Source organism: Humulus lupulus, chromosome 2 (genome assembly GCF_963169125.1).
Source record: "Humulus lupulus chromosome 2, drHumLupu1.1, whole genome shotgun sequence".
Classification (NCBI taxonomy): Eukaryota; Viridiplantae; Streptophyta; class Magnoliopsida; order Rosales; family Cannabaceae; genus Humulus; species Humulus lupulus.
The window spans coordinates 99,899,339-99,971,427 of NC_084794.1; the positions used below are offsets into that span (position 1 = coordinate 99,899,339).

A 72,089-nucleotide genomic window follows, 5' to 3' on the forward strand; every position below is an offset into this window, starting at 1 on the left:
TGATGCGAAACGAAAGTATTCGCATAGCTTATGTGACTTATAGATTATTACTTAATGCAAATTGATTGTTGTGCTATCTCAGAAATGCAATAGTTGACAATGCAATTTAGAACCTAAATGATCTGAAAAGAGTTTAGGTGATTTTATAATCTGTCATTTCATTGAAAGAAGAAGAATAGTTAAGTAGTGTTAACAATTGGGTAATCGAAGCAATTGAAATCATATCCCTATCTTCACATCCATTGTTAAACCCTTAATTTCTTATTTGTTGATTTAGCTTGTTGTGTTTTCTGCAATTTAATTTAAAAACCAATTTTTATTGTCACCAAATAGAAATATAAATCCAATTTGGTTAGTACTTGGCTGCAATTCCCTTGGGTTCGACCTCATTTGTGTGAGTACTACTTATATGATACGTGCACTTGCGTGTATTAAAATTAAGCAACAGTAGTGATAGGTCAATTTTCTAGTGCTGGCTCTCCTTTTACTATATTGATTGACTCTGGTGCTACGCATTCATTTGTTTCTAGTAAGGTGATTGACAGACTGTGTAGACCTAGTGAGTATTATACTGTGGGATTTGGGACTATATTGCCTACAAGAGAACTGGTAGTTTCTAGGAGGTGGATTAGAGCACTGCCAGTGATGGTTGACGGTAGGGAATTGTCAGTAGACTTGATTGAGTTGGGTATGGAGGACTTTGACATGATTTTGGGGATAGATTGGCTGGTTAGATACGGAGCTACTATTGACTATAGGAAGAAGATGGTGACCTTTGATCCGAAGGGCGAGGATCCCTTTGTCTTTGTGGGAGCGGTATATGGACCCCGCGTACCCATGATATCAGTGCTGAGAGCCAAAGATTTATTATAGGGAGGATGTATGGGTTTTATAGCTAGTGTGATGGATACCACTAGGATTTTGCCAGTAGGGCCAGAGGAGACCAGATTGGTTTGTGAGTTCTTGGATGTATTCCCTGAGGATTTATCAGGACTGCTGCCATATAGGGAGATTCAATTTGTTATCGAGTTGGCGCCAGGGACAGAGCCAGTGTCAAGGGCACCATATAGAATGGCACCGGCAAAACTGAAGGAATTGAAGATACAGTTACAGGAGCTTCTGGATTTGGGGTTTATCAGGCCTAGCTACTCGCCATGGGGTGCTCCAGTTTTGTTTGTAAAGAAGAAGGACGGGACTCTGAGAATGTGTATAGACTATAGGGAATTGAACAAGTTGACTATCAAGAATAAGTATCCTCTACCAAGGATTGACGACTTGTTCGATCAGCTGCAGGGAAAGACGGTATTCTCGAAGATTGATCTTCAATCTGGTTATCACCAGCTAAGGATCAAGGACGAGGACATACCGAAGATGGCCTTCTGAACGAGGTATGGGCACTATGATTTTCTGGTCATGTCGTTTGGTTTAACCAACGCTCCAGCAGCCTTCATGGACTTAATGAACAGGGTGTTCAAGGACTTCTTGGATCAGTTTGTTATTGTTTTCATCGACGACATTTTAGTATACTCCATTTCAGAGGCAGAGCACGAGTTTCATCTTCGACGGGTTCTACAGATGTTGAGAGAGCATCAGTTGTACGCCAAGTTAAAGAAGAGAGAATTTTGGCTACCAGAAGTGACATTCCTTGGACATATTGTTGGTGTAGATGGGATTAAGGTTGATCCATCTAAGGTGGGGGCAGTTAGAGATTGGCCGAGGCCAAGGAACGCCTCAAAGGTTTAGAGTTTTCTCGGTTTAGCGGGTTACTACAGATGATTTGTGGAAGGCTTCTCGAAGATAGTAGCACTGATGACAGAATTGACACGGAAGAATTTGAAGTTCGTCTGGTCAAATAGTTTCCAAGAATTGAAGCGGCGACTTATTACTTCACATGTGTTAAGTCTTCCCTCAGAGGAAGGAAAGTTTGTAGTCTATTGTGATGCGTCAAGTTTGGGTTTGGGATGTGTGTTGATGCAGAACGAGAAGCTTATATCTTATGTGTCACGACAGCTGAAGGAGTATGAGCAGCGGTACCCTACCCATGATTTGGAGTTAGCAGCGGTGGTATTCACACTGAAGGTTTGGCGGCATTATTTGTACGAGGAGAAGTGTGAGTATACACTGATCACAAGAGTTTGAAGTACTTCTTCACACAGAAGGACCTGAACATGAGGCAGAGACGTTGGCTGGAATTGGTAAAAGATTATGACTGTGATATTCTTTATCATCCAGGGAAAGCCAACATAGTGGCAGATACATTGAGCCGGTGGGGCCAGGGTCAGTTATATAGTTCCACCCAGATTTCGAGAGAGTTAGTTGATGAGATGGCCAGAGCGGGGATAGAATTGATGGTGGGTCAGTTGGCCAACATTACTCTGTAGTCGACTCTGCTAGAGCGGATTAAGGAAGGTCAGATGGTAGACACTCAATTACAGGAGGTTAGAGAGAATGTCTTAGCAGGAGTAGCTAAGGACTATTCTATCTCTAAGGTTGGTTTGTTACGGTATCAGGGGTGGATTTGTGTCCCAGCTGATGTGGGGATCGGACGAGAGATATTGGATGAATCTCATACTATGTTGTACTCACTTCATCTGGGTACCACGAAGATGTATCAGGATCTACGGACGTTATATTGGTGGCCCAGGATGAAGAAGGATGTGGTGGAGTACGTGGCCACATGTTTAACCTGTCAGCAAGTAGAAGCTGAGCATCAGCTACCAGCAGGGTTGCTTCAGCCTTTGGGTATTCCCGAGTGGAAATGGGAGGATATTACGATGGACTGAGTGGGAGGTTTACCCAGGACTGTAGGGCTTCATGACTCTGTGTGGGTGATAGTGGACGGATACACCAAGTCAGCTCATTTTCTTCCAGTAGAGACGACATATACAGTGGATCAATATGCAGAGTTATATGTGAGGGAGATCGTGTGTCTCTGTAATGACCCACTAATCTAGACTTTTGGACCATTAACGAAACTATACATACAATCCTTAATAGAACTTACAAGTGAAAATACCATAACTTTATTAAGAAACTTGTAAAAATAAGAGTTAAACTTACATAAAATCTCAAGTAGGTTATGGGATCTCATTGTTTTAAAATCAAAACATGACATAATTAAAAAGAGATTTACATAACAAAATGCGGAAAGATACATGTAAAAACCATAAGAAACAAAACTACATCCTCGAATCGAAACGCTCGGCTCTTGAATCCATTCCGCCTCAATACACATTCTCTAAGCTTCCAAGAACCTTCCCCGCCACTAAGACCTATTTTCCTACACATATAAACAAAAAGGAATGAGCCTAATGCCCAGCAAGGAAAATCTAACATATAGCCATATACATAAAAATTCATAGTGCAACATAAAAAAAACATACCATAACACATATATCACATACATACTATAATGGCCATTATTACTTGGGGTCCCATAGACTAAACAAGTCATATGCCCATTAGATTAGTGGGGTCCTACTAGCTAAGCAGGTCATATGCCCATAATCTATTTGGGGCTTGTTAGTCATATGGGTCATATGCCCAAGTCTACAAACATACATATCATAACATAAAAGCCATAAGATAACATATAAAACATATAGCACATAAATCCTATCCTATTTTCCTTACCAAAATTACCGGGATATGAGGACAGAATAGGGACTTTGGAACACTCCTAAAAACCATTTGTGAAAGGGTGAGTCTATTGATATTGAAGAAAAAGGGATGAAAGAGATGAAGGAACTATACATATTAAAACATACTTACCAAAAACCTTGTGCTTAAGAACTTGGATTTCCTAACCAAGAATAGGAATAAGGTTAGAAGGCTGAGTTGAAGACTATGAGAACTTTAAAGAAAATAAAATAATACCAATGAACTAGAGTGTGGAAATACCTTGAACACTTGTAAGACCAATCTAAACCTTGAACCGAAATGCTATAAGACCTTACTTCCCAAGTGTTTGGTAAGCTTATAGTGATCAAGCTTATAATCCCCAACCCAAGTGTTTACACTCTCACAATAACCTAGCAACTTGCAGCCTCTGAACTTAGCTTGATGAATGAATGAAAAATGATTGGTGCTAGGTCATATTTATAGAGTTTTAGGAATAAAAATCTTCTTTTTGGCTTTGAATAAAAAAAATAAATTTAATTGAAAATATTTGAATATCCTTCAGCCAAAGGCTTAGGAATTTTTCAAATTTTTCAGAGAGATTTAAGGATTCAAAGCTTGATTTTAAAATAATAAAAACAAATAGAATCCTAACTTCTAACTCCCTAAATCTCGTAACTCTAAACTCCCCTTCAGTAAAATCAACATATCTAGAGTTGTAGAACTCCGATTTGGACTCTCTTTATACCGTTAGAAAGCTCATTAAATTATCTACAACTTTTAAGAAATACTATTTTTCGAAATTCCTAATATAACTGGGTCAAAAACAGGTCGGAAGTTACAGTACCCTAAAGTTACGAAAAATCTATTTAATTATCTAAATATCAACCTAATCCACAAATAAATAAAATTGTGATAAATGTCATGCTCCTATCAGATTTTGGTGAAGACTAAGTCTTATATTTCTCTTATTTTATCATTAAAATAATAATTTCTTAATAATCATACATATGATAAGTGTTACTATCTTATTGGGTCTATCTAAACCTTATAATATAATAAATATCACCATCAATATCAATCATATTAATCAAACCTTAGGTTAAAATTAATATTCTTAAACTATAGGTTAAACTTAGAAAATCTACAAGTGTTACTATGAGTGTCCAATTAAATCCCCGTCTGAACCAAAATCCACAGTTATAAACATACTACAACTAATACTAGCTATTACTACTACTACTACTATCTAACTAGCTAAGTAAATTCTGGGACTCTACAGTCTCCACGGGGTTCCTAAGTCTAGTGTCAGACCGGGATACTATCTTTACCTCCAAGTTTTGGGGTAGATTGCAGAAAGCTATGGGGACTCAGTTTAAGTTTAGCACGACCTTTCATCCTCAGATTGATGGACAGTCTGAGAGGACGATCCAGGTGTTGGAGGATATGCTTAAGGCATATGTGATTGATTTTGAGGGATCGTGGAGTAAGTATCTCCCGTTGATTGAGTTTTCATACAACAACAGTTACCAATCAAAGATTGGAGTGGCTCCCTATGAGATGTTATATGGGAGGAGATGTAGATCACTCATTCATTGGGATGAGATGGGAGAGAGGAAGTATTTGGGGCCGAACATGGTTCAAAAGATAAATGAAGCTATTGAGAAGATCCGAGCTTGAATGCTCGCCTCACAAAGCAGACAAAAAAGCTACGCTGATCCTAAGCGTAGAGACGTGGAGTTCCAGGTTGGGGACCACGTGTTTCTGCAAGTTTCACCATTGCGAGGGGTGAGGAGATTTGAGAAAAAGGGCAAGTTGAGCCCTAGATTCATTGGACCTTTTGAGATCCTGGAAAGGATCGGACAGGTGGCTTACAGGTTAGCTTTGCCACCGTCGTTTTCGAGAGTTCATGATGTATTCCATGTTTCTATGCTCCAGAAGTACGTCTCAGATAAAACACATGTGTTGAAGTATGAAGACCTGGAATTGTAGACAGATTTGTCTTATGAGGAACGACCAGTTCAGATTTTAGATCGGAAGGATAAAGTCCTACGGAATAAGATGATTCCTCTGGTTAAGGTATTATGGAGGAATAGTAGGGTCGAGGAGGCGACCTGGGAGCTTGAGTCACCGATGCGGGATCAGTATCCCGAATTATTCAGGTAAATTTCGAGGATGAAATTCTCAGTAGGAGGGGATAGTTGTAACGATCCAAAATTACTAATAAGACTTAAGGGCCTTGATTAGTGTGTCGGGAGGGCATAATTGGTTTATGTGTGATTTAAATGATTAAATGCATGATTATGTGATAAGCATGCTTATATGATTATATGGATATATGAGATGCATGACTATGAGTATTAGTATGCATGTAGGCCCTGCTTAGCTTATAAGAGCATATTTGTAATTTTGGCCCGTTGAGGGCATGAACATGATTATCTGTGATAAATTGTTGAGACCACATTATTGTGTGGATATATTTGCAACTTGTGACTCGAGGCGATCCTAGTGAGTGGTTTAGCGAAAAAGTCACGGTGGGGATTTATACCTAGCTCGGGGGAGCCTGGGGGTATTTTTGGGAATTCGGGAAATATATTGGAGACTATTTGACATTGAGGGAAATAATTGGTGATTAGCTAGGTGTCGGGGTTTAAGCGGTAATTATTTGGGACACTTGAGGAATTAGCAGGAATTATGAGCAAATGACCAAAATGCCCTTATAATGTTTAAAGGCCTAGGTTTAAATGGGAGGGAAAAATGGTCATTTGATGGTTAAAAGGGGATAAGGGTCATTTCTATTTTTAGCCTTAGTGGAAGTTGTAAAAAATAGTAGAAGCAGAAGGAAGGAAAGAAAGAAGAAAAATAAGGACTCTTTCTCTCTCTCGGTTTCCTCTCCCTTCACCATTTCTTGAGGATTTCTAAAGTTGTAACTCAGTGGAGGCTTAGGCTAGAGCTGGGACCTTGGTTCTTGAGGTAATCAAGAGGGTTAGCTGAAGTTAATTTCCAAATAAAGGTAAGGTTTAAAGCTATGTTGAGATTTCTGAGTTTTGATGAGTTTGAGTTCTGAATTTGGATTTTTAAATGGAAGTTGAGGGGTTTGAGCTTGAAGAATTGAGGAGATAAAGGCTTGAAGGATACTAAGGGCAACCTAAGGTCGAATTCCCCATTAAAGGTAAGAATTTCTGAGCTTGATCATCTGAGTTGCTGGGTTGATTCTGGTTTTCTGATGAGTTCTTGAGTTTTGAGTTCAATTCTTGTTTTCTTTGTTTGATGGTGCATGTGGTTAAGTTTTATGTTGTTGGGATATGTGGGATGAGATGTAGAGGATGGTAGGCTCAATTTGGTGTATGGTTGAGGTTTGGAGGGGTTTTAGGGAGTTTTGGCTCGAGTAAATTCGAAGGAGAAAACCAGAGGTTGAAGATTGATGTTTGAAGCGTTGTAGCGCTAGCCTTGGAGCGCTATGCTGGCTTCGTGGGGGGTTTTTGTCTCTACTTGTAGCGCAGCGCTACCCTGCCTCCAGAAATAGATTTTTGGGTATTTTCTTAGGCTTTTTGCCCGAGGGCTCGGGGTTTGATTCCACCACCCCGTTTGGTGGAATTAAGGCTTCCCGAGGGCTCGGGATTGGTCCCGAGGTTAGGTTACAAAATTGAAGTTTAGTTATGATTCTAATTTATGGCTATGACTAGGTGTACGCTAGGGCTCAGACGGGATTGTGCTTGAAGGTCGATTTCACTAATCAAAGCTATCGGAATCAAAGGTAAGAAACTGCACCCGGTTATGTGTTTGTGTTGGGACTAAGAGTTCCCTATATTTATATGTGATGTCATGAGATGGTATTATGCCATGGGGACATGTGATAAATGGCCTAAGAGTGCCGGAATCAATATTTGCGCACAGGACACGGCCCGGCCATTGGTAGCTAAGGTTAAGTACATTCACTGAGCTCGGCCTAAGCGAGCCGGAGTTAGTGGGATAATCAGAGAGTGCGGCCTAAGTGCGCCGACCCTAGGTTTTGGTGTGATGTGTTTATTGTTGTTTAAACTGATGATTTTGACAAGGTGGTTATCTGAATAACTATTTATTTTCTTGTATATTAATACCACTGCTTATGTGAGCAATGTGACCTGTTGTATATCTGATTGATGATTATGAAATATGTGACTGTTGTTTATCGTTTATACTCTGTAATATGGCTTTCTTGCTGGGCCTCGGCTCACGGGTGCTACGTGGTGCAGGTAAAGGCAAGGGCAAGGTGTACCAGTCCTGAGTTGGAGAGCTTTGAGGCTAAATGTACAAATTCAGCTGATCGGCTGCCACGGCCAAGGAGTAGTACAGGACAGGAGAAGCCTAAATGTATGTTTTGCCTTAGAATGGCCAATATTCGTTTACAACCTGGAATTTTTTGTAAATTGTCTTTTAAACTCTATTTCTTTGGGATCTCATGTAAAAAATGTTTAATTAAATGAAATGTATCTTTTATGACCAAAACCTTTTAACCCTAGTTCAATTATGGTTTCAGTAACACGTTTCTAAATAAATGACTTGATTTGCGAATCTTGCACCTTTATAAACACACAGTGTAACGGTTTTGGCTACCCAGGGCGTTACATTGATACCATTTTAGGTATTAAATTTAGAAGGAATGCCAATGGGTATGCCTTAGGTCAAGCTCATTATGTTGAGAAAATGCTTGACAAGTTTGGTCATCTTGATATTTAAGAGGCGAACACACCCTTCGATCCAAGCCAAAAGATTGAAAAGAATCAAGGGAGAGCGGTGGCTCAACTAGAGTATACAAGTGCAATTGGGAGTTTAATGTATGTCGCTGAATGTACTATAGCGAATATTGCATTTGCGGTTAGTAAACTAAGTAGGTTTACTAGCAACCCAAGTATCTTACATTGGAAGGTCGCTGGAAGAGTATTTGGATACCTTAAAAGGACCAAAGAGTTATGCCTCCAATATTCTAAATTTCCTAAGGTACTTGAGGGATATACCGATGCAAGTTGGATATCCCGTGTAGGAGATAATCTCTCCACAATTGGTTGGGTGTTCACCCTTAGTGGGGGTGCGATTTCTTGGGGCTCTAAGAAACAAACATGTATATGTCACTCAACCATGGAGTCCGAGTTTGTAGCTCTAGCAGAAACCAGCAAAGAGGCGAAGTGGCTAAGAGATCTCATGTTGGAGATATCAAAAACTGTGGTTGATGTATCGACGATTTTGAAACATTGTGATAATCAAGCCACTTTGATTAGAGCTTACAACAAAATTTATAATGGGAAGTCTAGACATATAATTCTAAGACATGACTATGTGAGGGAATTGATTGATAAGAGTATCATATCAATTTCATGTGAGAACTTAGCGATACGTTTACCAAACCTCGTGGGAGAGATTTGGTTAGTTCTAAAAATAAATGGATTGGACTAAAACTCCTTGAAAAATAGATTCCCCAATGATAGCAACCCAACTCACAACTTGTTTACATCGAGCATAGAGTTCAATGGGTAAGAAGAAGTCATTCGATAAAGAAATAGTTTCAACATTAACAACTTAAAGGTCCCATCAAAGGTGAGTTAATGTTGGTTTCTACCGAAGTAAGGGTTAAGCCTAGGGCTTTTAATGAAATTTAGTTGAAGAGCAACAAGCATCTCTAAAGGTAGCAAAGATGCTGTAAGAATTTCACCTATGTGAACCTAGAGGTGGGTCGCCTCTCAAAAGAATAGGAGTTTTCTCTCCGAATGGTTCATGAATGGATCAATCACAAGGCCATTAATAGTGCTAAGCGCGAACAGTGAGAAATACATAAGTAATCATATGGACGTATGTGAGACATTACCGGTTTTTATCACTAGCAATGTTGGATTCAATCTTTTAAAAATACCTTAGCATTTCGATTTAAGCTTTGTAGTGTTTTCACTAAGGTAAAGTTCAAACCCAAAATGTACTTTACTTTATGTACTAATTTTTGGCTAGAGAAGTGAGGATGTATTTAACCAAGTGGGAGTGTTGAGATTGGTTAAATACATAGTGGAATTGTTTAGGCACGAAGATGTGCTAAAACAATAACGATTTCACAAAAGTCAGCATGTGAAAGTTGACTTTTGGTATAGGCATTTATAAATTATCTTTTTGGGTCCAAAATGTTTATTTGGAGTATATAAGTGTACCCAAGAAGTTTGGGAGCATTTGGGGATATTTTGAGACATATTTTGGAGTGCAAATTCAGGGGCATCGGAGATGCATCGCCCCTGGGAGGCGACGCATCACTTGGCCCATGAAAACCTAAACGAGATAGACCAGGCGATGTATCGCCCGGTGTTAGGCAATACATCGCCTAGTAGGCGATACATCACTTGGGTCGTTATTGCATGTCCGTACGGTTACGTAATTTAGCTCCAAAACTTAAATTTAAATGATTTAATCTCATTGGTTGAGTCTAATGAGGATCCTTACTATTTAAGGAGTTCATATGAGTTAATTGGTGACTTTATCACTCATCCTCTCTCTCTCTGTCTCTCTCTAAAAGAAGAACTCTCTCTCTCTCTCTCTCTAGCTCCAAGATTACTAGTTTTCTTCAAGATCTTCATCAAGAAAGCTTAGCTTGTATAAAGGATCAAGGCTTGTGTATGTAAATCTCATTCCATTGTTGTAGCTTCAAGAATTTCCATAGAGAAGGCTGGGAATAGAGATTTTTTTACAACAAATCTATATTTGTGTCAAGACTTGTAACTTTTGTGTTTCACATAAAATCATAGCTGTTAGAGAATATATATTATTGCTCAATGGAATTATGGAAAAACCAAATACAACTCTATGCAAAAATACAATGGACAAGATAATTGATTAAATAAATATTACAACTCAATTGCTCAAAATACAAGTAACTAGAAAGATGTAGGAGAAGAAGATTACAAACTCAAAACAATAATAATACAAGTACATAAGAAGAACAAAAGAATGAAAACACAAACTAACTTTCACACAACCAAAGTGTAGAGTAGTGGGGATCACCAACTTGAACAAGGTTCAAGACCTTTGTCCAAAAGCTTATTTCCCCCTATTCTCTAAGCACTAAGGGATCTCTCTAGGAAATAGCTCTCTGGAATTATCAAGCCTTTTGGTGTATTTTCCAGCCAAGTGCTTTGTGGATGGAAAATGGTGTTGTCTTACAAGTGAGCATTAGGCTCCTATTTATAGAGTTTGAGATACCCCTTTGAATTTCAAATTCCACCAACCCTCATGGATGTTACCAATGTTTAATTGGATGTTTATGGAATTAAAATGGAGATTTGGGAGTTATTTGGGATGTTAGAACCGTTCAATTTGGAAAAAACTGAAAATTCACATAGGTTGTCAGCCTCACTGGCCGCGGCCACGACTTTTCAGTGGCCGCGGCCACTAGCTTCTGTCCCCCAGGCCGCGGCCACAGGCCATTTTCAGCACAAAAAAGTCATTTTTCCAAAACATCCCAAATCCTTTCCCACATGATTTTGTAACCTCCAAACACCTATTGGGAGTTAAAAACATGTCTCCAACAGTCATATATCATCATGACTTTATGAAATCCAATCTCAAATGTGTAACATATAATATACACATTTTTGGGTAATATTTGGGAGTTACAAATTTGTAATTGATTTTGTAACTCCAAAATATGTCACATTTGGGCACACACATTAGTCCAATTTTGTGACTCTCAATAATATGTTACAAGGTGTGACAAATCACATTTTGTCACATTATTTAATCTAATATTATATTATATGAAATAATATAACATTCCCCCACTAGATTAAATAATCACTTTTTGTAATACTTATTTAATCAATCAAACATTATATTAAAATATAATATTCCCCCACTTGATTAAATAATCACTCTCTATAGAAACTTTTGCATTGGTGCATAAAGTAAAATGTCTTTCGATTTGAATTTTACCTTAGTGTAATTATCACAAAGTTTGTTGAAATTTTGGTTGCCGAAGCATTGAACCACTATCCCTTGATAACAAACCGGTGATAACACACACACCTTTGCTGTGTTCACTTGAGACCTCAATGTCTCGCTTTTGCACCGTTAATGTCCATGTGCACATTCCATTCATAGACTTTTCTTGAGAATGACTCTCAATTCTCATGAAAGGCGGCACCACCCCTAGGTCTATATAGGTAGAACGCTTACAGTATTTTGTTACCCTAAAATACTTGTCTTTTCAAGACTGAGTTCTATTAAAAAACCTTTCGGTTTTAACCCTCATTTTGGTAACACACTAGTACTCATATCTCAGATGGGACAAAATTTGAGTACTACTATCTATTCACTTGATTGACTTGTTATTACCTATTGAACCTAATACTAGTTTGGTTACTAGTATTAAGATAGGTTACCATCAACCGTGAATCTCTTCAGGGAGTCTAAGTCCCATCTCTTGAGATGTAAAATTGATTCCATTTGAATCATTTCTTTTCTCATGTATGCATACTTAGACACTCTCATTATTTTATTCAAACTTTGTTGCTAGCCATAGTTTGATTAAAATAGTTACCCCTTTAAAATAGTGATTTTGACCATAGTCAACACCCTCACTATTTTATAGTTTAATATCCAAGATAAACATTTGAATATTAATTCTAGAAATCTCTTTGTTTCTAAAATTCTCCTTTATGTTTTAAATTGATTCATTCTTGAATCAAAATATTACAAACAGTAACTTTAGACACCAAGCATGTCTAGATTTATCCATTCTATACACATATAGCCAATGTGATTTAAAATGTAGAATTCCAAATCACCTATTTGATAGGATGACCAAATTAATCAATTGATTAACAACAAAATAAATTGATTAACTTTGGAGCATCACCCCCACATTTCTCACATAGTGATAATAAAATATCACTTTAAAATAGAAATCTCTTCATTTCTAATAAGTCATTTATCCTCCAAGATAAATCTAGACCTATGATTCTCAAAGTTCATCATGAGTCCTTAAGCTTCATGATAAACACTCAATAGATCAAGATAAAAAACCTCAATGTTTATCTTGATTCATTTACTTGCTAAAGCAAGGCACACTTATTTGAAAGTAACTTTCACTTGGTTGCTTTCTTTTATATATTTCACAAAATAAAATGTGAACACAAATGTAATGTGAGAATTTCTCAAACAAATAATCACAAATTTTCAATTTTAGTTGTCTAAATAATCTCAAAATCACTTAAACAACTTTTGTGTACTTCTTAAGAGTCTCTTTGAGATTCTTTTGAAAACGCCAATTTTACATCCATTGATTTTCTCATCAAAATCAATTTGAAGATGTCAATTCTTGAAACACTTTAAATCAAAGAAAATAAACCCTCATTGATTTATTTAAACACTTTGATTTCTTATGTTTTTGTTTAAAATTATTTCCTCATTGAGATTAATTTAAACATATCACCATCTTTAACCAAAATGAATAAAGTTCTCTTTTATTCACCATTGGTGTAAAGATTCAAAATTGCTTCTCCAATTTTGAAATGTCTCATTGAATATTTAAGAATTATTGTCACTAAATTATTCTCAAATATATTTCATTTGATCGCACTCTAGACTATAAGTCTATTGAGTCAACATGTCATCCCACAATTTTTTAATCCACCTTGATCAATTTTTCTTGCAATGGCAAGACACAACCATTAAAAGATGTAACCCCCTTAGGTTCATCTTTTCTTATCTCATAAAAATGAGATGGTCAACACTTAAATGGGAAATTTCATTTCTCAAATAATTCATTTTATTTACCAAATTACATACTAACAATAATATAGGATAAAACCTATTAACATCTCACAAATGTTTGCATGATTATGATTTCACATAGTTGTCAATATACATGACTAATATCATACTAATATGGCTCTTTATTAATATGAGAACATGAATTACAAAGATCATATAGTTGTTATTCTAATAATTTCTCATTAACACAATTATATGACATGCTAGCATATTACCCAATAATCTACTAGATTATTTACATATTAATCACATATCATAAAACTCAAGATGTTGAATTATCTTCTAATCTAACCACTATATTTGAAAAACAAAAGAGATTAGAAAACAATGAACCTCATTTATAAAATTTTCTTCTTCTCATATCTATCACTATATGAAAGCTACTAGATCTTCTAAGAAAACCAAAGAAGAACATTACCTTATCTTACCATCTTTTCAAGGTTGAATCCTCACAAGATCTCTATGGCTTCTCCTTCCATTGAAAAGGAACATAAGCTTTTGATTGTTAGAGAATATATATTATTGCTCAATGGAATTATGGAAAAACCAAATACAACTCTATGCAAAAATACAATGGACAAGATAATTGATTAAATAAATATTACAACTTAATTGCTCAAAATACAAGTAACTAGAAAGATGTAGGAGAAGAAGATTACAAACTCAAAACAACAATAATAATACAAGTAAATAAGAAGAACAAAAGAATGAAAACACAAACTAACTCTCACACAACCAAAGTGTAGAGTAGTGGGGATCACCAACTTAAACAAGGTTCAAGACCTTTGTCCAAAAGCTTATTTCCCCCTATTCTCTAAGCACTAAGGGATCTCTCTAGGAAATAGCTCTCTGGAATTATCAAGCCTTTTGGTGTATTTTCCAGCCAAGTGCTTTGTGGATGGAAAATGGTGTTGTCTTACAAGTGAGCATTAGGCTCCTATTTATAGAGTTTGAGATACCCCTTTGAATTTCAAATTCCACCAACCCTCATGGCTGTTACCAATGTTTAATTGGATGTTTATGGAATTAAAATGGAGATTTGGGAGTTATTTGGGATGTTAGAACCGTTCAATTTGGAAAAAACTGAAAATTCACATAGGTTGTCAGCCTCACTGGCCGCGGCCACTAGCTTCTGTCCCCTAGGCCGCGGCCACTGAAAGTCAGTGACCGCGGCCACAGGCCATTTTCAGCACAAAAAAGTCATTTTTCCAAAACGTCCCAAATCCTTTCCCACATGATTTTGTAACCTCCAAACACCTATTGGGAGTTAAAAACATGTCTCCAACAGTCATATATCATCATGACTTTATGAAATCCAATCTCAAATGTGTAACATATAATATACACATTATTGGGTAATATTTGGGAGTTACAAATTTGTAACTGATTTTGTAACTCCAAAATATGTCACATTTGGGCACACACATTAGTCCAATTTTGTGACTCTCAATAATATGTTACAAGGTGTGACAAATCACATTTGTGTGACAAATCACATTTTGTCACATTATTTAATCTAATATTATATTATATGAAATAATATAACAATAGCTTTATGTTCTAAGGGTTGTTCTTCAATAAAGATCTACTCTAAACTTTGATCTCATTGTGTTTATGTAAATTGTGTTTTACTATCATTAAAGGTTGATTACTTGTATATTTTGTCTTGAGTTGTATTACAAAACTTGGGTTATTTATAGCCTAACCCCAACAATCACTCTGACCATCATCTCCATTATCAATTTCTGTGTCACTACCACTATGGGCTTCAAAAACATCATCATGTAATTCTGAATCAGCCTTGACTCATTTACTATAAAATCAAAAGAATGGACTGACGCAGTTCACCCCATTTTACAAACATATTGTAAAAGTAGTCATCTAGGTTGAGTCATCCTGCTGGATTCATAACAACACCTGCCACCGCCCTCATATCATCATATAGTTCTTCAATTTAGAAACTATGCAAAACCTTTGGTGGTTCAGATTCTAGGATATGGGGAATTGTTGTGTCATCTTGCTTCTACTCCACAACAAACACCTTTTTCTAGAAACACTAGATATATCTGAACATCCTTATAATTGTGCTTCCCCGTGTCATCAAAACATCAAACACCTCTTTGGCCTATCACCATTGGGCCACTATTCAAGTGATTTCCATGAGGCTTGAACATAAAAGCAAAAGGGGGTTTTTGACCTAACTTTTTGTTCATATCTTCTAAGGAATGCAAGTTGAAGTAGTCAGACTCATAGTTGTCAAAATATCTCACACTTCCTTCTTCGTATCTCATGTTTCCAAAGGGTGTAAATGTTGAGATTGGTTATATATAAAGGTTAAGTAGTAATACACAACTGTTGTTCACTTAAGTTGAAGTGAAAATATGAGTTTTTGTTGCATGCATTAATAATTGAATTTTATGAGTACAAAGTGATACAATGAGGTATCTAAGGTTACCCTAAAATTTTGGAATCATTTGGAAATAATTGAGGGTGATTTTGGGCAACCTAGGCAGTGGAGAGGCGACATGTCACAACCTAGGTGGTGACATGTCGCCACAAAGCTTAAAACCAAAACCAAAACCAAAACCAAGACAAAGGACAGGCGACATCTAACTCTCATATATCATAAGTTTTCTCCAAGAAAGTGTTTATCTTGAGCATTTCAAAGTCTTGTTCAATCCCAATTCTCTTTCCTCTTAATAAAAGCCTCAAGCATCAATGGTGGGCTAAAAAATAGAGAATTTGGACAGCAATACTTCTCATGTATGAGTCTTATGGTGTTTTCCCCCCAACATTGAAGTTACAAGTGGTGTTTTTCTTCTCGTCATAGATTGGATTTCATTTTACGATTCGCACTTGTTTTCTTCCTGAATTTTTTGGATATCTACATTGTAAATTTCATTCTGGATCTATCTAGATAGGTAAAGTTCACTCTCCCCAACAGTAAACCACCCACCCCCATGATATAGGTTCATAATGAATAAGTCAACCTTATCCCCTGTAACATGAAATCAAAAAATTGGAAATCAATTTCAATAATAAGGATCACTCATTAGCATCTAAACTTTTGTTAGTAAGGCCCAAGAGGTAGGCCCAATTGAGTTGGACTCTACTGCAATCCAGGAGCAAGTAAAGGGATGGGGAAAGGACTCAGTTCAGCCAACTGAAGAAGCACCAATGAGGGAAGATGAGAACTGTGATATTCGAGCTGAAGGAGAAGGAATTAGAAGAGAAACAGAGGAAGAGAAAGCACGTAGCAAGAGAGAGTGCGTGAAGCCACGATGGTTGAGAGACTACATGGTGATATTGGGACGTTGAGGGAGTGAGAGAATGTAACCAATTCTGTTAGAACTTGTCTGAATTGCTACTGTGTATAAATATTTTCTTTGTAATATTTTGGAAGGATGTTGAATGAAATTGCAAGAGTGCACTGGGAGATTTGCTCTATCTCGAAGAGATCCTTTAGCCTAACATTGGTGCTTTCATCGATCCTTCTTCATCATCATGAAGAACGAAGAAATTACCGCCATGTTGCAGTCGTTGGACCTCAAATTCCAGCAGTATTTCGATGCTCAGTTGGAGAATTTCAAATCCCTTCTAGAGCAGCATGTTGCCAAGACGGATGAACGTTTTTCCCAACTACCACGATCACCGTCGCTGATTACTGCAGGAGACACAAGTGTTGCCAAAGATACAAGCAAGTCGATGGGTAAGCGTTCGAAGTTTGAACCTACTGTTCGTGACCTTAATTCCATTCTCAAAACACTTCGAGTTAAGGTGCCGCGATTTGATGGAGCTAATGTCGAAGATTGGATCTATAAGATCAATAAATTTTTTGACCTTCATCAGGTTGACCATACAATGCGATTGTCTGTGGTTGCTTTTCATCTGGATGGAGCTCCTTCCACTTGGTTTCAATGGATGGAAAAAGGGGGCGCATTCTCGGATTGGGAATCGTTTCTTTAGGCGTTGCAGACCCATTTTGGCACTTCAATATATGATGACCCACTAGGACGTATCTCAAAGCTCACTCAGACAGGGAGGGTGTCAGATTATCGAACGGAATTTGAGTCATTGATGTCACGAATTTCAGGGGTAGATCAATCGATGCTTCTGAATTTTTTTGTTTGGGGCCTTAAACTGGAAATCCGAAGGGAACTCTTGATGTTGAAACCAATTGATCTAGCTGATGCAATGGCGAAGGCCCAATTGTTCGAAGACCACCATGATGATCTTAGCAGCCGCAATTGATTCGAGGTTGGACGACCCATTTGGTCTTCTCGCTCGACCAATGTTACACCAGCAACCAACACATTTTCCCAACCAATGCACAAGAAAACTACATCCCCAGCAGCAGCTACAAGCAAGTCTTCACTTCTAGGTACTCAATCCCTACTAATTAAGCGTTTATCTCCAGTTGAACTGAAGGATAGGAGGGATAAAGGTCTTTGTTTCACTTGCGATGAAAAGTTCAACTATGGACATAAGTGTAAGAATCGGATGCTCATCTTGTGTGGTTATGAGGAAGAGGACTGTGACTCTTTCCACGAGACAGAGTTTCAAGCGACAGACGACACTACTGAGGATGACGTGAGCCTCAATTCACTATCCAACTCCATGAACCCGGGGATTTTCTGGATTATGGCAAAGCATGGTACTGAAAATTTGGAGGTTTTGATTGATACGGGTAGCAACAACAATTTTATTCAGGAGTCCCTAGCTGACCACTTGCAGCTTTCTTGGGAAGAAACCAAACGTTTCAAGGTATATATGGGGAATGGTAATTTTCTACTGTGTTCAAAAATTTGCAAGGGAGTTGAGCTAGTTCTACAGGGTCATCGATTCATTGTTGATCTGTATGTACTCCCTATTTGTGGTTTGGATGTGGTTCTTGGAATACAATGGCTACAAACTTTGGGCCCTTGCATTCATGACCATAAAGTGTTGACTATGGAATTTTCTTGGAACGGAAGTGTGTTGACCATGTTTTTGGCCAACGACGTGTAGACGTCAAAAAGACAAAAACCTTCAAGAGAAATAAACGACACAAACAATTTTTATAGTGGTTCAGCCCCAAGGTGTTGGTAATCGCCTAATCCACTTAGAGTTATGATTATAAATCTACACTCAAGATCAGATGAACCTGAGTCAACTGAGTTTCTTCAGTGCAGATTACAAGAATACAAGAGTTCTCTCAAGATACAAGTACTCTCTCTCCAGAAAATTAGAATTTGAATCCTTTTATGATGCTATGAGCCTTGTATTTGTAGGCCCAGGATCGTACAGATGATGTCCCCCATAATCGGGATATTTTTTTATTCTCACTATATTTAATTCACAATAATATTCAAAATATAACGATACACTATATTTATGGGATAAACCGAGAGATTCCCGCGCAAGCCAAGACTGATTCTTGTTGAAGCCATTTCTGGGATCTTTTGCGTAGCCCTGCTCTGTCTAGTCGATCCATATCACATTCAGTCTGGTCGGCCAAACCTTCACTAGTCGGCAAAAAACTTTACTGGGCAGACATGCACCTGACTGGGCAGACATGGTCATTACTGGTCGGACATGGTCATGACTGGTCGGCCAAGGTCATGCCTGGGCAGACAAACATGTGACTGTTCGGACAAGGTCATGACTGGTCGGTCATGACACTTGACTGGCCAGTCAAAATTCTTCACTAGTCTACCGGGTCACTCCTAAGCCAGATCACCCCACCATTCTTTGCCATTTGTCATTTCTATTGCCACGTCATCGTTTTCAAATTTTGGGATAACAAAGTGCAGTAAAGCTAGCTAGATCCACTGATGTATCTACTTGCCAGCTGTCGTATACACAGTTTAATGCTCTCTTGAGAGAGGGAGAGGTTAGGGGACTGTTTCGGTTGACTGCTATCACTGAAGAACAAGGTAATCGAGGGGACGAGTTGACTACTTTGGAGACTACATTCCCTCCACAGGGCAAGGGAATTCTGACTCAGTAAGCTGATGTATTTGATGAACCCAAGCGGCTGCCTCCCTATAGAGTCGTGGACCACATAATTTTTTTGCAACCAGGATCGACACTAGTGAATGTTAGACCCTACCGGTACCCATATTTCCATAAAGATGTAATAGAAAAGCTTGTAAAAGAAATGATGGAGATGGGGTTCATTCGATCGAGTACCAACCCATATTCATCGCCCGTTTTGTTAGTAAAGAAGAAGGACGGGTCTTGGCATTTCTGTGTCAATTATAGAGCTCTAAATGGCATCACAGTCAAGGATAGATTTCCGATTCCCACCATTGAGGAGCTTTTGAATGAACTAGGCAACGCTAAAGTATTTTCGAAGTTGGATCTTAGGGCCGACTATCACCAAATTCGTATGGATTGTCGGGACATTCATAAGACGACATTCCGTACTCATGAGGGGCATTATGAATTTGCGGTAATGCCATTCGGGCTTACTAATGCTCCCTCAACATTTCAGGCTGCAATGACTCAAGTCTTTCGTCCATTTTTGCGACATTTCATTATTGTGTTTTTTTATGACATTTTATATACAGCAGCAGCGAAGTTGAACATGTTGGTCACCTCCGACTGATTCTCCAACTACTTAGAGACCATAGTTTCTATGCAAAAGCGAGTAAGTGCCAGTTCTTTCAGCGAACGATAGAATTTTTGGGGCATTTGGTGTCTTCGGAAGGGGTACAAGCGGATCCTTCAAAAATTACAGCCATGGTAGATTGGCCAACACTTACCTCGCTGAAACAGTTACGAGGTTTCCTTGGTCTCACAGGGTATTATCGACGATTCGTGGTCCATTATGCCACCATTGCCGCACCACTCACGGAGCTATTGAAACGAGACAATTTCAATTGGTCTAAGGACGCAGCTGCTGCATTTGAGAAACTAAAAACTGCCATGACACACACACCAGTTCTTAGACTGCCAGATTTTTCAAAGGAGTTTATTATTGAGACAGATGCTTCTAATGTTGGCATAGGAGGGGTATTGATGCAAGAGGGACATCCTTTGGCTTATTTCAGCAAGAAGCTTGGTCCCAGATTTGTTGGGGCTTCGGCATATATCCGAGAACGGAGAGCCATTGTAGAGGTTGTCTCTAAGTGGCGCCAATATTTTCTTGGACGACATTTCATCATTCGAATAGACCATAAAAGCCTTCGTGAGCTGTTAACACAAGTTATTCAAACTCCGGAACAACGACACTTCATTCGAAAACTTCTGGGATTCCAATTCTCCATCGAGTATAAGGCAGATAAACAAAATTCTGCTGCTGATGCACTATCCAGGCAGACCGAGGGGTCTTCCTCTTCTCTTCATTTGGCAATCAGTGCAGGTTCTTTCGACTTTCTGGATGAGTTACGCCAAGAAAATATAACCTAGCCAGATCTCCGCCTTATTCATGAACAACTGCAACAAGGAAAATTAGATACTACTGTCTACACACACAGGGACGATTTTCTCTATTATCACCAGAAACTTTTTATCAGTGCCCATTCGAATTTAAAGAAGCAGCTACTTCAGGAATTTCATGCCTCTCCTCTAGGGGGTCACGCAGGAATTGACAGGACTTTATTACGCTTGCGAGCAAATTTTTTCTGGCACGGGATGCGCAAGGATGTGCGCCAATTTGTTTCAGCCTGTTTGGTTTGCCAAACGGTTAAGTATTCACCCACAGCTCCCTACGGCTTGCTCCAACCACTTGAAATTCCAGAACGAGTTTGGGAAGATTTGGCTATGGACTTTATTGTGGGACTGCCTAACTCACATGGAGTGACTAATATCTTGGTGGTGATTGATAGATTTACTAAATATGCTCATTTTGGGGCATTACCGAATCACTACTCAGCTACCAAAGTGGCTGATCTCTTTTCTCACATGGTGATTCGACTTCACGGCATGCCTCAGACTATCATCTCAGATAGAGATCCAATTTTCACTAGTACTTTTTGGCAGAAACTATTTGAGTTGATGGGTACTACACTGAAGATGAGCTTGGCTTACCACCCTCAAACAGATGGCCAAACCGAAGTAACCAAGAGATACTTGGAACAATACTTACAAGCTTTTACAGCCGAAAATCCGAAGCAATGGAGCAAGTTTCTGTCTTGGGCCGAGTACCATTATAACACTAGTCATCACTCAGCTATTGGTATGACACCTTTCCAGGCTGTTTATGGACACACTCCTCCAACGATTCCCTCGTATACTCGGGGTGCCACAACCATTCAAGCAGTAGAAGATGACCTGCTTACACGGGATGCTATTTTACACCAGCTACGACAAAATCTTCAACAAGCTCAAAATCGCATGCGTCAACAAGCTAATAAGAAACGCAGGGATGTCGAATTCAAACTAGGTGATCTAGTCCTTGTGAAGCTTCAGCCATACCGTCAGACAACAGTTGCTCATCGCCTCAACTCCAAGCTATGTCGTCGTTACTTTGGTCCTTTTGAAGTTATAGCACGAGTAGGTCCAGTTTCCTATACCTTGAAGTTGCCCCAAGGTAGTCGTCTTCACCCGACCTTCCATGTATCCCTGCTGAAGCCTTATCATGGAAAGCAACCAACAAGTTGCTACCCCTTACCAGAAATGAGCCTTGCCAACAAACCTCTCATGATTCCATTATCTATCCTAGCTACTCGGATTCACAAGGACAACAACAAAGCCATTCGACAGGTTCTGGTACACTGATCTTTGAGCTCTCTAGAAGATGCAACATGGGAGGACTTCGATGCTTTCGTCGATATGTACAAGCTGCACAACCTTGAGGACAAGGTTATTTTCGTGGAGGGGAGTAGTGTTAGTAAGGCCCAAGAGGCAAGCCCAATTGAGTTGGACTCTACTGCAATCCAGGAGCAAGTAAAGGGATGGGGAAAGGACTCGGTTCAGCCAACTGAAGAAGCACCAATGAGGGAAGATGAGAACTGTGATATTCGAGCCAAAGGAGAAGGAATTAGAAGAGAAACAGAGGAAGAGAAAGCGCGTAGCAAGAGAGAGCGCGTGAAGCCACGATGGTTGAGAGACTACGTGGTGATATTGGGACGTTGAGGGAGTGAGAGAATGTAACCAATTCTATTAGAACTTGTTTGAATTGCTACTAAGTATAAATATTTTCTTTGTAATATTTTGGAAGGATGTTGAATGAAATTGCAAGAGTGCACTGGGAGATTTGCTCTGTCTCAAAGAGAGCCTTTAGCCTAACAACTTCCAATAGGATAACCCACTAGCATTGCCCCCCCTCCCCCAATTCTAAGGAAATAGACAAAAAAAAAATAGTTGTAAGGTTCGCGTGCAAGTGTACCACACTAAAACAAGCCAATTAAACAATACAAACCGCTGACATCCTTGTTTTTTGTCATATTATTCTAACCTACTTTAATGTCTTATCTACCAATTTTCACCCTAACCAGTGTACCTCGACTCATTAAAGCCATATCCACTTCCACCCATATATCGACCCCGATAAAACCCACCCATCTCACACTTAATCATTTTATCATCCAATATTGCAAACCAAGATCAAAATAAAAGAACTCTGAAAATCTATAGCAAATAAACGCCAACTGCAAAGATAGAGACTTAGCATATTCATGGGAGATGGCTTCTTGTTGTGTTTTTCATTAATTTGTTTTGGTTTTTAAAAGAGATTATTTTTTATATAGATGTTATACCCATTTTTGGACAAGATGATGTGCAAAGCAATTGGTGATGTGGACTAACAGATTGGGCCATTGGTATGGATGTTGTTCGCGTACATGGCAGAGCTATTTGCAAACCCCATTTGGACGCAAGCAATTAGAGGTTGTTCACACCCCAAGGTTGTTTGCTCCCCCGTATGTAGACTAAACATCTTGCTTGTTTGTAATATTATATTTCCCTTTCAGTTAAATCATTTTTCAGAAATAATCCTGAAACTTGTGGGATTTAGCTATTCTTCGCAATGAGTGGCCACTCACCTAATATAACCCTATCCCCACTCTAAATAAGGGCCGAAAGGATCTTAACACTTTTAGAGACTTCATAGGGCAAAAAACTCATTATTAGGCCAAACTATTAAAGACTCAATTGATTCTAGTTTATTTGATCGGGCGGTTAGGACTTAGTAGAGCTGTAAACAATAAAAGTGACTAAATTATCGTAAGTCACTAATTAGACTGAACCGTTATAAATCTTCTCCTCATTTATTATGCATTTGATTCTATTTGAGTCGTGCAACCACATTTTGCTGTCTAACATTACTATTATTTGAGTCATCACGCATATAAAATTGTAACATGTACTTGGTTTCAGAGGGTCACGTAGGTTTGTTTTGGCATATAACGGGTCTGCGAACTTTTTAAGGAAATTTAGGTTTGGGAGGTTCACCCAAAACAAAAACAATAAAAAAAAAAGAGATTAGAGGATTAAGTTCCTCAACAAAGTAAAGAAAAGGAAATTTTTCCGCCAATTTCTCCATAGAATATTGCTATTAGGCACCAACGGTCGTGATTGTATCTAACTGGCTCTTCGCTTCAACATGGTATTGGTATATCCTCACGTACGTGGTCTCTGTAGGTAGACATCAGTGAGGCTGAGATCATTTGCTGAAATGGGGACCCTTGTCTTTAATCATAATCTTAAGGTTACCCAGTTGGGAAAATCGGGTCGGATTGAAGAAGCCATTAAGCTTTTCTCACAAATGACTCAAAAGAACATTGTAACCTACAATTCCATGATCTCTGCTTATGCCAAGAATGGTAGAATCAGGGATGCACGCTACCAGTTTGATAAAATGCCTCGTAGAAATTTAGTTTCTTGGAATACCATGATTTCTGGCTACTTGCATAATGACAAGGTAGAGGAAGCCTATGACGTGTTTGTTAAAATGCCTAAAAGGGATCTTTTTTCTTGGACTTTAATGATCACTTGCTATACACGTAATGGTGAGCTTCGAAAGGCTAGAGAACTGTTTAGTTTACTTCCTGATAAGCGAGATACAGTTTGTTGGAATGCCATGATAGCAGGTTATGCTAAGAAAAGGCTGTATGATGAGGCTAAAAGATTGTTTGATGAAATGCCAGTAAAGGATTTAGTTTCTTGGAACTCGATGTTGGCAGGGTATACCAAGAATGGAGATATGCATCTTGGGGTGCAGTTTTTTGAGGAAATGGGTGAGAGGGATGTGGTTTCGTGGAATTTGATAGTAAATGGGTTTGTTGAGGTTGGCGATTTGGATTCTGCCTGGAAGTTCTTTAAGAAGATGCCAGAGCCGAACGTTGTTTCATGTGTTACAATGTTATGTGGGCTCGCCCGTCATGGCAGGATTGCAGAAGCACGGAATCTCTTTGAACAGATGCCAAGTAGAAATGTAGTTTCTTGGAATGCAATGCTTGCAGCCTATGTTCAATACCACCAAATTGATAAGGCTGTTAAACTGTTCTCAGAGATGCCAGAGAGGAATTCTGTATCATGGACCACAATGATAAATGGGTATGTTCGTGTTGGAAAGCTTGATGAAGCAAGACAACTACTTCACCAAATGCCTTACAAAAATATTGCAGCTCAAACTGCTATGATTTCTGGATATGTGCAAAGTAAAAGAATGGTTGAAGCTAGTGAGATCTTTAATCATATTGGCATGCGTGATGTTGTTTGTTGGAACACCATGATTGCTGGGTATGCTCAGTGTGGTAGAATGGCTGAAGCTCAATATTTGTTTAATCAAATGAGAAATAAGGATTTAGTTTCTTGGAATACTATGATCACTGGTTATGCTCAAGCGGGCATGATGGATAAAGCATTCGAGATCTTTGATGTAATGGGAAAAAAGAACATAATTTCTTGGAATTCTCTGATCTCTGGTTTATTGCAAAATGGGTTATATATCGATGCTTTGAAAAGTTTTTTGATGATGAGAAAGGAAGGAAGAAGACCCGATCAGTCAACTCTGTCATGTGGACTAAGTGCATGTGCCAATCTTGCCGCTTTGCAAGTTGGGGAGCAACTTCACCATTTGATTGTGAAAAGTGGTTATGTAAATGATTTGTTTGTTTGCAATGCACTCATCACAATGTATGCGAAATGTGGAAGGGTTTTCAATGCTGAACTAGCGTTCAAAGATACGGGAAACATTGACATTGTTTCTTGGAATTCTTTGATTGCTGGGTATGCTTTAAATGGATATGGTAAAGAGGCAGTTGGGATTTTTGAAAAAATGCTGATTGAAGGGATGGCTCCGGATCAGGTCACCTTCATTGGCGTGTTGTCGGCATGTAGTCATGCTGGGCTTGTTACTCAAGGTTTGGAATTGTTTAAGAATATGACAGATATATACAAGATAGAACCTTTGCCTGAACACTATGCTTGCATGGTTGACCTGCTTGGAAGGGCTGGTAGGTTAGAAGAAGCTTTCAAAATGGTGCTGGAGATGAAAGTCAAGATAACTCCTGGGATATGGGGGGCATTGCTTGGAGCTGCGAAGATACATCGGAATCTAGAAATTGGTAAGTATGCTGCTGAGAAGCTTTTAGAACAAGAACCTCATAGGGCTTCAAATTATGTGCTCTTGTCAAACATTCATGCTGAGGCCGGCAGATGGAAAGAAGTTCAAAGAATAAGAATGTTGATGGAAGAGAGAAGAACAGAGAAGCAACCAGGATACAGCTGGATTGAAGTCGGAAACCAAGTACATTCATTTCTTTCTGATGATGCTGCACAACATAGAACAGCCGAGGTCTGCAATATGTTAAAAAAACTGACTGCTGAAATGAGAAGCAGAAATCTTGTGTCTGATATGAAATCTTTTCTACTTGACGTCTTATAGTCTGACAATGTTTTAAGTTACTAAAAGAGTAAAGTATTACAGCTTTGCTACTTTATACTTCAGGAATATGTAGTCTTTGTTGCAAATGTAATTACTGAATATAACGTAAATTCTTGAGGCTGCTTTATGCACTCTTTGATGTTGGTAGATTAGATTGTAGTTTATGCGCCTTAACGCAAATTTCCTTCTAGAATTTGTCCAAAACAGCGAGAACAAGAAAATATAAAGGGTAACGCAACCTGATCCTGCTGTCAAGTTTGTTCAGAATATTGTGATTAAGTTAATTAAATGACTATACAGACTTTCCAGATTTTTTACTTTACTAAGCATTTTTTCAAGTTCAATAATGGCTTATATTCTTTTAAAATACTCTATTAGCTCGATGCTTCTATATTCATATTTCTACCAAAAAAAGAAAAAAAGAAAGTTCTTTTAAAATACTCATGTTTTTCTGGAAGATTGAATGGGGACTCATGAATATAACTGATTTTGAGAGCCGCTAAAATAGAGTAACATAAATCTCAATTTACAAAACAGAAATTTGTATACACGTGTAGTCTAAGTATCAAATGTTTCTATAATTATATAATCTAGGCAATGATTTCTTTTTCTCTGTTTTATCTTTATTTTTTCGACTGGGAGCTGCAGCAAAATATCATGACCTACTTTTATAAGCTCCTTATCAACAAACGAGGAAGGACTCCCACCAATGAATATTAAGAACCCTCTCCAATGGCCTACTGGGGATTCTACTCCAGCCTGACTTGCTATCATGAGTGAAAAATGTCAAACTTCACGGGTTTTGAAAGCCATAACCATTGAGATGTGAGCTTTGCCATTTCCAGGCAATCTCTAAGCTCTTTTGAAGGTTTGTATACATGGCAGTCCAATTCAACTCTCGTGCTATCTTGGAAGGATCACTGTAAACTTCAGCATAGTCCCCTGGCCTTCGGTCAAGGTATTCGACCTTTATGTCCACCCCTGTTGCCTTCTTACATGCTTCCACAAACTCCCTTACTGATCTACCTGCAATTAGAAGAATCTTAACAGTGAAGGAAAAACAAGCAGGACACAAATTGTTTACAACTAAAAAGAAACTTTTATTTTAGCTTTAGAAAGAAATCCAGAATGCCAACCTTTTCCAGTGCCAACATTATAGATGCCAACTTTCCCAGGTTTTGCATTGGCAAGAGCCTTCACATGAGCATCAACCAGATCAGTGACGTCTATGTAGTCCCTTACACAGGTACCATCAGCAGTTTTATAGTCTGTACCTTTCACCTGAAATCAACAAAATTTAGTTGTTTGCCTGGATGATAAGACTTGATCTGAAAGTGGAGAAAAGAACATAAAAAGTTGGGTAAAGTACCTTCAGTCCAGGAATAATCCCTCTAGCAGCATCAAAGCAAGCACCAGATATCCGACCTTGTTCGCGTAGTTCAGGTCTAGGAGCTTCTCCCAGTCTTCCCTCTGGGTCCGATCCAATCACATTGAAATACCTGTTGATATAGCAACTCACTTGTTAGTCTCCAGTCGATCTAAGCAAAAAAAAAGTTATCTAGAAACTTAGGATCCTATGTTATGTTTTCCGTACAGAAGGTGCTAAAGAGAATCAGCTTCAAATTTTAGCAAACCAATTATTTTAAAATATGAATAAACATTGGCATCACCAACCGTAAGATCATGATAGCCATATCTGAGTTTTTGGAGAAGTCCAGTATGATATCTTCAGCCATTTTCTTGGCTTTTCCGTATGGATTAATTGGCACCTGCAAAAGGTACATGGGATGATGTAAAAATATGAATTCTGGACCTGGACAGACAACCAGGTGATAAACATAAACATTTACACACTTTTGTGTGGGGCTCTTATGGGTGTTTCATCTAACTTGGTACATGAAATTCTCTGTTTTTCCTTTCTTGTCTTTCTCGGAAACGAAACATTGTTCAGCAGTAGAATTTTGAAATTAAAATGTTGTTTTGGTGAACATAACTTTACTACAATAAAACTCAAGAAACAGAAGAAGAAGAAGAAGAAGAAGAAAAAGAAGAAGGCAAAGGTTTTCTTTTATAGCATATAACTTATGTCCGATTGACATTCATGGGTTTAAGTAACTCAATGTGACTAGTTTTAAAGCATGAATTGCAGTTTCCATATTCAAGAAGAGAAATCAAGGTTTGGAATTTCTCACTTGCTCGGTTTCTTCAGTAATCGGCATCTTTTCCGGTTCTCCATATGTTGCACATGTACTAGAGTAGATCAAAGTCTTCACCTTGTGAGCTGCCATGGCCTCCAAAACCAGAAGAGTGTTTGATGTGATATTGTGATAATATCTGAAATGTTGAGAACAATGCAGATTAAAGACAACTCTTAGGGGATTGGTTTTCAGCCATTAAATGAACACAAGCGAAATTTGAATGAAGTTGAAAAGGTTTCAGTTGAATTTGTAGTTCTAGAAATAACCAACCACAATTTAGAAGTTGAAAGGAAAGAAAATTACCTAAGAGGCTGAAGTGTACTTTCTCCAACATAAGCAACTGCTGCAAAATGCATCACTGCATCAAATGCATTTTCTCTGAAAATTTTATTGACCTAAAAAGCCAGTGAAGGAAGACAACAAAGCTTATTGGATATAATATGGTTCACTCCCAAGGGAAAACATGATTTTGAATTTGTATATAAATGAAGAAAATCTTTTTTAAAACATAATTTAGGTAGGATACAGCTTGTTTGTCCCCCAAGTCAGCATAAATAAACTGAAGCCTTCCTGGCTCTGGAAATAGCTCTTTAAGAACCTTAACAGCACCCAAGTTGCCTCTAGATAAATTGTCCTGTAAAATGAGATGAGCAAAGTTTTGAATAAATCAGTTTAAATGCTTATTTTCAAAGACATAATAAGATTAAACAGAGGTTAAAAAAAATTCATGAGTGGGATACCATACCACTATGGTTACACGGTATGAGTCCTTTAACAGCCTTAGTGAAGCATGAGAACCTATATAGCCAGCTCCACCAGTTACCAGCACATGTGTTACTCCAGCTTCTGGTTTAGAGAACTAGACATAGAAGAAAACCTTAACTTGATCAATTGTTATGCAAATTATGTGACAAGACATTTTATTATTATTATTATTTAAATTTTAATATAAATACTTAATCAAAGTTTATAATGACAAGTCTTAGATTTGCATATAAAATCAGAAACATACCAAGTTGGGAGAACTAAAAATTGGTGACTGCTTGAACCAGAAAATTGAAAGACTAATAAGGAAAGCAGCCAAAAAGATCCTGACAGAAAAGTTGTTCTTCCTCTTTGAATCTACAAAATCCATGCCTGCAAATACCAAAGATTAACCTTAAAATTAAAATCTTAGGACTATTGGGTTGGTTTAATATGCAACTTTTTCGTTTGACTGTAAGGAAAACCTCGGGGAATTTTTTTCTATAAAATATTTGTAGCAAACATGTTAAAGATAAATTAACCAAAGATAGAATAATAAACAGAAAAGATCACCACAAAAGACTTTCCAATTTCATAACCCATTATGATCGGATATTCATTAAAGGTCAATACTCAAAACTTAATCAAGTCTATCACAATCCGTAGCAAAAAAATAAAGTCTATCAGAATACCTTAAAACAAAACTATACATACAAAGAGAGGTCAGTTTTGAAATGAGGAAAATTCAAATGAGTTTGATATAAAAAATACACACACAAACCAGAATTTAGATTATGAAGAAACAACAACCCAGAAAGAGATCATTAATGATAATGAGAAAGTACATGATCTAGGATTGAAACACAACCTTAAAAGATCTCCCTTAAGTCAGGGTTAAACCAATATGAATTGAAATGTAGTTTTGGATGAAAAAAAAAAAGAAGAGAGGAAAAGTGTTTGGTTGATGAGAAAAGTCTGTATGTTTGGCGGGAGAGAGGAGTGATGAAGAATGTGACTTAGAAGTAGGAAAATGAGAGAAAATAACGAAATACCATAGAAGTAAAGAAGAGGCTTGGACAAAGTCTCTGTCTTATAGTTATCCTTTAATTGTGGGCCAAAATATAATCAATGAGCAAAGTTAATAGAATACACGTTCATGCATTCTCGAAAGGTTTTAGTTGACTTGTTCCTATTATCAGAAGAAAAATCAAATAAATAAAAGTATAGTTGCCTTACGAAAACAAACAATAAAGGAATATTTGAACCAGTCTTACATTTATGCCTTTACAAAAAAAAATATATATTAGTATTATTATATGTTCTACATTAATCTTAAACTTGTCACATAGTTGACCAAGAGCTTAGAGGTAAATGTTATTACATAAAAACATTTCACTGAATTACTTTTCTTCTGTGAACAAAATTCAGAACTCACCACTTTTTATAATTTGTGTTTTTTTTTTAATTCATGTAACATAATAAACGGGCTAAGTATTATAATATTCACATTTTCATGCTTCCCCAAATATTAAACTTTTTTTTATTTTATTTTTATACATAAATATAAAATACCATCAAAGCCGCCTAGCCTACCATTGGTATGTATATACAAAGACCCTTGTTATGAAGCACTTGGATTTTTGTGGCATTGTTTTGAGGCAGTCAGAAGTGAGAGTGATGCTTTTGTTTTTATTATTTATTTTTATATTATTAAAGCGGCGGCATTGTTGAGGTAAAACATCACAATATATGGGAATTTATAATAACGATATTCTAACAGGTGGATTTGATAAGTAATATTATATATAAGACATATGATTACTAATGAAGAGCATATAATCCTCCAGCTCCCTCTCCCCCAACCCCCAATTAATATATAAATATTTGTGTGGATCTGTCATTAGTTACGCAAGTTGGCAAGTCAAAACAAATTATATGTATGTATAGATGGCACGTTGTGGATGTTTCAATCTTCAAGAGAGAGACGACATAACCTATTTGCTTAATTTTCTGATACTATTCTTTTCCAATCATAATATTCGTCCAATTCTACTTTTTCCCCCCTAACTTTGGAACCCCCATTAATATATATATATTAGAGTTAGAGAACAGTAAAACACAACCCTTTTCTTTTAGAGTCTAGTGTTAAACTGTGTCCATTCCCATGGCACCCATATACACCATCAATATATATATATGGTATAATTAATATATAATAAAAAATTAATGTGATGTTTTGATTTTCCATTAAATAAGTGGCTTACAACATATGCAAAGTGAAGGAGGAGAAGCCAGGTGTGTGCTTCTTGTTTACTCTAATTTTTGTTCATTGCATATACTCTGCTCCTGTCTGTCTCCTCTTTTGCTCTCTTACCTTCCCTTGTGACCAACTCACTTATTATTATTATTATTATTATTATTATTATTATTTATTCTTTCTTCTAATCAATGCATCTTTGCATTAGTACCAGACCAATTTAAAAAATTGAAATCACTTATGCTTTTTACACCATATGCTCGTAGAGAATTAAGTATATAGGGATATTCAAAATATGAACATGAAAGTTAAATTCTCATAAAAAAAATTAAATTTTGATATGATTATCGAATTGGTATCATCAAATAATCCCTAAAATTTTGACATTTGTCAAGATTATAATATTTTATTTTTAAAAAAATGCTTAATACAAATATCTCATCACATCGCAAAAAAAATAAAAAAACAAAAGTAAAAAAACTAATAAAAGCATGCCTATGATATTTTTACATCAAAATTACTTACCCCGAATCTTGAGATTTTACACAAGGTTGCTCTTCCCCCAAACTTGGGTATTAACCCTAGATTAACTCAAATATTGACCGTTTTTAGAGATTTAGGTATGATGCACCACATAAGAACTATGTATTATTGTGTATAATTTAAATACAACGTGTTTGGTGGAAATTTTTTATTGTAATACATTATACAATGTTTAATTTTATTAAATCAGGAATTGTATTACGCAATACCAAAAGAAGAAAAAAGAAGTTATATTGCACATTGTATCAAGTCTAAAATTTGTACTAGATATTACCAACATTTAGTATAAATCTCAACCTAGCTTGACACCAACTTTAACTCTCTCAAGTCTCAACACTGAATTAAAATAAAGAAAGCATGAGAAATAACATAAATTGTATTTTTACAATATAAATAATTAATAATAAGATTGATAATTTTTATCATGATTACAAGATTAGAGAATATATTAGAAAAATTAATCCAACCACTAAATTCCACCTAAACTGGAATAATTTAGTCAAATAGAAGAAACTTGTGATATTTTAACCCTGTTTGATATTAGCCCAGGATTTACATAATTTCTACATATAAACAAGTAACAACTAATCTCAACGCCCAAGTAAAACAACAAATTATAAGATTAAAAGATATTGCATTTGCAAGGTGAATGGAGAACTAAACATATCCTTAACAATAAATTTGTAACATTCACTGTCACAAAATAAGTGATGATCAAGATTGCAACTTTACCTTGGTTGTATGGTGAATCTGTAGAAGCATTGTTCACCGTACAGGGAAACTAGTTAAAAGGGGAAGAGAGAGAGAGAGAGAGAGAGAGAGAGAGAGGAAGCAAAAGGGTTAGCCCATTTGTAACATCTTCCCAGACAAATAATAAACGTCTTCGAAAATGAGCAGGAACAAAGGAGTTTTGAAGGCTCTATGAAAAAAACTACCCTGTACATGTACTATCCCCTATGCTTCCAGTTTTGGCTGGAGTTCAACACAGAGCACCAAAATAAAGCTCCCCAGAAGAACCCATCTTCCAGTTTCAAACTCCCATGACTTGTTTCCATCATAATACACATTTATGCATATCACTATAAAATTCATTAAAAACGACAATTACAGTTTTCTTTTTCTTTTTGCTCTTATGCAAATAAAATATCTGAAGAAAAGATAAAAGGTCGAAGTGTTAAAATGACTCCGACATAGGAGCATACCCATTGCACTCCAATGCTGCTTCATTCCACTCTTAGCACATTGACATTGTGAAAGCAAATGAAGAGACGCTGGTGGCCCTCCATGCTGTATTGAAACCTGTCACATTTCAAATAGTTTACTGACAAATTAACCCCTAACTGATTCAGAGTTTAACTGACCACCGCTACTCCCATGGGTGCTGAATCCAGTAATGGGCATGGATCGCTGTGCAAAATCTGATAGAAGTTTTCGCTGATGCTCATCAGTGTGAGGAAGACTGGCCCGTAGAAGCTCCACAGGCATTTCACGGTGTATTGCTTTTGCTGCCTCTGCACTAATAACCTCTGTATTTGGCTGAGTCTGTGAATAGATTGATTGTACTATAGTTTCGTATTTGCTCAAGCAATACTTAGTAAGAAGGCCAAAAAATTCATCAAAGGAAGCCTGCCAGAGAGCACGATTAGGCATACTACAGCCTCCAGCAGCATGTGGATCAGTCAAAAGTTCAGTTGCCCTTTCCAGAACAGACTTCAAAATGACTGCAGCTCCATCCCCAGCAGGGCTTCCAAGGGGGCGGAGTGGTGGCTGCTCTGTGGAACAAACAACTGCAACAAGACAAGCACTTAGTGCACGCAGATCCATGCCATTCACACATGCAGACACTGTCTTTGCAAGATTAGTTGTGGTGTCTGCTGCTCCTTGATCAGATGGAAGGCCACCAAACAAAAACCTCAAATGGCGGAATATAGCCATACATACAATACGGGCAAGCTCACTACCAGGGAAAAGTAGTTGCAGAAACCTGGAAAGGAGCTTTCTGCCCTTCGGAAGAGAGACTAAACGTAGGAACACAAGATCATCCTTCGGAGCTAACCCCACTGCATGGCTGTTTTTGCCAAGTGGGTCAACAAGCTGAATCGATGCTGCCATCCCTTCTAGCAGGATTTGCCGCCTTCGCCTAAGTTGTACACCTCCATCCTGTGACTGACCAAACTGCAGGAGACGATCAATATCATCAATATCAAGAAGAAGACAGAGGCCATCTTCAATGGTTATTCTAGCAGCAAGCATTGGTTCCTGTTCCAAAGGCCTCTCAGAAACTTGCTCAGAACTGCCATCACCGGAACCAGTCAATGGAGGATCAACTTCAAGAAGGGGACGAGGCCTACGTATAGAAGAGAGAGGAAGCCTTCCAAGCGCATCAGCAGAAAGATGAGAATGTTGATCTGAACTACCACGAGCTCGAGAAGGGAGCTCCCTTAGGTGAGATGGGCAGAAAGGTTGTTTTGACCTTGATCCAGAGGCCTTTTTCGCAAGACTAGCCTGGTGATAGTAATCATCTATATATGGATCATTGCTATGTGTGGCAGCATGTTGCATCTTAAGAATGCTCTCTATTTCCTCAGATGTCATGTGCTTCGATCTGAATTGCAGCCTTCCACTGTCACTTTTCTGGCTACTAGTATCACAAGGCTGTTGAGAAAAACGCAAATTTTTGTTGCTTCTGTGTTTGGGTCTTTGCTCTCTTATGTCAGGCAATCCAAGCATAGCTCTATGTGAGGGAGATGGATGAGTATTATAAATTTGGGATTGCAGTGCTGCAAAATGGGCCAAGGATGGTTGAACTGAATGATGCAGTCTCTGCTGTTGCAGCTGCTGTGGGGACAGCAATTGTGGGGACAAAAGCCCATTTGGATGAGACAGCTGTTGTTGCAATATATTGTTTAAAAGACTGGAGTCATCCCCGTGCAATATTCCAGCATGGCTGACCCAATGATTTTGAGGCCTGCTATTAAAAGAAAGGCCAGGACTGGTAAATTGAGACATGTTCCCTCCATAATGTAGCCCATGAGGCAAACCAGCCAAATGGAGATTAGGATTAGATATGTGAGACAGGCTTGGTGTAGAGAAAGGCATTTGGGATGCACCGGGAAGGGATGAATGATTTGGGTGGTGTGGTGAAGCTTGCTGAGACTTGCTTCCAGGGGGAGGGAAAGAGGTATACACTGATTTAGGTACTATAATTGGTTCGCTGGAGAATTGATGCTGCAAGGGTTGCTGAGGGTAAGAGGATGTTCTATACAAAGGTTTTGATTCTCCAAAACGAAGAGAAGATTGGGGCTGTGACGACCATCTCTTCCCTTCTTCTGCACTTTCTATATCAAACATCTGCTGATCAAACCAATTATTGAAATCTCCATCTTGCACCCAATCAGTAGCAGATGAACCTGAAGTAAATCACAATTACATGAGACTTGTGGACTTAAAGTACTATACAGACAGCACAGAAAGCAATTATTTCTGCTATCCTACAGAATCCAACCGAACACAATTTATACAGGTGCTTTAGCAATAATTTAGCTACTTCTAATTTTTGGAATCCTCAAGGAAGTAACCAGAAGAGGAGCATCATTTGCAGTCAATAAATGCTGTAAACAATTAAGTAAAAAAAAACTAATGCAATGTTATTGATCACCAGTCAAGACAATCACCACTCTTCAATGATGAATACCAACATAAGAGCCACAATGGAAGGGGCATAGGTGGTATCTTAGGGCATTGGTCACCAACATCAGATCATTATTCATTTAAAAAAAACAACACATAACAAGTACCAACAAGTAAAGAAAATACTTGTAGTAAATAGGTGTCAAGACAACTCTGGAGTAAGGGAAAACCAAGAGTCGGTGTTAAGTAGCTGTAAGCCTGTAACCAAATAACATTTAGAAATCATGGTTTGTAATGCCTAAAAGATTGATATGAACTGATTTTAGAAAATCCCATGAATTATGATCTGTGTTACATCTGCCCTCAAAATTTTCAATTTTCAAAAAGAGCCTTTGTTCCCCGTGTATTATGTTTTTCTTAGTATTGTTACAAAAATAATAATAATCCTCCAATCCAATTAAGTGTATGTAAATTAAGCATTAACATAATCGATTACAAAGTTCAAACTACTTACTTTCGCGTGAAAAGGAACCAGAACCTCTGTCACCAATAACTCCTGGGTGCCTTGGTCCCGTTACAACTTTGTTCAACTGTGTGACAGAGCAGGAAAAATCACAATTTGAAAGCTTTAAAACTATGATAACTGGCATTGGCCACTTGAAATTGGGACATTTTAATTTGAGGAACATATGATTTGAGCCTCAGAAGTCTAAAGTAATACTATTGTATTGTACAGTCATCAATGACCTAATTAATCTTAAGTCAAGGAAGCTGACCTTTGCGAAAGTACTTGCCAGATCATCCACATCAGGTAACGATCCCAACCCTGGACTCTAAGCATAGGAAAACAATAACTACAAGTCAGTACACATAGTATTAATATAAAGGAACAACAAAATGTACAAAAAAAATCTCATATCGCTAAATAGAGAGCAACATCATAATTGTCAAATGAAAGTTTAGTGATGAACATTGTTTTGTTTGGAATCTAAATACTAGTTGATCTCTCTTAAGTTCTTTCTGTTAAAAAAAAAAAAAAAAAGCTAGACCTCCTGAATGCTCTACCAAGGATAAAAAATTGAATTAGCAAATTTAGTACCACTACAACTAAAAGATGGGCATTCAATTCATGCAGTATAAAACTCTAAAGTTGAGATGAAAATTATATTTCAACTTATGTAAGTAGCAACCCACTGTTTAAGAGCCACTTAGCATGAGATTCACAAAACTAGGAAGTCTTTCCTTCTTGCAAAGTAAATCCATTTCCACAAATATAATGTAAAGTTGTAAGCAATTAAATCAAACCTAGAAATTACTCAAAGACCCTTGCAAATTCGTGCTGTGGAATGTTCATTTTTCAATATTCTTATTATGCTTTAGAATTCAACATTTTTTAAAAATACTGGGTGGGGTATTTGAACCATAAACCTCAACATTAAAGTTGTAGTGTGGTTACCAATCAGGATAAACCTGCATCTACAAAATTTACCATTTTTCCTTAGTTAACTTGAGAAAAGATCTACTAATCCAGCAAAGCTTAGGCCATTCAAAAAAATTTATCAGGCCAAATACATCCGCAAAGCATTGACAACTATAGCTATTGGGATAACTAACCAATTTCAGCTTTGAGTTTAGTAAAAGAATAGCTTAATATATCAGATCCTATAATGTGTATTATGGCAACACAAAGAATTGTAAAATAGTTGCATGATTGACTTGATGGTTCATCATAAGATCAAAATGACGGAAATTTATCTACCTCTTCTCTCTCGAACAAATGGTACTCATTATTAGCAGATTTTAAAAAAGCGTTGTCATCCTTTTCTACCTCCAAACCCCCCAGCTCAACTTCGTCAACAACATTATGACCAAAAAATTCGTATTGCGACGCATCAAAGAGTGCACTACCTGCATGAAAATAAGAAAAAGTTTCAGCTGCAATAAACATGAACTAAAGTTCTATATTTTTAAAGCATAACAGGTGATGACACAGATAGACAAACTACAAATAGATTGCAAAATTCCAATTAGACAATGAACACAATAGATAATGTACTTAACGTAATTGCACACCCCCAACTATTCACATAGACGAGTAGGGATATTCTCAAACGCAATTCCTAGTACAAATCAGTAAACACAAATCAAGAGACTTCAGATAAGTTACAGCAACAAAATTGTTACCTTATTTTCTAAAACTCTCCACACAATACACAACCCAGAACCAAGCTACCCTCCACAAAATAAACATAAAATACCGACGGAAATCCAGAACTTTAGCAAAATCTAAAACTACAAACGAAAGCTGGCACTAAGTAAAACTAAAAGATATTCGAATGAAAAAAGTGAAGGAGGTTAAAGATAAACCTAACACAATAAACAAAAAGAATATAGAATTAAGAGAATTGCTCAGAAATCAAAACTCATAAAAGAAAATCCCCATCGTTTGTTCACTGAAAAACTACGAGTATGAAAAACCAAATCTCATGCTGCATAATGCTTCAAATTCCACAAATTCACAAAAATAAACTCAAAAGATTTCGGAGCTCTCTTCTCCAAAATCCAACACAAACTCTTTCAGCTAAATAAATAAATAAAAAAATCTGAAACAAAGAGAAAGAGAGGAAAATCCGGAGATCTCGAAGGTGAGAGAGAGAGAGCTTACTCGAAGAATTATCAACGAAGTGACAGAGATCTTTGCTATTAGATCTCTCCATATTTACAAACCCAGCCTCCAAAACCCTAAAATTCTCAGCTCAGACAAACAGAACAAAACAACAACAACAACAAAACCCTAAAACTAACTCGCCTCCACCACAGGCATCATCACAGCAACCAAAAAAAAAAAACAAATCCAAATCCAAATCCTCAACGACCACTTTTTTTTCCCACGGCTTTCTTTGAATAAAAAAAGTGAGAGAGGGAGAGAAGCTATGGAAGTGAATGGCAAAAAGGGTAAATTGGAAGGGTGAGTTGGGTGAAAAGAGAAGAAGAAGAAGAAGAAGGTGAGTAACGTTACACACACCTCTCTCCGGTAAGAGAGAGGAGGGTTATTAGGCCTGTATTGGGGTTAGGTCATTTACAATTGAACGAAGAAGAAGACTTTTGCATTATGTCACGTGCTTTCTCTCTCTCTCTCTCTCTGCACAAATACCCTCTCTCTTTCTTTCTTTTTTAGGTTGTAATTTTGTGAATGAAGAAACCGTGACGTGGCGGCATTTTATACGTTGATTCCAACTGGACTTGGATATTCCCAGGCGTAAGATGGATCTGATTCCTCTCTCCCACCAATCAAATCGCGCCACGAGTTAAGCGTGAGAAAATGATATCTCTGTTGCTCTATCCCTATCCCAAATCTCTCTTATTTTGGATGAAATTTTAAAACAAAATCCCGTTTTATTATTTACTAAATTTGATCATTTATAAACAACTTTTAAGAAAATTACCCAAAATAATAATAATAATAATTAAAACTTATATTACTCAATTTTGTTTAGATAAAATTACTTTTTTTTTTTTGCTTAACCTTCATTTCGTATTTAGATTTGATTTCAATTTTGACTTTGGGAAATTTGTCCATTTAGTTATAATTTTGACCATAAATGATGATCCTTTTAAATTTTACTAAAGAATAATTAATATAGTAGGCCCACTATTAATTTTGTCTACCTTATTTCTCTCAACATAAATGTACTACGAAAGGGATTATAATAAAATCAACTAATATTAAACGATTCTATACCCATATTTATATTTCATCTCAACTCGTGAATAAGCCTCTCCAATTACACAATGCATGCGAAACAACAAATAAATAAATATTGTAGTATTTGGTTCACTATCACAATTAATAAATAAACAAATAAATATTTTACTAATTGGTTCACTATCACAATCAGACTGAGGCGGCCAAAGTCTTCTGAATAATAATTAGACTAAAATAAAAATATAAAAAATTTAAGTTGGTCTTTGAGTGAAAATTAAGTAATCTCCGTGGATTAATATCGTAACCGAGGTTGAATTCCAGCTAGATACAGCTAAAATTAGTTTAAGTAGCTCCATTGAAAATATATAAATTAATAATACTGATTTTTTATTGGAAAATTTACTATTATGAACAAAAAAAATTAAGTATTTACAAAAATATATTCAACTAAATTATTTACATAAATAGTGGTGCCAAATCATCGTAGTATACTGGATTTTGAAGAAAAAAAATTCCTAAATTTTTTGTTTTTTATAAGTTGTACAAAGTTACATTTTGGTTGAGATATCAAGTGGTCACTTTTTTTATTAAAAATTTATTTTTAGATCATATTGTTTCAGTTGCTTTTTGTTTCCTCCCAAACTCATTTATAGACATCTTAATATATCAATTAATTATTTTTATGTTATATTATAATATTTTATTATTTAAAATACATTTTGGTAACCTTCGAGTTTATTTAAGAAACTAATGAGTTGTAATATAATATAATAAGTTACCATATAGTTTATTAAAAAAATTAATTTAGTATACTACACGATAACTTTTAAATGAAAACTATTAATAAATATTTTTAGTCACTTATGCAATTTACATGTTTTATTATTAATATTTTTACGTTACCTTCAAATCTATCTTAAAAACTAATTAGTTATCATATAATATAAAAAGTTACTCCTATAATTTTAAGTTATCACGAATAACTTATTAAAAAATAATATTATTTAATATACTGCATAATTATTTGTAAAAGCTACATTTTCGTTACTTTTTATAAATCATTTAAGTTACCAATTTGTTACCTTTTGATATATAACTAAATTTTTTAGTATGTCACAATTTAAAGTAACTAACAAACTTAGTGAGTTATCAAAAATAATTTTTTTATGTTCTATTTAAACGTTAGCAAACAATATCCTAAAAAATCTATTTTAAAAAAAGTTATTTAAAATATCATATGATATCTTTTAAATATAAAATAAGAATATAAATTTTAGTATATTAAATTTTGTTTAAATTTAAAATTTAGTAAGGTTTTAGTCAACATAATATTAAAAATAAACTAAAAGGTTGTTTTTTATTATGGTCATATTCTCCGACGAATAGGGGTGTTCATTGGTCGGTTTGGGTAGATTTTTGACAAACTCAAACTTGTAATCGGGTTGGTACTTTTCAACATGTAAACCACCCAATTTAAAAAAAAATTGAAGTTCAACTCAACCATCGGTTCACCGAAACTTTAAAAAAAATTATAAGAAAATCATTTTCACTAATTTTATTTATTATTTTCTCTAATTTAGTGTGTATTTGTAACTAAAATAATTGTTATTTTAAAATATATGGTTTTTTTATAAAAAAAAATAATTTGAATTTAATTTTATATATGTATAATTAATAATTAAATAAAATAAAAAAAATTTTAAAAAAATAGACGAATTCTTAATTAGGCGGGTTGTCAAAAATTTCAACTCGTCCAATATAATATTAGACGGTTTGAAATAAAGGTCGAGTTTTTCAGGTTGCATTTTTTGTCGGTTTTTTCAGGTTGGTTTGGGCGGGTTTCAAAAAATTTTGTACAACCCTACCAGTGACGGCGAAAAAACATATATTTTCCACATATCAAAATGATCACATTGAAGAGTAGATCATAATGGTACCACTCTTGAGCTCAACCGACTAGCAGTATGATCGGAAATGATTTTTAAAATTAAGGGAAAAAGAGTATATAAGAGACCTATAAAAACAATTAGGAGAGAGAGAGAGACGTATCGTGAAACAAAACATACTGTATTTTTACTTTAACGAGGAGTGTAAATTTCTCTTTTTTATTTCCTTTTCCAAACGGATAGCTTGTTCAAAAATAGTTATATATGTCCAATTCTTACCTGGAATTTCTTCTGGGGACTGATAGCGTCACTCTTACATTTCAGACAGAAAAAAATCACGATACAAGAACATAAAATTGGCATATAAATGGGTTTGAAAGTTTTCTGGAATAACTTTTTCGGAGTATTTGAAAAAATATATTCATATCATCTATTTAAAATAGATTCACAAAAAACAAACAGATGACATAAGTGAATAAAGGCTTTCGATTTGAAAAAGTCTTAAGAATCTTTATTTATTTTTTTGAAAAAAAGTGAGAATTATTCGATCAAAGCTTCATTCGCCCTACAGCTCATTTATCTTAAGGTATTATATTTTAATGGCATCCCACTTGTTGTGGTAATGTAGTGTAAGAAACTTTATCGATGGCCCTAGAGACCCTAAATAAATAAATGCATTGGCTCAATTGATGAAAGGTTTTAATTCAATGATATGCCAAACCTGTCAAAAATATCTTTATGAATCTCTACTAGTGTATATTTGACGGAAGCCATAAAAATAATAAATGCTTTCATAGTATCTACATATAAATAAATAAATAACTTGGCATGTCTCTTTCTTTTCCGTCTTTTAAAAACCCATACTACAAATGAATAACCTTTTTTTGTATCTCAATGAGGATCGTACATTATATTTATGTAAGATCTTGAGAATAATATAGAACAAAGCCATGTGAGGATTGACAACAACTTATTCAGGCGAATGTTCTCCGGCCGTCGCAGATTTCTTTCTTGCTGTCCAAAATGCAGCAAAGTACCGATTCTGCAAAGAAAATAATGGCTTTAAATGGCTTGGATTAACAAAGATTCATATACTTCCATGACTTCGTTCATCAAATACCTACTACCACATGCTTATTGCCAATAAATATTGTGAACTAAATGTAAATCATCTTGCATGTTGGCCCCGTTTGTCTGTACCCTTTTTTGCCCAAGAAAAACTTCATTTACTTGGTATTCAGGGAGTGTTTACTAATCTCTGTAATGAGTATAAGAGTAAAGGGAAAAGCTTGGGAGATGAATCAAAAGAATAAAATATTAACCCTCATGTCAAGGATTCACTAAAACTTGTTTCATAGATGTGCAAGTAAATACATGAATGAATGAGAAAGAGAAGCTATTAAAACTATAATCCTTTAACCCAAGTTTAGAAAAAATCAAACTTAAACTCGACTACTTCATACTTATTCAATGATTTGTTGCTTCTCATCCAACTGTTCTGAATACCATTGACCCAGATAAGATCAAAGGGTGAATTGCAATCCTATAAATGAAAATCTGAAACCTGCCCTGGTGGGTGAGGCAATATATACATTCATGTAATTTTTACTGTGAATAGTAGAGAATGTAGAGGAAAGCTTACTTGCATCATTGACCTGGAATTTGTTGTGTAGGTTGTCTCTATCGTCTTTTCCTTCTGTAGAAGGAAACAATGCCAAATTCTTACAATTCATGGAAAATTACTCAGGAAGACACAATCTATAGAACAATTTTTACCTCAAAATGGAATCCATAATGCAAGGCGACCTTCTTCACATCTTCCAAACTCAGTTCAACGGACATTCCCTAACAATAATGAAAACTTAGACAAAATTCTACTTTAGTAAAGTGTGAAACCTGATCTACTTAGCAAAAGAGATACTCACATCTTCTTGACCATACATATCTGCAAAGTGATACAGTAGGGGACCCAAATTTATCCAAATCTGTCATCAACTCAAGATTAAATAATAGGCTATGAGAAATATGGAAAAAGAAAGAAAAAGAAAATGTTGCCAGAACAATCATGGTTAGGAACTTACTCCACCATCTTTCAGGATTTTAGAGATGATTTCAATGTATTCAACGATGTTGTGCGCAGTATCAATAAAAAAACAAGTCACAACCGCATCCCAAATACCTGCAAAGCCCATAGATTACTCTCTGTGATCAAAGGAGACATGGTAGAAATTAATATATATCTGCACTAGTGCAGATGTGTACTTGTTTCTTCAAACTATAAAAAATCAGGTAACTTATAAGCTGGAATGCTTAAAAATTGTATTGGTTGAATTGCCAAGGAAACATGATTTTATTATAATAAACATTCATCCAACAAATACTATAATAGAACTCGTGTCCAGAGAACCAAGCCGATTTTATTTTTACTGTAGATTGATTTCTATGAAACCAAGAGGTCGTATGAATCATAGATTAGAAAACAAAATTGTTTTAATTATCCTGTACATTTTGTTTGATTTAAGTTCTAGTGAATTGCTAAATGAAGATCTCAACAGTTCAAAACAGCCATGCTTCAGCATTAGTCATATGATGCACTTTTAGCATGATGGTACATCCAGATTCATTAACCCATTTTTGACATACAAATGACTTAACATTTCTAAAATAAAAACAAAACAAGCCAGAAAATGTGAAAGAAATATTTAGTCATATGTTTGACTACAAAATATAGACAGACAAACATGTATGGATAAGACACACATACCAACTTGGCTTGGATCATTGTAAACTTCAACAAAGTCACCACCACACATGGAAAAGCCTTCAGTAATTCCAGCACTACTTCAAAATGCAAGAACATGGATTATTATTTCAAAGAAACAAAATGATAAAACAACACACTCCAAAAGTATGAGAAAGTTTATCACAAAGAAATTAGCTGTAATATGAATATTAACTTTCTGGAATAACGTTCTTTAGCCAGTTAAACAATTGTTTGAAACTGTTAGGTAAGAGAACACTAATTGTTTGTTTTTCACAAGACATTCATTGTAGCAACAGTCTCTTGTTTGAAGGGAAAAAACTGTTTTTAAGATGTAATAAGCAGGTTTATTATTTTCTCCTTAGATGGAACTATTTCCTTCTCCCCTGCTTAGGATAGTAAGAGGTAGTATCCATATTCTGATTTCTGTAAATGTGATAATCAGAAACTTCATTGTAATATTTCACAGATGCTGTTGAAGCGAGAAATACTAGAAACAAGGCCATAAAAGGTCATCAAATATTAAACATTGAGGAGAAACCTCAGAAGACTAAGAATACCTAGCCGGATGGATATCTGGTATTGAAACAGGACGAAGTTGATCGCTGTCTAAAAGTGAATTACAGTTGCTGTGAATCCAAGGATAAATTTTCCACTCTCCTGCATTTTCAGTACTGCATACACCAAGCATAGCCTTTCCATCAATGATACGGAAACTCAAATAGATACTTTCATCAATGATACAGAAACTCAGAATAGATACACCATGGCTTGAGAAATCATGTAGATCTGGAAAAATCAGATTCTTACTTATTAAGAATAAAACTCGAGCATATCATCATGTAGTACGAAAATTCATTTCCCTGGCTTATGAAACCTGTTTGATCATTTGAGACAGTAGGCACTGAGTAAGATCACAATTTATGGTAGAAAGTATGACAATCTAATCGCTCATGCATACCTAGACGAGAGATCTCTAAAGCTAATCGTCCAAGTCCAGCACCAGGAACTAAACAGGCTGGAGGGCTGTCAAAACATATTCGATATTTATAGTAAATAAGTAGATAAAACACAACTCCACTGGCATAACTGTCAACATAACAGGAAGCAACTATCAAGTGCATGCAAGAAATGACATGAGGGAATAAAAACAACATTAGAAACAAACATACCTTTCCTTAGAGCGATTAGGGAATAGGATATCAAGCTCTTCAAGGATAGGCTTGTAGCACTGATCGCGTTCTTTTTGTCCCTGTATCAGATATTGTATAAGGAACAGACCTAGGATGCGTAAATAAATCAGAATCTAAAAACCATGACAACAGATACAGTACCTCTTCTGCCCAATCTCTGACTATATTCCGTATAATACAGCGAACCTGAGAAGACAAAAGAAAAAGATAACAAACTTAACAGCAAGGCAAAAGTAAATAAGTAAATAATGACAAAACAAAAATTTGTGGACAAAGAAGTTTAATTTCCCAATGTTTGTCATACAGCCTATTGGTGACTTGCTGGACCTATTGACTTTTTGGTGTTTCCCCATTATTTGAATTGGCCTTCATCGGACGGGTGCTTTGTTTGGTTCAGGTCAACACGTAAGCTTTGTTCGAGGAAAGTAGGAAGAAAAGAGAAGTATGTTACCTCCAGAGGGAGGAGACTACTCCCTTCTGTGTTTGGTTTTCCCAAATAAATCCAACAGGCCCCTACTACTCTCATTTCACTTCTCTCTCCTCATGGATCACACTCCTAAATAGAGTGTGAGAATATAATAGCAAAACAACTTCCAATATAGAGCCTATTGTTCATTTGCATGCTCCCTTACCCAAATCCATCCAATAAGCCCCTACTACTTTCATTTCACTTCTCTCCCATAACAGTTCATACTCCTTACAGAGAGTGTCAGAATATAATAGTCAAACTACCCCCAATACAGAGCATATTGTTCATTACTTCATTTGCATGCTCCCTTTGTTTAAATTGGTACATCCATCCAATAAGCCTCTATTACTCTTGTTAACTTCTCTCTCCCATCCAATAAGCCTCTATTACTCTTGTTAACTTCTCTCTCCTAACTGTTCACACTCCTAAAGAGAGTGTGTTAGAATAGTAATAAAACAACTTCCAATATGTAGCCTATTGTTCATTTGCATGCTCCCTTTGTTTGAATTGGTTCAAACAAAACCTTTGTATGAAGCTATCATTTGCCAACTCTTTCCCTTTCATCCAATGGATAAGTGTCAAGTCAAGTGATTCTGTACTTAACACAATCTGTTGATTACTTTTGAACAATATAAATAAAGTAACATAAAGTTCCTTAACTAAGACCACAAGTATTTAAGCAATATGAACCTTTTGTCATTCTGTTCTGAACAAAAAAAACAATACCAGCCAAATAATCTTGTATTTCCCCAACTTGACCTCAAGGCTATGGTTAGTAGCTGAAATAAAAAGTTCTCCAACACAGCACTGGCTCATTTTTATTCAAACTTGTAACTCATGGACACAACTAGCTACATTGTATAAAGAGCGTGAGAAACCATCATACCCATAAGTTCACAACAAAGATTTTAAGTCCAAAAAAGAAAAGCTGCCGATATAGAAAAGTATTGTAACTCGTGGACACAACTAGCTACATTGTATAAAGAGCATGAGAAACCATCATACCTATATGTGCACAACAAAGATTTTAAGTCCAAAAAAGAAAAGCTGCCGATATAGAAAAGTATTGTAGAATTAATAGAGATCAATATACCTTGTCAACATCAACTAAAGGGACGTCAAACTGAAAAGATGGGTCCAACCACTCATGATTTGATAAAGATGCCTGGGATTTTGAAGCAAGATAAAATTTAAATAATATAAGATATTTTCTTCATTAAGAGGAAAATTTTATTAATTGAACAAAATGAACAAATGAAATAATTGAGTTGTTCTCGGAAGGAGGAGCAAAGAAAAGAGAGCAACTGTGCCATTTTTGTTGGTCAACAGTCAACACTTAGAGACATAGATATAACCTTTTCCTATTTGTGGCTACTACTATGTAGAAATTATGTAGGTAAAAGTTATTTAGATTTCTAAGTTATCGATCAAAAGTAAAGTTTATATTTCTCCCAAAAACAAGAGGGGAATGAATACACATGCATTCTAACATACAAGCCCCAAGGTAGTAGACTTTTTGAAAGATTCAAATATTATACAAAGTTCAAAGAAAATTGGAGAATGATTTGTGATCTACAAATTATAAATACTAGACGAAAAAATGCCAAGAATTTTGAATTGGAGGACATATAAAATGTATACTCTATAAAATAATTTCATAATTTTCCAAAGATACATGGAACATAAGGATTGAATAGCTATGAGATTGCAGCATAAAGTGACCAAAAGTACATACATTTCCCTTTGAATCCATGGCATCATTTCCACAGCAAGTTCCTAACTCTTTGTTACATTCCAAGCCTGGACTTCCGCATCCAGTACAGGATTCACTGCAACCTTCATTTTCAACCTCCTGTTGTTATCTACAGAGGTCAAATTTCTAAATGAAAAGGACATAAAATGAACAAGTACGAGCCATATATTAAGCTCTTATCTATCTATCTATCCATATAAATATATATATATACGAGGAAAACTATTAAATGAACCTTAATGGCAATGACTCCTTTTGAGTTGCATAGATTGCTCCCTTCCTCACAACAGGCTTTACTTAATTGGGAGAAACAAGTTCTTCCACTTGTGGAAGTAGAATGACTGCAGCAAGCAGCCCTCTTTTCAGAGAAATCATGATTATTTGGGTCATCTTCAAGAGGAGGGTTTTCGCAATCTTCTATGTCCTGGCTCATATCAAGTGGAGGTTCAAATGCCTGTCAAGTAATTAATTAGTTAAAACAAAAAGTAAATTATTCAAGATATCTTGGAAGATAATATTTTAAAGATGTGTTCATATAGCCTGGGAAGGCTGAGAGAAGGGACAAAGTGCTTGTGCTTCAATAACAAGTAACATCACGCTACACCCATACTTTATAGACCAAAACAAAAGCAAAAAATACACAAACAAATGATGATTAAGGTGACTTTGAACTAACCTGAAGCATACTAAATATGAAATAAGAATTTGCAGAAATACACCTGCAAAGAAAGGCCCAATCAATTAGAGCTTGTATCTTATTTTTAGCTTATGTCAGATTTGCATGGGGACTCCCCTATTCTTACCCAACAAACAACATGACAAATGTCTAGAGGTTATATAGAATTTTGGTGGCCTCCAAATTAATCAACACACGTACCATTACAAACAACATAAGCATAGCATGAATCCAGCAACAACATAAGATGCCTAAAATTAGTGATGCGTTCTAGCAAAAGTCCAGTGGAGATTTAATTTAGTCACTGAAATTTCCTATGCCCTGTAGAAATGTCTTCACCTGCATTGACCAATCCAGGTAATTGTGTTGTGACCAAAAAGGGTCTTGCAAATTATGATACTCTCCCAATGAATGTTGACTGAAGTGTAATCGGAATCTGGGTTGGCAGCAATATTGGTCTGGTCAATGGTAAAATTAAATTCTTAGACATACTTCAATAGCATGGTTGGGTAATAGGAGCGAGAATCTATTTTAGCACAATGCATCAATTAAGGTTGAACGTACTAACCCTGATACCAAAACCCTAAGTTGGAATAAGAGCTTCAATAGCATAGCGGAATATATCACTACATAACATTTTATAATTTGTACAATATTTATAAAAATCTGATCTCCTAAAAATGCTAATTTACCCTATAATCAGCTCTAATTATCTAAAGAATACTGTGCCCTATTAAGTTGAAAACTCACAAAATTAGGATACTAAAAACAATAAAATACCTAATGAACTAGAGAGAAATTCATGGCAACAAAGCTTCCTTTTCTAGTAGCCCAATTAGTTGATGATTACTAAATCACAAATATTAAAATAGAAAGAAACACATGGTGATAATAGTTACCGCCTTAATTCTTGAAACTTCTTAGGATAGTGGGATAACAAAGCCTGCAAAATCATGCAACAAAAACACAATTGCGCTTCTTTCATTAGTTTCATAATAGTTTGTTAAAACTAATGAAGACGTGAATTTTTTATCATCCACTCGTCTGGTATCAAAGCAACAAACATAATATTTCACTAAGAAAACTGCATCTGCTAACATATTTCATCACAAACTACAGATTATCAAGTGTGGACTATAGAGGCAAGATATGGTATCGAATGCAGCCAATAACAACCAAAAAGATAATACTTTTCCCAATCTACTAAAATGTATACTAATGTTATTATCAATACTGGAGGTGGTACCGCATAGTAGGACAATGTCAACATGTATGTCTCAAAGTTATCACATTCTTATCAATTTTATTTTTCAATGAAATTGTTACTCCTCACTAAACAGGACGATATAGTTTTACTTAAATGGTCCAATATCAACTCTCAAAATTCCAGTTGAAACTGGGAACATAGTTAAATACCTGATGGGGAGGTGGAAGCTTCTTAAAAGATCTTTCGTATCGTCTGACATCCTCATCTGCAGCATCTGGATAGCTGTACACGAAAGAAACAAACTATATGTATGAGATACATACAGAGCAACTCTACTCTATTTGAGCATACATAGCTTCTCCTTTTTCTCAAATATTTTATAGATTTTATTGGAGACCAAAAGAGTTTCTAAAGCAACGAAATCAAAGAGCCAAATGCTGGAAAAGTAAAAACTTTAGGGATATAAAGAATTCGAGGACACATTCAAGGGACATACTACCATTGCTGTCACCATAACTGTGGCAGCAGATCAATTTCCCATTGCATTTTCTAAAGTATATATCTTTTCACTTAGGTCAATTGAATCTCATCTACGACCATTGAGTATTTCGATCAAAATTACTAAAGAACATACACATATATATTAATTAAGTTTCATCAGAGAAGAATCCTTGGGAGGGATTTTGAAGTTGCAGAGCTAGGCAACCATTCAAACAAATTCTAAACCAGGAATAAGAAGAGATGAGACGAGGGACTGAGGATGAGAAAGTGCAGTACTTGAGGTAAGCGCTAACGATACGCCTTAAGGACTTGATTTCAAGGGCTTCCTCGAGCTTTCTCTGACGAAGTTGTTCCTCGTCTTCCTCGTCTCCTCGTCGAGACGACATCACTCTCTATCTCCCCTTAAGCTTCAACGACTACGAGTCTCTGTGTGTTGTGTTCTTGAATCTTGAGGAAGGCAGTGGAAGAGAGTGTGCGCTTTTCCATAAGACCTATATATGGAGCCGCCGTAGCTAGGCTTCCACGTCTTATTGGGCCTGATCTTGTTTTTTTAGGGATTCCTTGATAATTATCTAGTTTTACGATTAGTTAATTAAAATTGACCATTAAATAAATATACCTATTATTATAATCATATAGCACCTTTGCTTATTCACATATAATCTTATTCACATATAATTTAAGTATAATTGAAAGGTATAGTTGGTAGATTTAAATAAATATTAAGTATAAAATTAATTTTTTTAAAAAGTAACTCTAAAGTTGGACACTCTGTGTAATTTGCAATATTTTTTAACATTGTTAACGTGGACTACTGGACTGGGTCAACTTGTAAAACTTGATAACTGCCCATTTTTAATATTAGTTAATTAAAAATAGTTACAAAATTTATTTAATTAATTTTTACCCACTTTTAGAGTAAACTTACCAAACTATCCTCTTTTTATTACACTCCAAAAGCTCATTTCATGGTTTAAGTAAGGGTATAATTGGAAGTTTGTTAGGGTTTATACATTTTTGGACCCTGTGTTTTTTTCCATTACTTGTTTGGACCTTATGTTTTGACAAATTACTTTTTGGACCCTATATTTTGTAAAATGGTTAAAATAGAACCCTAGACCCGATTTTGGTCAATGTTTTCTCAACTAAAATCACAAATAATTTACCAAACTAACAATTCAGAACAAAAATAAAATCATTCTGCTTAAAAACTGTGTTTGTTATATTCAATTTTTTCTTCATCAAAATTAAGTTTAGAGTTCTATTTTAACAATTTTACAAAACATAGGGTCCAAAAAGTAATTTGTCAAAACACAGGGTCCAAACAGGTAATGGGGAAAAATACAGGGTCTAAAAAGGCATAAACCCTAAAAAAAACTAGTTATATATTCATAGTAATGATATGTGTACCCAAAATATGCATTCAAACATTACACACAATGACGTAGCTCAACTTTTTAAAACAGTGAGTCCTAGTTTTGATAAATTTAATTGACTAGACTAAATTATCACGTCGATGTGTATAATGTTTAGGTGCATATTTTGGGTGTACATATCATTACTCATATTCAAATATTTATAAATGTGGCTAAAAATTTAAGGAGATTTTGTAAACGGTCTAATTTGCAGAGTGGGGTCAACTTCACCAACTATAGGAAAATAGCTTAAACACAAATAATAATAATAATAATAATAATAATGGGAAAATACTATTTTATTCTTAGTATTTTTCCTAAATACGCGATCAACCCTATATTTGTTAAATTACAATCAAGACTTTGTATGTTTACAAAATTGATCAAAATAGTATATAGACCAGATTTTGGTCAAAATATGTTCAAATATAATATTTCTTTCTCAGCTCCTCGACCAGCTTCTTCACTTCTCTGAACCCATCGCATCACCAACGACCCAAGAATTGATCTTCTAGTTAAAATTATTTTGACCGAAATCGGGTTTAGGATACAATTTGATTCATTTTGTAAAACACATGGTCTGAATTGTCATTTAACAAAACACATGGGCCAATTGCGTATTCAGAAAAAATATAGGGGCCAAAATGGTATTTAATAATAATAAAAGAAAGTTTTCAAGTACATGATTTTTTTTGTAACTGATATGTGCATCAAAATCATGCAACAAAATATTATATCAACTGATGTGACAGCTTTTAAAATACTGGTTCATGCCTGAAATAAATTTGATTGATTAAATAAAACTGTCAAATAAGTTAGTGTAATGTTTTTGTGCATAATTGTGGTGCACATATCATTACTCTATGAACAATTAACTTTCTTCTCAATTTTATGGGAATGTGCCATTTGAAAATCAAAAGTTATGGGATTCTTTTTTTTTTATTATTTTGTTGCAATGAAATTTATTTATTGAAAAAATACATAATGTCATACAACCTATAAGGCTAAACAACTTGAAGAAAATAAAGGAAATCTTCTAGCCAAATAAGTTCAACATCCACCCTAAGAGCATGCACTCTCAACCTATGAGCAACCTTATTGGACATACAATTGTACGCCCTAAATATCCGCGAGCTGGAAAATGGCCTAATTCGGTCCGCCACGTGTAAATTGTCCGCCCGGAGCTGTTATTACGGGTTTCCACCTGTCCAGTCTGAGCTGATTAGAGAGTTAGCAGTTCACTCAAAGGCAGCGGGTCAGCGGTATGGATGTCACGAGCTGGCGCTGCATCAAGCTCGTGATGCGGTGCTAGTCTGACACCCAAACCCTTGTGAAGATAGCCACGCAATGTAAACGTGCATATATCAGACATCACGTGTCTATTCCATTCCTGAATTCTCGGGCACGCAGTATAAACGTGCGTATTCAGACATCCCATGACTGGTTTGGGCCATGCGGCCCATTATCCCTCCTTACCTATTGATTAGACCACACTTCACTGTCAGGTTTTAGGAATTAATCATCAGTATCACAGAGATGACGTGAAGGGTAAAGAGATCACGGGATGACCCCCTTTGCCAACTCAGGTATCCTCTCCCTATAAATATCGAGACCCTGGGCATTGCAAGGGGTTGGCATATTTTTTGTAAAGAAACACTCTGTAAGGAATAGTCAAGAGATATCAATAATATCGACTGGTGGACTAGAGGGATTTTAACCTTCGAACCACCTAAAAAGGAAAGGAGTGATCACCTTCCCATGTTATTAATTTCCCAAGTCTAGAAGTAAACTATTTTCCTATTACGGCTCACTAATTAGCACTAATTCATCATGTTTATTCGTATAATTATCTGTTGGCGAAGAACCGCGTCAACAACAATGAACATGGATCAGGGATACTTTTGGAAAATTAGACAATAGACTTGTTAGCAGTTGTGGTGAGTACTAACGGTTGCACTAAAATTGTAGATTTATGTATTATTACCGCAAAAAAATTTGGTATTAAAGTGTAACTTTTGAAAAGATTTAGATATTATCACCGCCAATTAGACTAATAAAAACGTGTCATGTGGTTACTTAACAAATAGTTAACGGTGAGTACTAACGGTTACACCAAAATTATAAATTTATGTATTATTACCTCCAAAAAGAAGATTTAGGTATTAAAGTGTAACATTTGAGAAAAATTAAGTATTATAGCTGCTAATATCCTAAATAAAAAACCATACTATAAGAAGTAAAAATAAGCAACCGAAGGGATTTTAATCCCAACAATAGAAATAAAATGACCAAATAAATCTCCCAATAATTTTACTGATTGAAAAATATATAGAAAAGGAACTAAAAAGTAATCGTATTGATCAAAAGGGTGTCACCATTAGATTTAGATTGTATACTCAGGACGAAACTCTGATCTCGTACTCTGCTATGGGAAGATGCCAAGTGCTCCATAAAACTTTAAAAAAACCTAAAAGATATACTAGTTGGAAAATAATATACCAATAACATGTAAAAAAATTTAAAAATTAATATAATTTTAAAATAAAAACTAATATACATATACTACTATATTAAAGTCTCCTTAATAAATAAATTATAGAAAATGACAATTTAGGTAATCAACAATATAAAATGGGCATTTCTCTGCAGTTTTAAAAATGATGACATTAGCTTCTTGATGTCATTATTTTGGATCATTTACTATAATTTCTCATTTATATAATGTAGCGATATTATAAAAAAATCATGGTAAATATATAATATATAATAATCTATTTATATTTCATACAAAAAATAAATAATAATCTATTGTTATCATGCTAATCTATATCTCTTCTATATAATAAGTGTGTAGATAACCGAAATTCTTAGTTTTAACGATTTTTTATTTTTTTCCTTTAACTTTAACAGAATATTCTTATATATAACAGAATATTTGTAATGACCCAAAAATTACTAATAAGGCTTAAGGGTCTTGATTAGTGTGCCGGGAGGGCATAATTGGTATTTATGTGAATTAATGATTTAATGTATGATTACGTGACATGCATGATTATATGATTATATGGATGAGAATAAATGCATGTGTTTATGAGTATTAAATGTGCATGTGGGCCCTGTTTAGCTTTCACGGGCATATTTGTAATTTTGGCCCGTAGAGGGCATAAAATGTAACTATGTGTGATTAATTGTTGAGACCACATTATTATGTGGATATATTTGCAGCATATGGCTTGAGACGATCCTAGTGAGCGGTTTGGCGAAATAGTCACGACGGAGATTCATACCCGGCTCGGAGGAGCCTGGGGGGTATTTTGGGAATTTGGAGAATAATTTGGAAATTATTAGACATTGGGTAAATAACTACTGATTAATTGGATAACAAGATTTAAGTGGTAAAAATTGTGGGAACATTGGAGGAATTAGTGGGAATTGGGGAGAATGACCACTTTACCCTTATATGAATTAAGGAACTAAGTTCTTTTTATGGGAGGGCAAGATAGTCTTTTCCTAAGTCTAAGGATATACTCAGGAAGATATCTAGAACTAAACAGAAAGGAGAAGGAAAAAAAAAAGAAAGGAGAAGTCTCCAGCTCTTTCTCTTTCTCGGTTTCTCTCTCTCTCTCTCTTTCTCATTGGTATGCCTTGAAGCTAAGGGAAAAAGGGCTGTGAACTTGGGCATTTGAGTGTGATTTTGGAGAGCTAAACTGAAGGGAAGGCTTGAGGAGTTGAAGTTAACCAATTAGGAAACTCAGCTAGGTGATTGGGCTACAAATTGAGGTAAAAGTTTGGGTCTTAATCTCTGAGTATTTGCTGGGTTGGTTTAGGTAAATTCTAGGTTTTTGTATATGAATTGGATGGTGAAATTGTTGATGGTTTTGATAAGGTTTCTAGGTTAGAACATGTGGTAATTATGAGTATATAGGTGTTAATAGCTTGAATTGGAGCTGGAAATCAGAGGAAAAGTTGGAGATTTGAGCTGAGTTGGTGTGAAGATTCAGCTAGAGAATTGAGCTCCAAATTGAGGTAAGGATTGTGGTTTTCAACTTTGAATTTTGTTGGATTTCTGGGTATAATGAGTAGATGAATTTGGTTTAGTCATGTGGAATTGAACTAAGTATTTTGAAGCTTAGAGTAAGTTCAATTCTGAGAAGTTTTCTGGTTTTAGATGGTGTTCTTGAACTTCAGAGCTCAAGTTTGATTTTCATGTTTGATGAAGTTGTTAGTCAAGGTTTGGTATTATGTGGGTGTTTTGGTTGAGCTATAGTGTATTGTAGGTTCAATTTTGAGTTTAGTTGAGGTTTGGAGTGGATTTTTGGAGCTTTGGCTCGGGGAGGTTCGAAGAAGGAAAACCCAGAAATTGCCATTTCTGGTGCTAGCACTGTAGCGCTAGGTTTAGAGCGCTACATCGCTTGGCTGCGTTTTTGGGAGGCTCTGGGTTCTGTCTGTAGCACTGCAGCGCCCCTCTGGTGGCGCTGTAGCGCTACCCTGCCTCCTGAAATTGGTTTTTGGGTGTTTTCTTAGGGTTTTTGCTTGGGGGCTCGGGGGACTGGTTCACCACCTCGTTTGGTGGAACTTGGAGTCCCGAGAGTACGAGTTTGGTCCCGGGATTGTCCTTTGGAATTCAAACTCATCGAAGTGTCATTTATGGTTTGTGACTAGGTTTATCACCAAGGCTCGGAGCTAAGGATCGTGCTCAGAATAATTTCACATTCTCCGCTCGGAATTCAAGGTAAGAAAATTGCACCCGGTTATGTGGTTATGTTGGGACTAAGAGTTCTCTCTACTTGTATGCAATGTTGTATGATGGTATTATGCCATGTGAGTAGGAAATAAACGGCCTAAGAGTGTCGGAATTAATATTGGTGCGCAAGGACGCGGCTTGGCCACTAGTAGTTGAGGTTAATTAATTAATCACTGAGCTTGGCCTAAGCGAGCCAAAGTCAGTGGGTTGAACACTGGGCTCGGCCTAAGTGAGCCGAAGACAGTGACTTAAACAGAGGGTGCGGCCTAAGGGCGTCGACCCTAGTTATTGAATGATAGGTTTATTTTGTTAATCTGATGATTATGTCATGTTAAATACTTGGTAAAGAGACTGTTGATTTGTCAATTACTATCGCTGGCTATATGAATACTATGGACTGCTGAATATCTGGTTAATGTTTTATGAATTATTTCATTGTCTGGATTGTTTATGCTATGTTATATGGTTTTCTTGCTGGGCCTTGGTTCACGGGTGCTACATGGTGCAGGTAATGGCAAGGGCAAGATGGTTCAACCATGAGTTGGAGAGCTTTGGGGGAGAGGTGTACATTGTCAGTTGCTCGTCCGCCACGGTCGAGGGATTGTACAGGTACGGAAACCTAAAATGTGTATTTTTCCATTAGAGTGGCCTTGATTGTATATAACTTTTTGGAATTTTGTAAATCTATCCTTTAAACCATGTTTTTGGGATCCCATGTGTAATATCCAACATTTTCATAATACATTTTTTTTTTATTATAAATGAGAGTTTCAATACATAAAATGTACAAGTTTACAAATTTAAGAAATAGTAATGGAAAAATAGTGTTTAAAATATGATTTTATGTTATTAACGAGATTAAAGAGAGAGAAACTTGAGTAGTCAAGTATTGGACCCAAATGTCATATAATTTCAATTGGGGATTTTTATAAAATTAAGAAAGTTTTGCTAAAGGGCTTATTTGAAAATAATTTTAATATTTCGGGTCCAAGAGTAATTTAAAAAAAAAAGGGGGGGGGGGGCTTCAGCCTTTTACCCGTAGCCTCTCTCTCTCTCCTCAGAAAAAATTTATTCTCTTTCTCTCTCCTTCTATTCCTCTTTATTTCTCTCTCTTTTTCCTCTTTGTGTGTTACTGTTGCTGACGACGAACGACCACTTTCCGGCCACCACATATAGCCACGTGCTGGACCATTGGATTCAGAGGCCTTCGAACTATCAACCTCGCGGGAATCTAGAGCTCACTCGCCGATTAAACACCTCAACCGGTCGATTTAAGTTCGGCCACCCCGCGACTTCAAAGTTGCGATTCGGCCACCTCGGACATCAGTTTGCCGATCTGTCACCACCATCGTGTTCCTCGTGTTGTGGGCTTCAAAGCCCAATAAATTGTTCCTACATCTACCATAGTTGGGTGGTGGGCCCACCACGATCCACCGTAGATCGACGGTCGAAACTTAGTGTTCGAGGTTTCGAAGTTCGTTTTGAGTTTCATAAAATCATCGTTTGACTTGTTGTGGAACCCGATCATTGTGGTATAAATTATTTGACCTATATTGTTATTGATTAGAGTAATTGTTATTATGTGTATTTATAGTATATAATTATATATTCTTGATATATTGAATATTTTTCTGTAATTATACTAGCTGTCTGAGATTATATGTATTTCTGATACAGGTTTTGATTTTGGGATTGTCCATTTTATAGCCGTTGTGCTGTCCAATTTTCTAGAAAATATTAGATATTAAATAAATTATAAAAATACATATTTAATTGATTTTCTATTAATATGGAAATTATTATGATTAATTAATTTTAATTATTATTGTTATTATTTTGTTAAGTAAATCAAGAATATAGTTATATATAAATATGAAAAGTGTGATTTATAGTAAATCTATTATTTAACAATTTTTATTATATATTAATATTTTTGTTAATATTTGAATATTAAAATATTAGTTTCTTACAGTTATTGATAATAAAATATAGGAGAGACTAAGGAGAAAGGGTTTAGAAGTTGTAGGCACGATTTTTACGTGGTTGGGGCATTAATGAGTCTTAGTCCACGAGACAGTTGTATTAGAGCTTCAAAAATCTATAACAATGGAGTTTTCTACAAGTTTCAGCAGAGTAAATGTATACATGCTAAAAAGAGATCCTTTCCTCAGTGCCCTACTACATGCATTTATAGGTTCACAGGTGCACTGGGCTTGGGCCGGGTTGACCCGGGCCCAATAAAGGTATAAATATTGTTGGCCTCTCTACTGGAAGCCTAATACAAAGGATTAAAACATAAAAAATACACTAATCTGAGCCCACTGGGCCAGCCCAAACCAGATCTGTCATGCGACGAACTGGAGCTTTGGGCTCGGCATCTCGAGTTATGAGCCAGATTCAGGGGACAAGATTGGTCAGAGTAGTGGTGGCGCAGGTCTGAACCAAAGGCGTACAATCCCGAGGTAGCCTTTTCAGTAGGTGAAACGTGGGGACAACCCCCACGCTTCATGGGACGAAGTCAGGGTCACGGTTTCTTTATCTTGCCAACCTCGGAGAACCGACATGGGTTCATTTACCCACGTCCCCTTCCGTTCACCAAGGTCCCGTACCGTTTACCATGGGCCTGGATCATTTACCAGGAGCTCGGACCATTTACCAGGCTCCAGGATTATTCACTTCGATCCCGACTGTTATCCAGAAGCCACTCATACTATCTCCCGCACGACTGTCCCGGACGATCCTCCCCGGACGCCCTTTGGGCCTCACCTAGACTTGGGCTGCCGACATCTATTTTACTCTTTGCCAAACGGGCCCGGTCCAGACCCAAACTCATTTGGGCGGTCCGAGGGCCCGAAGCGTGGACCCGAGCGCCCGGAAGGAAACGGAGATAACATTACCCCCCAAGCCTTCATCTGGGCTTGCACGGTGGAGGCTTGTCTCAGTCCCGGATCTTCCCCGGCATTTTCCCAGTTCGTTTCCCAGAGCGACGAGTTCGCGGCGAGGGGCACCGCATGCCAGATGAGTGTGGAGCCACCGCCTGCTACGTTGACTTGGCCCACGTCTCACGAGCCCGGACCGTTTACTAAGGTCCGGGTTCGTTTACCAAGGGCCCAGTTCATTACGGGAGATACACGTGCCTCTGGCAACTGTTTCATTGATGGCACTTGATCCTGAAAGGTCAACAAATACCTCAAGGGTCACTATGCTAGGGCTATTATGTCAGCTCGGTTCACGAAGCGTCCCATCCGCACGAGCGTGTCCCATTATTATTTCTGCGACAAGGAGGACCGTAGGATGGGACGACCTTTGAGGTGCTCCTCTTTCTGGGATGTTGGATCGGAGCGGCGCGGATCGCGCCTCAGGGGTACCGTGATCCAGTACTCGAGTGGATCCATTAATGTCCCTGCACGATCCTGGACCGTCCGATAGGGGGGATCGATCCCAGCCGTTAGATCAAAACCAACACTTTGGCTCTTATAAATACCCTTCAAGCTTTCATTTGAAACCTTTACATTCTCGAGCCAGAAAAAGAAATTCGAAGGATATGTTTATGACCGAGCTTGCCGACGACATCTTTCGCTGTTTGCTCCGTCTTCATTGTCGCCTATTCCCAATGATTCCGATATCTGCACCCTCGCCTGAGCAGACGACATCAGCTTGCCCTCTCGACGAGCTGCTGAATCGCCTCCAACAGTTCAAGACAGAGATTCTACTGTCACTATCGTCGGACAACCACCATTTTTCACGACCAGCAATTTACGGTGAGCTTTCTGGACTTTCGTCTTTACACATCCATATATACATATATAGATTTTATGTTGTGTTTGCGTATCTGCTTAGGTTACAAGACCTTGCCTGTGCTTAGAATTGGAGTGTTAGGGAAAGAAAACTTGGTCCGGGCTGCTTTGGACCCCTTCAGGTTCGAGTGGTTCCCGGACAAGTGGCGATGGGCTGGCTTAGGAGTGTAGTCTTTCTTTTTTGTTCCCGATTAGGATCTTGTGGATCCTTGGTGATCCCGGACCTGATCCAGAGGGGACTCTTCCAAGCAGTTCATAGGAGAGCCCCCGTACCTTAACCAATCCTTCTTGGGTTTCAGTGTTGACTGCTTGGTTTGTTTGTTTCATTCTGTTTTGCTCCCAGATCATTAGCCATGACCTCGGGCGTCACCCTTCATTCGGAGGAGCAAGTCAACGCGACCCCTATCACTCTGCCCAGGTCCAAGACTCCCAAAAGCAACAGGTGGGAGATGGACGTGGTGCCGAACCTGTTCTAGAACTATCGGATGCTATACACCCTGGAGAAGCGTTTGGCCGTGGAGTCGACTCCCGGACTGTTCCACAACCGCCTGGCCAGGAGGGAGGAGAAGGCCCACACCTCTGTGGGTGGATTCGGGGCCTGGAGCGAAGGCCATATCAGTGCGAGGGCCACGCTCCCGCTCCATGACTATTTCGTGCAATTCTTGACGTTCGTGGGGATTACGCCTTTCCAGCTTCTGCCCCAAGCATATCGACTGCTTGCGGGATGGCGCGTCTTCTGTGTCGCGAAGGAGATCGGGGAGCCAACCCCGTCAGAAGTCTTGTACTTCTACAAGCTAGAGCCGCAAAAAAGAACCTCGCGCTGATGCTGGACTTCCAGCGAGTGGGTAAGTGGTTTCCCGATCCCTGACTTCCCTTTTTTCTTTTTTGTCTTGGTTTCTTATTCCTCATTCTCAACTCATTGTCTTGGGTGGTAGGACCCTATGCCCAGACTCCCCTCACCCAGTTCATCCTGGACAGGAAGAAACTTTACTCCGAGCTAAGCGCGGAGGATTTGGACGTGGGGGCTATGTCACCACTGACAACCTCCGAGTGATCGGGATGCTCGCGGCCCATCAAACAATCAAGGCCTTAAGTCTTCGGGGGATACAATGCGAGAAAGACCCCGCACTGAGGGAGGAGCTGGCCCTGGAACACATCAGGGCTGTGGAGGCCGCGACACTGGCGGATGCGGCCAGCCAAAAGAGGGACCAAGCTCAGCAGAGGGAGGCGGTCGCTTCCCAGGAGCTGGAAGCCCTCTTTGACGAGGTACAGCCGAATGCGGGGACCCCCGAAGCTAGCGTATCAGGGCGAGGTAACTCACCTTTTATTTTGACTTATGCTCCCCAAGTTGGGGACTTAGTTAAGGATAGGCTAGCACACCGAGGCCCCGTGTTTGGGGCTGAAGGGGAAATGAGACCTTCGTCTCTCATCCCCGTAGGTTCGAAAATCCTCATGTACTCGTCCGGGTTCCTTCAATACGGGAACTTTCTACACCTGGACGACATGGGGGACCGAGTCTACTATTTTGCATTAGGAGAATTGAGTCAGGTCCGGGGCCTAGATGAGGGTTCGTCCCGGATCACTTTTAGTCTTGATCTCTTTGCTTGCTTATTCATTGTACTAACTCTTTTTTGTTTGTTTATTTCAGAAGACTCCGATATGTCCGACCCCGTGGACCAGATGAAGCAGCTCCTCGAGACCCGGGCCGCCAAGGCGAGGACCGTGGCTAGGAAGGCTGCCAGGAACGCATCTAAACAGACACCAAGGCCGGAGCTTCAACCCAGGGAGGCGTCCTTGGCAGCGATCCCGATCACGACCGTTGACCCGGCAACTGTCCCCGATCTTCCCGCTCACCCCCCGGTGATCGACCTAGAGCGGGAACCTACGGAAAGCCGGAGCTCTAGAAAAAGAGCCACGGACTTGGGCACGAAGGAGGTAGAACCAAAAACCAAAAGGGCCAGGAAGAGGCAGGCTGGCTCGGCTGGGGAGTCGTTCGGGGAGAGTCGCCTTGTAGCCAAAGAACTCCCGGCAGCACCGACTCTCCCTGTCCACTCGGCCTTACCTGAGGAGGGGGAGGCCGTTCTGAGAGATGACCAGTCCAAACTCATTTCCCAGACCTGGGAGAGTGGCTGGGAAAGAAGGGAGGAGGTTTACAAGGCCTTGACGATCCGTCGTCAGGTTGAATTTGCTGATCGCCCGGCAGCCTTTAGTGCCCTCAGCCAATCGTGGATCGGTTGGTCGTCGAGACGGGTTTCCGCCCCAAACTGGGGCAGGACACGGCCCAGTTTGCGGCGGATATACTGGACCAAGTGGGGAACACTATGTCCAATCTCCAACTGAAGCGATACGCCACCATCGCCAATCAGGACATGTTGTTCATTTCCCAAGCTCTCCGCCACCAAGCCACCGCTGTAAGTTCACTTTGCATCTTCTCTTTCTCCTTTTCATTGTTTAGTAAGGACTCTTCTGACTTTGCTTTGTTCCAGGATGCTCTATTGTCCCATTGGAATGCTGACTTGGTGGCCGAGGCTGCCATGAAGATGGAGACGCTCCAGCTGGAGCTGGAGGCGGCCATGAACCAAAGGGAAGCCGCCAAGGAGGCCCTGGCCAGGGAGATAGCCCAGGTCAACGCAGCCCTGGCCAAAGTGGTTGCTCAGGCCGAAGCAGATCGCGCGGAGTTCGCCCGGGTTAAGTTTTAGCTTGAAGAGCCTTTGTCCCGGAAAGAAACCGAGACTGGTGAGCTAGTGGCAAATCTGGAGGCGGAGCTTCTTCGAGTAAAGGCTTCGCAAGAGGCGACTGTGACTCAATCCATCCAAGACTGGGAGAGGTTCAATGGTCTGGAGGACCGGGTCCGCGAACTGGATGGCTTGCTTCACAAGGAGGTGAAGGCGCACGACGAGACTCGCCACGAAAAAGAGCAGGCGGATGACTTATTGGGCGTCACCTTCGATGAGGCCATCTATATGGCCTGGGTATAGGACAAGAATATGAACTTCCTGATCTATCCTGACCCCGCTGCAAATAGAGCCAAATTCGAGGCCAAGGAGAAGGCCGACGCGAAGCCTCTAGATGATGAAGAGGCGGATGGGGCAGCCCCGGAGGCACCTGGACCTGGTGAAGCCTAGACCCGGAACTGTTTTTTGTTTTTAATTGTAATATTTTTATTGACGCGGATGCGTTTAAGAAGATTTTTGGTGTTTTATCCACTTTATCTTTTGCATATTACTTTCCCATTTTCATCTGTTAAGCTTTCACTAAGTGTTTTACCACTATGCATGAATGAGCTGAGTGTTTGGTCCCAGTTCTAACGGTTGGACTAGATTATTTCTGACTTTAACTTATCAACTCACTTTAATCTTGTTGCTCAGGTTCCAATGGCCTGGGCCATTGGGGAGTTGATAATTATCGCTGAATCTACTCGTCCAGTCCCCAATGTTGAAAATCCGATGGTCTGGACCATCGGGGTTTAGTTGATTAGCTTATTTTGAAACCTAGATTAGGTTCCCACGACCTGGGCCGTTTATAAGACTAATTTTAGATAACTTACACCTGGGACCCGCGCTCTAATAATCCTGAGCTATTATAGAAATGACGCGGACGGCACGCACGGTCAACCAAATGTTAGGACATGGGCTAGCCCATACGTCCTACTAGATATTTTACCTCCCGGACTACGCATGTTCGGGCTGGGGCCAGGCCTAAGTCTTAGGTCCCTTATATCGTACCCCCGGACAGCGTTTGTCCGGGGCGAGACCAGGCCTGAACCTTAGGTCCTTTTTATCATACCCCCGGACAGCGTTCGTCCAGGGCGGGACCAGCCCTGAACCTTAGGTCCCCTACCTCGAACCCCCGGACAGCGTTCGTCCGGGCCGGGACCAGGCCTGAGCCTTGGGTCCTTTTTATCATACCCCCGGACAGCGTTCGTCCGGGGCGGGACCAAGCCCGAGCCTTAGGTCCCCTACATCGTACCCCCGGACAACGTTCGTCCAAGGCGGGACCAGGCCTGAGCCTTGGGTCCTTTTTATCATACCCCAGACAGCGTTCGTCCGGGAGGCCTGAGCCTTGGGTCCTTTTTATCATACCCCCTGATAACGTTCGTCCGGGGCGGGACTAGGCCTGAGCCTTGGGTCCCACGGGGTTTGTACCCCCTAGACCTTGCCGGTCTGGGTCGAGACTAGGCCTGAGCCTTGTGCCCAACTGGGTTTGTTTTTGCATTTTTTCATACCGGAGATACCCCCCAAGTGAGTGGAGACTAGTCTCTGGTCACTTGTTTATGGAAGCAGATTGGAATTTTCATTGTTTGATAATACTCAACCTCATTGTTCGACGCCTTGAAATGGAAGCGCAGGGCATTTTGCAACGGGTGCCCTTGAGGCGACACTAGGATGATCCCGGCCCCTGCTCCATTTTCATTCGAGGCTTTGTCCACGAATACCTTCCACACGGGCGCCGCGGGATCTGCGGGATCGTCCCCTTCGGTGATCCCGGAGCATTCCACAATGAAGTCGGCTAGGGCTTGTCCCTTGATCGAGACTCTAGGAACATAAGCTATATCAAATTGAATTAATTCCATAGCCCACTTCAAGAGTCTTCCTGATGACTCGGGTTTCTGCAACACTTGCCGCAAAGGGTGGTTGGTCAAAACTTTTATGGCATGGGCTTGTAAGTAAGGCCGGAGCTTCCGGGACGCCATTAGCAGACAAAAATGTCAACTTTTCAATTATCGGATAGCGTGACTCCACCCCCAACAACCTCTTGCTCACGTAGTACACCGAGAGTTGGGTTTTCTCATCCTCCCTCACCAGTGCGGCGCTGATCGCGTGTTCGGTCACGACCAAATAGAGGTATAGTGGCTCCCCGTCCACCGGTTTTGCCAATATCGGTGCTTGGGCTAGATGATCTTTCAGCTTTTGAAAAGCTTCTTCGCACTCGAATGACCATTCGAAATGTTGGCTTCCCCAAAGAACATTGAAGAACGGGATGCATTTGTCCATGGCCTTCGAGACGAAACGGCTTAAGGCAGCTATCTGCCCGATCAGACTTTGCACGTCTTTATGCTTCCGGGGAGAAGGCATTTCAAGCAGTGCCTTAATCTTGTCCGGATTGGCTTCTATTCCCCGGAAACTCACTATGAACCCAAGGAACTTCCCAGATGCCATGCCGAAAGTGCATTTTTTGGGATTCAGTTTCATCCTATACTTTCGAATGATCGCGAAGGCCTCGGCCAAGTCGTCAGAATGCTTCTCGGAGGTTTTGGACTTGATCAACATGTCGTCAATATAGACCTCCATGTTCCGCCCCAGCTGGGCTCGGAACATTCGATTGACGAGCCTCTGATAGGTGGCTCCGGCGTTTTTGAGCCCGAAGGGCATGACGATGTAGCAGTATACCCCCTTGTCGGTTTGGAAACTGGTATGCTCCTGGTCTGCCATATGCATAGAGATTTGATTGTAGCCGGAGTATGCGTCCATGAAACTCAAGATCTCGTACCCGATCATCGCATCCACCATCTAATCGATCCGGGGAAGCGAGAAGCAATCTTTAGGGCAAGCCTTGTTGAGATCTGTGAAATCGATGCATGTTTTCCAGGTCCCGTTTGGCTTTGGTATCAGAACTGGGTTGGCCAGCCATACGGGATATACAACTTCGCGGATGAAATTGATCGAAGACAACTTTTTGACTTCTAGCTTGAGGGCTTCGGCCCTTTCCGTTCCCAAGGGCCTTCATTTTTTTCGGACCAGGGTCACATCTTTGTTGATGTTCAAGGCATGGCAGATGATGTTGTGGTCGATCCCCGTCATATTCGAATGAGACCAGGCTAGAATATCCTGGTTCTCCTTTACCTGGGCGACGATGGCAGCCTGGACCTCTGCTGTCAGATTTTTCCCGACTTGGATTACCCTGGTCGGGTCGGTGTTACTGATGCACACCTCCTTGATCTCGTCCATGGGCTCCAGTACGCGGTCATCTCCTATCTGCGGATCCAGCTCGTCCTCCTCCAGAACAATTCTTCCAGCTGGAGGAGGTGGAACCGGGCCGACGACTTCCTCATGGGGCTGCTCCCTGACCATGTAGATAGGCCGGGCGAACACATGGTAGCATTTTTGGGCGCTCTTCTGATCTCCCCGGACCGTTCCCACCCCTCCGTTATCGCAAGGGAATTTCATGCATAGATGACGGATGGAGGTGATAGCCCCAAACTCGACCAATGCGGGCCGACCGAAAATGATATTATAAGCAGTGGGGCAGTCCACTACTACGAACGTGCAGAACTTGAAAGAGCATTGCATCTCGCTCCCCAAAGTTACGGGCAACTGGATTTTTCCCATAGGGAGTATCGCGTCCTTGTTGAAGTCGTAGATCTGGGTTGGGCATGATGCCAGATCTGCTTCGGTCAAGCCAATCGCGGCGAAGGCGGGTTTGAACAAAATGTTTACGGAGCTTCCATCGTCCACCAGCATCCGGGACACCAATTTATTGGTGATCTGGGCGTCTATGACTAGAGGGTCATGATGCGGGAAATGGATGTTACTGGCATCGTCTTCCGTGAAGGTGATAGGGAGGTTCATCAGCCTCGGGCGCTGAGCCGGGGCCAGGACCAGAGCGCATACCTCTTGATCGTGGTCGAGCTCGCTAAGGTAGCGTTTTTTATCATTTCGGAACGTCCCTCTTAGATGAGGCCCACCTGAGATGGTGGCCACATGGCCATCTACTCGGGGGGGTGCGGTCCCGGACGAGTAGGGCATTCCAGGCCCGGGTGCTTGCACAGCGGGGACCCCCTGAGGGGCCTGCACTGCCGGACCCTTTGTGTACCCTCCCTGAGGCAAATACGCTCCAGGTGCACCCGGGGCCGACGACTGTCCTGGGGTTGCTGACAGGCCCGGGACTCCCGCAGGCCTCCTGATCCACTGGTGGAGATGTTCCAACTTGATCAAATTCTCGATCTCATCCTTGATCTGTCGGCATTCTTCGGTCGTGTGGCCCACCTCCTTATGGTAGGCGCACCGCTTGCTAGTATCTCTCGGATTCCTTCCTCCTTTGAACATGGGGGTCGGTTTCCGGTAATGCACCGCTCTCTCCGTGACCAGGAAGATGTTCCCCCTGATGTCTACTAGGTTGGTGTATTCCGAGTATTGGGGCTCGTAGCCCCTCTTGCCTTTCTTAGCCGGCTCAGATCGGTTTTGGCCCTTGCCGGATCTTTTCCCTCGGGAGGGGTTTACACTCGCCTCAGTTCCCCCCGCCTGGGACGGCTGGGCTCCGACGGGGGTAGCGTTGTACCTGATCGGCGTAGCTCCGTATCCGGAAAACGGGGTGGACTGGGCTGGGGCATACCCCGAAGAGGCAGGACCACTGTGGGCATGGTGAAGGTTATCCCAAGCGCGACTGCCGATCCTGGGGCAAGCGGGGGAGCGACATATTGCTGTGCCGGAAACTGCACCCCATATCTTGGAAATACTTGGGCATTGGGCTGAGGTGCCGGCTGCCATCCGAACGCCTGGATTTGGGCCTCTTCCCAGTTAATGAATCCTTGGGCCCTCCTTATGAACTTCTCTAGGGTAGCCGCCTTGCTACACTGCATATCATCCAAGAGGGGGGACCTGGCCCGGATCCCGGATTGCAGCGCCACCAGGCGTTGCCCATCGTCCACCTTGGTCTTGGAGGCCTCTTCGGTGAAACGCTGGATGTAGGCTCTCAATGTCTCCGCGGGGAGTTGTTTAATGTTGGCGAGGGCACTGATTTGCATGTCCATTCTCATGGCGGCCACAAACTGTTTGCGAAACGTCGACTGTAGTCCTGACCAGGATTGGATGGATCCTGGCTTGAGTCTCTTCCACCATTCTTCTGCGGGCTCGCCTACAGTGATTGAAAAACAGAGGCATTTGTCGTCGTCACTGACATGGGCCACGGTCATTAATCGGTTATACTGGGACAGATGATCCCGGGGGTCGGTGTTCCCGGTGTAGGCAGTTAGACTCAGCATCTTGAATCCCTTGGGGAGCACGGCGCCCAGAATGTGCCTCACACAAGGCTCCTTGTCCTCCTCATCAGAATCGGTGTCCGCTCCTTCCTGTTTGCGGACCAAGCGGTCTGTGACCTTTTTCAGGGCGGCCAATTGCTCCATGAGTTGCCTGGCCATACCCTTTTCTAAGGGAACCCTCTCGTTTCTCCTGTCGGTGAGGTTGTTTCTAAGGTCACCATCTCGGGGGTGGATCTTTTCCTTGCGGGCCCGCTCCTTTCGGGCATTCAGCCCATCGTGTAGGTCTACTCGGGATGTATCGTCCCTAGAGCTGAGGGCATAATGCACTAGGGCATACCAGGGCCAAGCACCCTGTGGCCGCGTCCCTTGCGGATTGGTCGGGTGGCCCTGTCCTGGGACGAGGCGCACCTTCTCTTTCCTAGGGAGCAGCCGGGGACGAGTTTCGACTCTCTAGACGGGAGGGTTTTTCCTCTGGGAGTTCGCCCCGACATTCCTTTTCTCTTGGTCCGGGTTTCCTGGGCCTTGCTCGAGAGCTTGTCCCGGAGGAGGGATCGATCTCGCATCCTCAAGAGCGCCATTTCTAGCCTGCGGAGCGGGCGGTTGCGCTCCCGGAGGTGGGACAGCTGGGGGATTGGGCGCCGGAGCCTGGGCGGCTATGAAAGCCTGCAAGGCTTGGAGGGACTCTTGCATCCGTCGAGTAGCCTTCGTCTGTTCAGCAATCCTGGCTTCTTGGTCCAGGACTTGCTGCCTCATTTTAGTCACCTCCGGATCCTCCTAGTTGGGGTCCACTCCTTCTAGGATCTCGGGATCCTCAACCTCGTTGTGGTATTCCCCATCATTCTCCTCCTCTTCCTCATAGTAATCCTCCTCGTAATCCGCCCCACCTTCATAGTTCTGCGACTCGTCAGGCTGGGACACCTGATGAGGAGCGTCCTCAGGTGGACTCTGAGGAAGAGGTTGGGTGGGCAGTGGCTCTCCATTGCCCTGCTCTTGGTTAGTAGGGTCAAAAGTGGTGTGTCTTGTGTTCACCATGGTGGCAGATGTTTGAGGTCAACTCTAGCTTTCTCAGGCTCTCAATGAAAGCACCAAAATGTTTACCGAGTTTTTTAGAAACTACAATAATAAAAGATAGGAGAGACTAAGGAGAAAGGGTTTAGAAGTTGTAGGCACGATTTTTACGTGGTTGGGGCGTTAATGAACCTTAGTCCACGTGACAGTTGTATTAGAGCTTCGAGAATCTATAACAATGGAGTTTTCTACAAGTTTCAGCAGAGTAATTATATACATGCTAAAAAGAGATCATTTCCTCAGTGCCCTACTACATGTATTTATAGGTTCACAAGTGCACTGGGCTTGGGCCGGGCTAACCCGGGCCCAATAAAGGTATAAATACTGCTGGCCTCTCTACTGGAAGCCCAATACAAAGGATTAAAACTTAAAAAATACATTAATCTGAGCCCACTGGGCCAGCCCAAACCAGATCTGTCATGCGACGAACTGGAGCTTTGGGCTGGGCATCTCGAGTTACGAGGCATATTCAGGGGATAAGATTGGTCAGAGTAGTGGCGGCGCAGGTCTGAACCAAAGGCGTACAATCCCGAGGTAGCCTTTTTAGCAGGTGAAACGTGGGGACAACCCCCACCCTTCATGGGACAAAGTCAGGGTCACGGATGCTTTATCTTGCCAACCTTGGAGAACCGACTTGGGTTCGTTTACCCACGTACCCCTCCGTTCGCCAAGGTCCCGTACCGTTTACCATGGGCCCGGATCATTTACCAGGAGCCCGGACCGTTTACCAGGCTCCGGGATTATTCACTTCGATCCCGACTATTATCCAGAAGCCACTCATACTATCTCCTGCACGACCGTCCCGGACGATCCTCCCCGGATGCCCTTTGGGCTTCACCTAGACTTGGGCTGCCGACATCTATTTTACTCTTTGCCAATGGGCCCGGGCCGGACCCAAACTCATTCGGGCGGTCCGAGGGCCCGAAGCGTGGACCCGGGCGCCCGAAAGGAAATGGAGATAACAGTAAGACCAGTGAATTTTGGAGAAAATATATTTATTATATCACTGGAATTGATATTATGACTAATTAATAATAATATAAATATTTATATTTATATTATTATCATTATATCGATTATTACAATTTTATGTTAAAAATGTGATTTCTTTTATAAAATAACTATTTGAATATATACATTCATATATGTATTGTTATTGAAGTATTTTGTTATTAATATTGAAATAAGTTTATTTATAGATGATAATTATTATTGTTGTTGTTGTTCTTATTATTAGTATTATTATTATAAGAGTACATTATTTTATGAGCAAGGTTTAAAACATGGTTTTATATGAAGAGTTATTTGCATTACGTTGATAATAATTATTATTATCATTTATATAGTTTCTGATATTGTTAATATACACTATCAATAGTGTATATTTACGATTTCGATAGAATTTAATAAATGATGTGCCTTGAATAGGATTTGTATGGATTTGATTGATGGACTCTTGGTGAGCAGTTTTAAGATAAGCTAAGGACCTAAGGTAAGTAAATCTCACCTTTTGTGCTTAAGTGTAAGATGCATAACTACATTGATTGTGTTTATCTGATGAGTTAAGTATGTGATGATGATGATGCATATGATAAGTATGTGAAGAATGGTTATAATAATATCATAATGGTGTTGTGTGATATGTAATTGATGAATTTCGTGATATGTGAAAGATGTCTTACTTGGTTAAGATTGATATGAATTATGTGCAAGTATGTGTTCTTATGTTGATGAATATGTGGATTACTTTTATGTTCATGATTTTGTTATATGTTATGATATATGAAGCATTTAAGTTTTTAGGCTGGAAACCTTAGACCTGAGCCATAACTCTACGTTAAGGTATAACAACGCCACCAACCCAAAACTTCATGTATTATGACTAAAGATGTTTTGAGTTATATGAGATGTGATACAATGCCTTGATTGAATACCATCAAACATGAACATTGGCATTTAAGCATCAGCATGTATGCATGTCATGTACAGTTATGTGATACATTATTATGTGATATAAAACCATGCATATAAATATGAGAAAAATTGTGAAATGCCTTGAAAAGTCTTATGTGAAGTTGAACATTTTAATGACAACAAGTCTTAAGCAAAGTAATAATAAGATGTTTAAAAATGGTGCCACTATTTCGATGAAGCAATTAAGTAAGTTCAGTAAAGAAGACAGAGGTCTTTAAGACTTATAGTGGTTGCCCACTAGTGTGGGCTAGGTCATAGTTGACCATTCAGATATGTTTGCCATGTTCCCATCTTTCTTCTCCGTATGTGTAATAAGTATGGCAGCTATGACAACGATGAAAGAAGTGTTATGATGAGCCTAGCTGCGATGATGGCTAGCCGGAGGAGAACCCATGGGATTCTATATGATATGTGTAATAAGCCCTGCAGACATTGGCCGAATCAAACAGTGTGCACAAGTGAAATCGGGCCCATAAAAATGTGAAAGTAAAAGAAATAGCATAAAAGTAAAGTTTGAAAGTGCATGAGCAATAAATGAAATGCATAAGTATACAAGTCAGCATATTAGTATATGTACACTTCAAACTCACGACATTCATGTGTATGTGTATGCATGAGATTTACTTACTGAGTGTTAGCTCATTATGTTATTTTCCAACATTTTTCTAGGTGTGGCTTTAGATGTTGAGCAATTTGTGGAGCACGGACTTAGTAGCAATGCAATAGTGGTTTAGGGTTTTTCATATTGCTACAATAAATTTAAAGTATTCATACGTGTAATAATTTCTATTAATAAGTTTATATAAAAGTTTTAATTTTTTTTATGTATTTCTTAGTATCATTTTATTTAATTCATTTGGTCAAGTGCCTAACATACTCGTAAACCCTGGAATTACGAGTATGTGGCAGACGTACCCTACCTTAGGGTCGTCACACCATGTACTAAATATTTATTTTTAATGAAGATTACCCGTTTATGACCAAAATATTTTAACTCTAACTTGTTTATGATTCTAGGATCACATTTTCATTTAAATGACTTGATCAGCAAGTCTTGCACTATTTTAAATATATAGTGTAACGGTCTTGGTTATCTAGGGCGTTATAATATTCTTATATTTATATGTAGATTATACACATGATTTAAACTTAAATCAAATTATATAAATAAATAATTAAACAATTTAAAATAGGATATTTTTTTTAGATATTTTACAATGACAATTATTTAAAAAAAATAAATTCACATGTATTATAACTTAAATAAAATTTAATTAAACTTAAACTTCATGTATTAGAATAATATCATATTAAACATATAACATAATATAATCTACTATCAACTAGAAACAAACTTCTTTTAAAAAAACT

General features: G+C 38.6%; 4 protein-coding genes across 7 annotated transcripts; 1 reads left to right on the forward strand and 3 right to left on the reverse strand.

The window, feature by feature from the left end:
- The first annotated feature begins 23,522 nt into the window (after positions 1-23,522).
- LOC133818281 (pentatricopeptide repeat-containing protein At4g02750-like) lies at positions 23,523-26,461 on the forward strand. The gene has a single exon (XM_062251059.1). The coding sequence runs from the start codon at positions 24,005-24,007 to the stop codon at positions 26,216-26,218; it is 2,214 nt and encodes a 737-aa protein (XP_062107043.1). The 5' UTR covers positions 23,523-24,004; the 3' UTR covers positions 26,219-26,461.
- Positions 26,462-26,723: 262 nt separating this feature from the next.
- LOC133818282 (UDP-arabinose 4-epimerase 1-like) lies at positions 26,724-30,196 on the reverse strand. The gene is made up of 10 exons (XM_062251060.1): positions 30,029-30,196; positions 29,429-29,553; positions 29,162-29,275; positions 28,943-29,050; positions 28,720-28,811; positions 28,411-28,552; positions 27,893-27,987; positions 27,588-27,717; positions 27,355-27,499; positions 26,724-27,244 (listed from the first exon to the last, which is right to left on the reverse strand). The coding sequence occupies exons 2-10, from the start codon at positions 29,549-29,551 to the stop codon at positions 27,012-27,014; spliced, it is 1,182 nt and encodes a 393-aa protein (XP_062107044.1). The 5' UTR covers positions 29,552-29,553; positions 30,029-30,196; the 3' UTR covers positions 26,724-27,011.
- A 2,414-nt stretch (positions 30,197-32,610) lies between these two features.
- Positions 32,611-38,726, reverse strand: LOC133818283 (protein PAT1 homolog 2-like). The gene is made up of 5 exons (XM_062251061.1): positions 38,256-38,726; positions 37,350-37,498; positions 36,367-36,423; positions 36,105-36,180; positions 32,611-35,370 (listed from the first exon to the last, which is right to left on the reverse strand). Exons 1-5 carry the CDS (start codon positions 38,305-38,307, stop codon positions 33,290-33,292), a joined length of 2,415 nt encoding a protein of 804 aa, XP_062107045.1. The 5' UTR covers positions 38,308-38,726; the 3' UTR covers positions 32,611-33,289.
- Positions 38,727-41,895: 3,169 nt separating this feature from the next.
- On the reverse strand, positions 41,896-50,232 carry LOC133818284 (uncharacterized). 4 transcript variants are annotated; one of them, XM_062251062.1, is made up of 18 exons: positions 50,019-50,232; positions 49,451-49,523; positions 48,934-48,977; positions 48,035-48,077; positions 47,594-47,812; positions 47,341-47,457; positions 46,699-46,770; positions 45,278-45,322; positions 45,116-45,195; positions 44,905-44,969; positions 44,754-44,820; positions 44,504-44,617; positions 43,947-44,023; positions 43,264-43,361; positions 43,108-43,167; positions 42,959-43,027; positions 42,825-42,878; positions 41,896-42,224 (listed from the first exon to the last, which is right to left on the reverse strand). In XM_062251062.1, the coding sequence occupies exons 1-18, from the start codon at positions 50,126-50,128 to the stop codon at positions 42,153-42,155; spliced, it is 1,479 nt and encodes a 492-aa protein (XP_062107046.1). In that variant the 5' UTR covers positions 50,129-50,232; the 3' UTR covers positions 41,896-42,152. The 4 variants fall into 4 exon arrangements, with proteins under 4 accessions (XP_062107046.1, XP_062107047.1, XP_062107048.1 ...); XM_062251063.1 differs by having other exon boundaries at positions 43,947-44,020; positions 50,019-50,231; XM_062251064.1 differs by lacking the exon at positions 50,019-50,232 and adding an exon at positions 48,374-48,492.
- Positions 50,233-72,089: the final 21,857 nt, after the last annotated feature.

Excerpts from the sequence above, each read along its gene's own strand:
- LOC133818281 (XM_062251059.1), top strand. The coding sequence starts at position 24,005 with ATGGGGACCCTTGTCTTTAATCATAATCTTAAGGTTACCCAGTTGGGA.
- LOC133818282 (XM_062251060.1), bottom strand. The coding sequence starts at position 29,551 with ATGGATTTTGTAGATTCAAAGAGGAAGAACAACTTTTCTGTCAGGATC. Across the intron at positions 27,718-27,892 it reads ATGGCTATCATGATCTTACG|GTATTTCAATGTGATTGGAT; the intron begins GTTGGTGATGCC and ends CTATATCAACAG. Across the intron at positions 27,500-27,587 it reads GGATTATTCCTGGACTGAAG|GTGAAAGGTACAGACTATAA; the intron begins GTACTTTACCCA and ends TGTTGATTTCAG.
- LOC133818283 (XM_062251061.1), bottom strand. The coding sequence starts at position 38,307 with ATGGAGAGATCTAATAGCAAAGATCTCTGTCACTTCGTTGATAATTCT. Across the intron at positions 36,424-37,349 it reads ATTTGTTCGAGAGAGAAGAG|AGTCCAGGGTTGGGATCGTT; the intron begins GTAGATAAATTT and ends TCCTATGCTTAG. Across the intron at positions 35,371-36,104 it reads TGGTTCCTTTTCACGCGAAA|GTTCATCTGCTACTGATTGG; the intron begins GTAAGTAGTTTG and ends GATTTACTTCAG.
- LOC133818284 (XM_062251062.1), bottom strand. The coding sequence starts at position 50,128 with ATGTCGTCTCGACGAGGAGACGAGGAAGACGAGGAACAACTTCGTCAG. Across the intron at positions 47,813-48,034 it reads TCATATTTAGTATGCTTCAG|GCATTTGAACCTCCACTTGA; the intron begins GTTAGTTCAAAG and ends ATTACTTGACAG. Across the intron at positions 45,323-46,698 it reads CTTTAGTTGATGTTGACAAG|GTTCGCTGTATTATACGGAA; the intron begins GTATATTGATCT and ends TTGTCTTCTCAG.